Genomic DNA, 59,035 nt, shown 5'->3' with positions numbered 1-59,035 from the left:
TTCAAATAAAAGCTTATATGAGGTTGAGGTGATGGAGTACTGGAGTAGTGGTATTGCTCCCACGGTCCCACCTTATATCTCTAAGGTCTAGTGATCAAATCTGATGGGACTCATTTGAGAAATTTTCCTTATCTCCTCCCACAAATGAGCCTCCTTCTTCTTACTATAAAAAAAAAAAAAAGAAAAAAAAAAAACTTATACGGAGTTCATTAGACTTCAATCACTTAAACAATTTTTACCATGTCCACATGCATAAGAAATTTGAGAATTTTTTTATTGTTTGTTTGTTTCATACTTTCATGGGGACATGAAGCAATAAACGTTATAATTAAATTATATATCAAGATTGTCATCGTAAATTTGGTATGTACGTAGTTATTAGTTAACATATTTTACCATGCTCTGTACCATCTTTTCAGAATTTAAGTTAATGAATAGGGTATGTTATATAGGTTAGTTGCATAATAAATTTGGTATGTAGTTAACATATCTATATCTATACATATATATTAAAAAACGTTCCTAAAACAGAATATGTTCTACGTGTCACCTTTTTTAAGTTCGACATGTCAGCAATATGTGCCACATGTTACTATAAATATGACATGCCACATTCACAACATGGATTAGGTTTGCATCTAAAAAATGCTTATAACAAGACTTGAACTCTAAACCAACAAGTCTTAAGTTACAAGTCTTACCATCTTAGCCATTTATTAATTGTGTTTATTTATCCAACAAAATTTTAGTTAACTTAGATACGTTAATTGATGTTTTATTATACTATTTGTTTCCAAGATGTAATGATTGAGTTTGACAACTATAAATTGTTTATGGGCTTTATGGCAAGACTTAAACTCGAAACATACAAGTACAAACTAGCAACTCGGGGCATCGCCCGGGCCACACACTAGTTATAACGAGAAACCAATCAAGCTAAGTCAATTTTAAAATATGCATTAATGAGAAACCAATCAAACTGTTAAGTGAAAGTCAAAATACATTCCCAATCCAAATCAAACATATTCTTAATCTTAACATACTTAACTGACTTCTCTTAACCCAAAGTTCCATAGTTTCCTCCTAAAAGAATTAACATCTGAACGAAAGACTAAAATTCTCTTGTGGAAATGTGCTATAGCATGTAACCTATATTAAGTACGTGGGTTATCTTGTTGGTTGAAGTTATGGTTCTTCTTACTGATCTAAGAATGGAGGGAACAAAATTGTTTATCATACAATACTTAAAATAAGCTTTCTATTATTTATAGTGGTTAGGAATGTACTCAATAAGTAAGAATATAATCTTTAAATGCATGCATGATAAAGTTCTCATTTTGAAACCAAATGTTAAACGTGTGACATTAAAGATGTAATTTTTTTAAGCAAATTGATTACCTTGTATGAAGATTACAATCTCTTCCTTACTTCTTACTTCATAGAGTCACGAAGTTGTAGCCAGAAAAAAGATGGTAAAACTCGATGACATTGTTATCCCCTATTAAGAAACTTAACTATTAAAACTATGAATTCAAGTAAATTCAAAATTTATTTCAAAATGAGCCATACTCAAATAAATTTATAATCATTGAATATTTTCTTTTGACGATATGAATGCATTCATCTTGTTAGAGGAACATTTGACAAAATTAATACTTATACGAATAATAGTTATTAATTGATAGTTGAAATCAAATCAGGTTAAAAAGTTCAAGTGCTCGATTCATTTGAAATCAATTTCCATTTTTTTTACCAATCTAAGACTAAGAATTCAATGCAAATTTAAGAAGATTGCTATTGTTCAAACATTATTCTCCAAAACTATTTACATCAAATTGCTTATGAATATTGAGTCGAATTAGATTATACAGTTTTTAACTCCTAAAAAAGTTCGAATTTTCGAGTATAAGGGCTTGTTCAAAACTGAACTGATTGGAGCTGAACAGAACTGCACTAATGAGAAAAGGAAATTAAGAGCTGAGTTGAACTGAACTGATTGAAGCTGAAATGAAGTGAATTGAAATTAAACTGAAGAGAACAAACCCTAAGTCAACTCGAGTCAAATTGCACTTGTGTTATCAACCAGAATACCAGCTGCACGTGGCCATACAATACACCCATTTTCAACCTCCTTATTCAGGTCACCAAATTCAGCAAAAAAAAAAAATCCCAAAATTTGCACTACTTTCTCTCACAAAAATATCCTGTTTCCTGTCCATCTTCTTCTCCTTCCTTTCTTTCCTATCTTTCCCTGTAAATTCAACCCCAACTTTCTAGGGTTTATAAAAAAACCCTCTTCAATTTCACTAGAAATGTCAACTTTTCTCTCTCCTCTCGGACTCAAACCCATTTTCCACCCATACCCATCTCGAATTCGGACCCTCCAAACCTCCTTCTTTCACCGAACCCATTTCCCGCACCAAAATCATCGAACCCCACTTGTTGTTGTTGCTAAATTCGGGTTCTTGAACTCGGGTCAATTACCCGACCCGGAACTTCTCGAGGGCACTGTTAAGGAACTGTTTGGTAGAGCTGAAGGAATTCTTTACACCATTGCTGATGCTGCTGTTGCTAATTCTGATGTTGTTGATGCTTCCAATACTACTACCAAACAAAATGGTGATTGGCTTTCTGGGATTACTTCTACCATGGAAACTGTTCTTAAGGTACTAAAAAGGTTTAGTTTTGATTGCGAGTTTTCGATTTATTAGAAATGGTGGCGAACCCTTACAACGGGTGTATTGTATACAACATGCTTAATCACCTGAAGTTTTGGAAAAGTGAACATATACATATACACTCGTCGTATACAAGACCTACTGTTTGCAACTTGAGTTTATTTAAATGGGAATTAAAATTGATTTGAATGAATAGGTGTTGAAGGATGGATTGACAACATTACATGTACCGTATGCTTATGGGTTTGCAATTATATTGCTAACTGTGCTGGTTAAGGCGGCCACATTTCCTTTGTCCAAGAAACAGGTATATTATATTTAATTTGTGTTGATATTTTTGATTATTTTTGGCAGATGAAATGTCTTGTAACTTGTTGAATGAATATTGAAAGTAGGAGAGAAATTTTATTGAGTTTTTCATGTAAAATGTTGTTCATTTTGTGAATGCTAGTATGTAAAGGCATTTATATTACAAAAAATTAAACAATAGAGTTAGCAACAGACTGAACAGGAAAAGAATCAAGTTCACTAAAGCTAGTTGGTTAGGTGGAGTGGGCTTATCAGATTTAATTGGAGTGAAAGGTTTGTAATTTGATTTTTAAGAGAAGTGTGGTAAGAATTGAAGAGAAGAGGAAGGGGAAGTCTTCAATGCGATGTGTCCGTGGAATGTAGCCTAAGATGTAACCTTCTAAACCAACTTAGTTGCCTAGTTTTGCTAACGGACTTAATTTTATTAGCCGGCACCACTGAAATGGTTTAATTGTCCCCAGGTACAAAAACTACTTGAATTGAAGTTACGGATCTTTCTTTTAAAGAATTAATTCTTTTGTGTAACAAGCATACACACCTACTTTGAATAGAGAGTTACCTTGATTTGATGCCGCTTTAGTGGCTCTCTTCAAAAAGCCAAAGGAACAATGTCAACCAATCATTCTGACTACAAGCTTTTTCTGTCTGTGAGGATTTCACTAGAGCGCGTGAGCATTAGGCCAAGAGTCAGTCTAGCTCGCATTCGTGTCTCCATGTAGATTAGGATTCACTGTCTTTGATAAGCAAGAAAAATGTTTTCATTCATATTTATTTTGAAAAGGATAATTGGTATAACCGTATAACTGCCTTCATGCCCTGGATGTTGAATCAAATTCTGAAAAGCGTGCCTGCTCACTCTTCTTGGACCCTTCTTCTCCATAGTGATACCAGGTAAGATCGGTTCAGGGTCATGGGATCCTATTCTATCAAAGAGGAAGGGCTGGTGCACAAAATGTACTTTGTTTGTTGACATCTTGAAGGATTATGACCATAACTTTTCAATTGGCTGTTTTAACCCTTGTAATATTTACCTCAATCGAGGCTAAAACATGCTCAATAAGTTGAAGTGAGACATTTGGTGTGGAACTAAAAATTTTGCTCTTTGTAGAAGTATCAGGTGTTCAGGTCTTTGAATCTTTGATGCTGTAATCATCTGTAGCTACTATGACGAAGATTGTGATCGATTGGGAAGAAAATTATTGGGATTGTGTTGTTATGCTGTATAACAATGCCTTTTGGCTATCATGACCTCTGCTGGTTTGTGATTGTTGGGAACTGAGCTTAAAGACTCCATATTGCCATTATTCCTTGAATAATCAATCTCCCGTATGGGTTTTCATTTGCGCTACTAATGTCCATCTGTTTGTACAATTTATAATTACCTGAAGAATTAATTATATCATTTATCAAATGCTAGAAGTTTTTATGTATATGTCATTATATTTCCATAGCACCATTTTGCTGAGTAGTTGATGTTAAACAGCATTGCGTACAGTTGTCTCATCACTTTGTTTATCTGGATCTAGATGGTAGATTAGGGATTTGACTGAAATAGCATGCTTTTTTTTTCAGGTGGAATCTGCTATGGCTATGCGATCCTTGCAGCCTCAAATTAAGGCTATCCAGCAGCGATATGCTGGAGATCAGGTAATCTTGTGTCCTCTCTTCAGTAACTCATATCTTCCCTAAAATGTTAGTTTTGTCATGGTTGTAAAGATTTTGTATGTTTCTTATGCTCTCTCTTCTTGTGGTCATATGGTTTGGGGTCTTGGGGATGATGGTAGTCTTCAAGGACATATTAAGTGGTTATTGTTCATTCGTCACTCGTCAGTGACTCAGTGGCTGTCTAGTGACTCTATTCTTTGCGGTTCAACATCACTTAATGTCCAGGTTTTTTTTTTTTTTTTTTTTTTTCATTGTCACCCCCTTTATATTATCAATATGTTTATTGCCAAAATCAAATATGACTTAGATGTAGACACTAGACAGTATTGAATAGCTGGAGTAATATCTCTACTTGCCTCCCCATTTTTGGGAGATATTAGTTTGTTGAACTTGCTGTCTCATTCCAAAATGTCCCTTTGGAATTGGAAGCTGATGATAGGGAAGATAGCCATTCAAGATTTGAAGCTTATTCTGTTATATGCATGTAGGAAAGAATTCAACTTGAGACGGCTCGGCTGTATAAGCTTGCTGGCATTAATCCACTTGCAGGTATTTGGTGTCTTCATATTTTTGGGCGAGTTTATCTTTTTACACACTATACTGCTTCCATTGGCATAATAAATTCATTTGATGATTCTCTTGTGACTTGTTCAATGCTTTTTTTTTCTATTATAGGATGTCTGCCAACGCTGGCAACAATACCAGTTTGGATAGGTCTTTATAGAGCCCTTTCAAATGTTGCTAACGAGGTATTGCAGCACAAATTGTTCTTAATAACTCTCATGTTTACTTTTCTTTCTATGTTGTTACATTACTGCCTGAATGTTGCATTGGATCATTCATACCTTCTTGTTCTCATGTATTTTTTAGGGACTTCTGACTGAGGGTTTCTTCTGGATACCCTCACTTGCTGGTCCTACTACTATTGCTGATCGGCAAAGTGGAACTGGCATATCTTGGCTTTTCCCTTTCGTTGTAAGTTCTTAATGACTTCTTGTGCTCAATCTGTGCTCTTATGTTGATTTCAAAATGTTGGTTATACTGGAAACAATGGTTAAACTGCATTAGTTAGTTCAGATCATTGAATCATCTATTTACTTATTCGATGAAAATTGGTGAAAATTCTTGGATTACTTTCACAATCTAAATTTCCTCTTGACACTAGTATCTGACTCTTACAGGATGGTCATCCGCCGCTTGGATGGTCAGATACGGCTGCATATCTTGTTCTACCAGTGTTGTTGGTCATTTCACAGTACATATCAGTCCAGATTATGCAGGCATCTCAGGTTGGTCAACTCCTTTTGATTTCTATTCAGTTCTTGCCATTTAGCATTCTCGCCTATCAAGTAGTACTTGGTGTAGTGGGTGAGGGGATGTGGATTACCTTCTCCTCCCCCCCCCCCCCTAAAATTCATAAGAGCCTTACAAGTGTAAGTTCGCTGTTTTGCCCCCTGGTTCAATAGATTCTTACTTACTGATTAAAAAAGAATCTTGAGTGGATTATATGCGATTCCTGTAAGGCTGTAATTCTGAGGAGGGGAACTTTTCATGTATTAGCAATTTAGCATTCTTAAGGCTTCGTATCGAAACTGTTACAATTAATCAAAACCTTAATCCCATAAGTGTGGTCTACCAAAAGTGATTATTCCGAATAGTCATCCACACAATCTTCCTCCTCCATCCCTTACGATCAAATACCTCATTCTCATGCAAATCCATATGCTTCATATCCTTCTTAAACTCCTTCCAACCAAGTCATTTTTGGTCGCCCTCTACCACGTTTAACCTCTCCATGATCCCACTTTTCCACTTTTCGTACCGGAGCGCCCTAGAGTCTTTGTCTCACGTGCGCGAACCAACGTTGATGATTTTCCCTTAGTTTGTTTGCAATGCTTATGACACCCAGTTTGTAATTTAAGCTATATAAAAAACTTTTCGCTTTAAAGAATGGTTTAGTTACTACTAACAAAATAGTATAATTAATGTTCTTTTTAAAGACAAGTCATATACCCCTTGGCATCTTAAAGGTTTGTCCTTAACAAAGTTCTTGTCAATTAATTTGTAGTTTACCTTTTGTTTGGAGACATAGACATAGACACATGAGCACACATGTGTAGTGGAATGTTGTATATCATTGGCTAAAATTACAAGGTTTCCTCTAAGCGAAGCATAATAACGCACGATGCCGTTTGCACGTGCTTATATGGGAAAATATTGGTAATTATTGTTGTGACTATGGACATACTACAAACGTCTGTAGTGATCTCATACATATTATTCAACAACTGATTGATAATGAGAAGATTCAGATTTTAAAATTGGGGACTATACCTATTCTAAGATTCACAAATGCATATTTGCCCCACAATTACAGTAGTGATCGGTCCTTGCCTATTACTTTGGTGTCGAATTCTTACTGTGTCTCAGAGTTTTTGGTAGTAAACGAATCCACCTTTGATATTTGTAGCAAAAGTATTCTTAAAAAGTTAGGGTGCAAAAATGTTCCGTTAGGACCCTCTAAGAAAGTTGTTAGCATATGCAATGGCACTCCCATGTAGGCAACTAGGGAAATCACTCTTCAATTGGGACATCATAACTGGATTTGTAACATTGAATTCCAAGTAATTGATGATTTGGAAAACCTTACCTTAAATTTAAGAAGATCATGGGTAGAACTTGTAAGGGGGTAATAACCTTTGCCATCAGAAAGTCATGTTCTCAAACCTCGATATGATCGCTATTCATGGAGACCCAACAATATTAGATACAACGACAATGGTTTGCAGTATGGTGGACTTTAGGAAGGTTCAACGTTAGAGATCAAAGGTCAATATGGGACTTGCTATCAAACTCCTTGATGTATCGCGAGGCTTTTAGTGATCATCTCAAAAGAACAATCATAAATGCCTTAACACCCTTTAAAGCTATAAGAGAAATCTTCTAACTCGATCCGCATAAAGTTAGAGGTGATTTGATTAGAAATGGTTTTTTAAAAGATACTCTAGAGTTTAGACCATACAATGATGTGTCACAACATCAAATATCATCACGTCCTCATTGACAAAGAACCTTTCATTAATATGTGCGCATACCATACATTTGTTGAATGAGGATTCAAGAAGGAAGAAGTCGGACCTATAATGGCAATAGATCTTTGTAACAGTGATGTACATGAAAAGATACGTGGTAAAATTGATGGTATTACCACGATTTTTATAATTTGTGATATGTCAATGCCATATGATGTAAAGCTTGCCTATCCTGGATTTACCAAATTCATCCTTTTATTATAGTTCAATCACAAAAAATGCCAACACAACCTCATGAACCTATAACCATCCAAAGCTGCTCTAAGATTTTAACCTTACGTCGGGTCCACAAGAACATAGCTTAATGTCAAATCCAGTGTCAATCAATATATGATTGATGTAATTTTAATCATAAAGTGATATGTAGTGACAAATTATGATAGTGATTTGGGGATAAATCATTACTACTTGCAACATTTTGACTAGACACGCTTGCCAATGCACATGTTTGACCGTTAATATTTTTTATTATATACTTATATAAGCTATAAAAAGTTTATATTAAGAAACTATACGTTAAAATAGACCCAATAATATATTACATGATTACATTAGCTTTTATATAATAGCTAAAAAAGTTGTCAAAGTAAGATGTGTAAATGGTGTAAAAAGTCAAAACGTTGCGAGGGAGGGAGTATCCGTTAAGGTGAGGTCTGGATCATCATCGTGATGTTTGACGTTTTTACCTTTTTGTGTGGAAGGATCCAAAGTATTTAGGGTGTGGAAAATGTCTTGAAATTACATTGATCGGTGGATGAGTACATCATATAATTAAGGCTAGTTAAATGAGAATTTGGTAAGAGGGTTTAGATTGCTCAATGGTTGGGTACAAGCTTTCATCATTCAGTGAGCTATAAGATTAAAGTCTTAGAGCCATTTTAGAAGGTTAAAGGTTCATGATGTTTTATTGGCATTTTTTGTGATTGAACTATCATAAGAGGATGAACTTATTAAATACAGGGCTAGCCAAGGTTTACATCATATGGCACTGACCATATCACAAATTATGAAACTCGTGGTAAAACTTACACCTTTGTATTGGACAATAACATTAATTTTACCACGCATCTTTTCATGTACATCTCCGTTACATTTATATGCCGCTGTTATAGCCTTATAGGTCTTAGTTCCTTCTTGAATCACCTTTGACTTGGTGTGGATCGAGTTTGAAGATTTCTCTCGGATCCCTTTAAGGGTGTTCAGGCATTTATGTTTGTTCTTTTGAGATAATCACTAAAAGCCTCGCGATACATCAAGAAGTTAGACAGTAAGTCAGGGGCGGAGCTGAACCCTTATTCAACTCCTCTATATTAAATAAGTTTGCTCTTGGTTTAGTGGTAAGTCTTTGGAATTTTACACAAAAGATGCAAGGTTCGAGCCTTCAAAAAGCTAAAACTTTTTTTTTTTTCTTTCAAACAATATAACTTTCGTGATTTAGAGACTTTTCATTTTCTAGACTCTTCATTGTTTGCATACTTGATAGTTCATCATCTTCTTATTTATTTTTTTTTATTTTTCCCTCCACTAATTACTTAAACTTTCTTCAATTTTTCTTTTAATTTGTTCCCCCACTAATTTAGTTAACCTTTCTTCAATTTCTCTTCAATATCAAAATTCAATTTTCTATATTTAAAGCAATTCTTAAGAAGATTTTAATTTTAACCCTAGAAATTCACCTTAATTGAATTGGTATTTTTTTTTTATTTTATTTATTCTTCCTTAATTTTAACTAGTTTCATTCATAATGTATGTGACTTTTTTTGTAAATTTTGTGAGGAATTTGTTTGATTAATGACTTTGCCCCCCCCCCCCGTCAACAAAAAACGTAGTATCTAGAATACTAGAATGTAGTATGTAGTTGAGCAAATTCATTGATAATGACAATTGGTAAAATGTATTGTATTAATTATTGATTGATTTTTTTTTTTTTTGGTTGATATGCCTATGTTAAGAGGTTAAATTATGAAGACAAGAACATTGGATTTTTGAAGTATTGGTTTTTGAATATATATTTTTGGTTTTAAATTTTTTTGGTCGGTTGGCCCCTGTGGATTTAAAATCTTGGCTACGCCCCTGGTTGTCGTATTTGACATGGTTGTGTCTCCATGAATAGTGATCATATCGAGGTTTGGAAACCTGGATGGGGACCAAAGGTAATTGCCCCTATATGCTATAACCATGATTTTGCTAAAGTAAAAGTAGGGTTTTCCGAATTATCAATTACATGAAATTCAGTGTTACAAATCTAGTCATGATGAGTGATTTCCCTAGTTGTCTTCATAGCATTGCGACTGCATATGTTAACAATTTTGTTAGAGGGTCTTAAGGAAATAATTTTGCACCTTAACTTTTTAAGAATACTTTTGCTGCAGATATCAAAGGTGGATTCGTTGTCTACCAAAATCTTTGAGACATGATAACAATCTGACACCAAAGTAATGGGTAAAGGCTACTGTAATTGTGGGGGTAAATCTACATTTGTGAATTTTAGGGTACGTTGAATCCACAATTTCAAAATTGGAATCTTCCCATTTTCAATCTGTTGTTGAATAACATGCCTAAGATCATTACGAAGTTTGTATTATAACCATGGTCATGACAATAATACAATATTTCCCCATATCAGCCTCAGCACATGGCATCATGTTGTTATTATGCTTCGATTTGAGAAAACTCTGTAATTTTAGCCGATGATATATAGCGCTTAGTGAGTCACACTTCCCTAGAGCAAATTTGGGAGATTGAACCTCAACGGGCTCCCCCACTACACATTTGTGCTCGTGTATCCATGTCTCTGTCTCTAAACAAAAGGTGGAATGCAAATAGATCGACAAGAACATTGTTAAGAACAAACCTTATAAATGTTGAGGGGTATAAGACTTGTCTTTGAAAAGAACACTAGTTCATGTATTATCTTGTTAGTAGTGATTAAACCATTTTTAAGTTGGGAAGATTTTGGCTTAGTTTCCAATTGTTCAAGCACCTAGTGGATGTTCACCTCGTGTGCATACAACTTAAAGAAAGATTTTGGCGATTAGTTATGAGCCTCGTGTCAGAACTGTTTAGCTTTCTAAATTTGAATTAGGGCATTTTTTTTTTTTTCATTTTCTTGATTTTATCAATTTCTTATTTGGCGGCATAACGTTTCTTTTGACGTCCAGCCAAATGATCCAAATATGAAGACTTCACAAGCACTGACTAAAGTTCTTCCTTTGATGATTGGTTACTTTGCGCTTTCAGTGCCTTCTGGCCTAAGCCTTTATTGGTTAGTTTTTCTTTTCTATTGTGCTTAAAGTTGAAGCCTTCATTATGTTGCTTTAGTCCTGTAACTATGGTTTGATACTTTGATTTCTTTTTCAGGTTTACAAATAATATCTTAAGTACACTTCAGCAAGTTTTTCTTCAGAAGATGGGGGGTGCAAAGAATCCAATAGGGAAGCTTAGTGATGAAATTTTTAAAGAAGAGCAAACACTGTCCTCTAAATCCATTAGTGATGATATATTAAAAGAGCAAACACCGCTTCCAAAACCTGTCCTGGAAACTAAAACCCAGACAGAGGAAAAATCACCTTCCACAGGGTTACGACCAGGAGAAAGGTGATCATTGGTTTCACTACTTGTCCTTGACATCAGAGTTATTTTTTGTTTCTGTAATATTAACTCTAATATTATAGGTTCAAGCAATTAAAGGAAGAAGAAGCTAGAAGAAAACGCCAAAGAGAAGAGGAGAAGAAAAATGAAGCACCTGCAGTAGATGCTGCATCCAAGATGAATGGACTTGAGAAGCAAAATGACTCAGTTGGAGCTTCAAATGAAAATGGAGCTCAGTTGGCTGGAAGCAAAACAAATCAGCATGCAACAACTAGTGTTGATGCCTCTGTTGGTACTACCTCTATTAATGGGAGTGTTCATGCTTCTTCGAAGGAACATCAGGATGCACCTGAACTAACAAGTGATCGGACAATTATTGATTCTACTGGACAAGATTCAGAAGATGTAAACCAGGTATTTTTTTTTCCTGCACATTTATTTGGGAGTTTACTGACACATCTTAGATTGCTGTCAAACGGAATATGGAAACAGAAACACTTTTTTACACACGATCAGGAATAAGCTAAATTGCTAAATCATCAAATTAATTATTTTTCTTATGATTCCGAAATTGGCTGTTAGCCAAAAATAATGTTAACTAGGAGTGTATTAGAGTCTGTCTTCTCTGTTTAGAAAGAAATTGTCATTTGCTCCTCAAGGAAGGAAAATAAGTTAGTCATTCAAAGAAAAGGTGAAGTTTCGAAAATGGGAAACAACCTTTGTGAGATTCCATGATCAATGTTTGGAATAACTTAGGTCTCATTTCATATAGTTATTTAAGGTTACAATTTTTGCTAATTATCATTAACCTTTTGACACTACTTGGAGAAAGACTGGAAAGTATGAAAGATGGTTTTTAAAAAGGTTGTTCTAGAGTTCAAGCGAACTCTTAACTGAAACTCATACTATCATCAAATGACCAAACACCAACTTCGGTTAAGTAGAGATTTAATAAGGAGTACTACATTTAATTTGCTACCTTCAAAATAGAACTAGAATGTTTTAGTAAGAGATGGTTTATTTCTTTCCAGGAAGCTGTCGAAGCGCACAGTAGATTAGGCTCTGTGGACCAAAGATCTGGAGAGGAGACATCTTAATTTATTCAGATTTCGAAAAAGAAGCTGGGGCATGAATTCAATGAAGGTACTATTTTGCTTAAGGAGATTTGTGATACCAACTGAAATATATCAGTGATGATAATGGGGTAACTAGAAGGCATTCTGTTTTGCATACATTGTCAAATTCGCCTTGAGAAATACTACGCACAATTCAGTTTGCTCTACGAGCATTGCCAATTGAGACGTACATTGTAGTCCAGGCAAGGAGAGAGTACTCTTGAAAGTGATAAAGAGGTAGGATTTTGTAGTCCTTATTCCAATATATATATATCCAACGCTTTCGGCTTTTGCCTTTTGTTACTGTATTTCACTTATGGAGGATTGTAGTGTACATCATAATCATATACGAAAATTGTAAATGAGTTCAGAAATTTTCATTTCATAAAGAATGCAAAAATTCAAAGCTGTCACATGCTTGACGTGTACGTATTACTTGTACTTTGTTTCCAGGAATTATCTTTTACTTTGTTTTAATTTTTGACCATGTTAAGAACAGAGTTTCCAGGGAGATATTGACTTATTATTCCTTTTAAGGCTTTAACATAATTAAATCATCAGTTAGACAATTACTATCATGACAACTTAACAAGCAACCCTCGGACATATTAATTACTAAATTTACTTCCTTCGTCTCAAATTAAGCATTACAATAGGTTTTAGATCAAATTTTATAATCTTTGATCATATATAACTATATTAGGAGTAATACTCATATGGGCTCTTGTTTAATTATCAAAATGTTTTTTTTTTTTTTATTTTTTTTTATTTAATTTTTTTTGAAGTTTTGTTTAAAAAAAAGTTACTGTCCAAAAATTTGAATTAGGAGTACGTAGTACTATCTTTAATAAAAGCAATGAACCAAGGCCTTAACAACGAGTACAAATCAAACAAATGTTTATGACAACTAATTAGGATTGGGGAAATATTATGTTGTGTATGATTTTGGGAAACTTATTTTGACTCACAATATATTAATTTTGGCACACCTCCCTATAAGAAGGGTATAGAAAACTGTGCTCTTACAATAAGTGCCAAAATTAATATTTGGTGCGTTAAAATTATTTTCCTTGTTTAGGTGGATCTAAATGTTCCTCCCAAAGTTATGGTGTTTTGCGTAAGAGAGGAGTTTGTATTACTACCTGCATTCTACTTGTATCTAAATCATCTAATTGTATTATTACCTCTATTCTATTTGTTATTTCTTTTTAAAACCAAAGTTTAAGTATAAACAAAAAGGAACAAAAGGAGTGCTAGTTTGATGCAGACGTACTTTGTTGGATTGGAGAACGAATTATATGTGTAGATTTGACATTTTGTTTTTGAGAAAAGAAATAGGAGTAGTAATTATAGGAATCTCTATGTTCGATCATGACGTAAATTGTTATTGGAGACGTATCTTAATGCTAATTGGCTGGGAGATTGCATATCAAAGCCAGATATATTCATTATTATTCAATATTCACATCAACTAGTTCTAATCCAGATGCCTCCTTTATTGAGGGACAAGTTAGGTTCCCATTTTGACCCTTTTTTTAAAAATAAAAAATAAAATTAATTTTATGTTTACAAATATTATAAATCCAAGGATACGTTATCTTTAATTTAAGTCTTATCTCATCTTAATTAGCTGAGAAGTACACGTAAGCTACTCATACTTTTTTAATTATACTTTTTTAATTATAAGAAAGATAAAGAATCATCTCTAGTCATTCTTCAAAGAAAAAAGAATAATCTTCTATAGTGATTATTATTAAGTTATTAGGGTCATTAAATATATCAATTTTACTAAGAATTAATCAAGTTACCCTAATTTATTTTAGGGTAATATTATATATAGCCCTAAGCGCTATATTTAAGACATTATTAAATTTCCTAAAATGGAAATAATTTGTGAATTCATGACAAAATCACGCGCAAATCAATGTAGTAAATGCTTGATTCTACCAAATATTACTCCCTCCGTGTTTTTGTTTTTTTAATTGTTACAATTTGACCGGCACATAGTTTTAGGCAATTAATTGACTTAAATAAAATAAGAAGTAAAGGGGTAGTTGGAGTATTAAAAATTGTAAAAGAAATATACTGGGGTTATTAGTTTATTTAAAATTAATGAATGTGAAAATAAAGATATAATAAAAAAGTAGTAGTGGGTTTGGGTGTGGACCATAAGAGAGATATATATTATTTTTATGTAGCTTTTTGTCAAAAAAAGGAAGTGTAACACTTATTTTCCCCGTTTTTTAATAGATGTAACACACACTTTTTCACGGTTTTTAAGAAATGTGTGGTTCACATGATATAATATCCACCTTAAATGGGATGAATGGTTATTATGAGTGTAATTTAGTGAGCCATGTTCTTTAAATAAAGGAAATAATATATTTTTTCCCCAAAATAACTTTTCATTTATAGTGTGTTGCAAGTGTTGTGACATTTCCATTTTAGGGAAGTGCGTGTTGCAAGTATATATATAAGAGACTTGCATCAAATTATTAAATGTTAATATGATAAACTAAAATATGGTCGAGAAATGAACGCAAAACATATAGTCACCTCTTAGGTTTTTCACTAAATAATAATCCAAAACCTATACTTCCTCCGTTTTCTTTTAGTTGACACGTTTCTTTAGTCACGTTTGCTTATGCACTTATTCAATCTTTAATTAATTATCGATAAGCAAAAATTATGAAAAGTTGATACTTTGAAGGTAAATAATGTGACGAATCTAACAATATCCCACATGACTATATTTTTTATTATGTAAAGAGCACAAAATACGGTCACAGGGAGGTGGATGAATAGTGCTAAAGTCAAAACGTGTCAACTAAAAAGAAATGGAGGTAGTATTACTTACTTAAACTTCAATTTAGAGAAAAGTATCATATGCTTTATATTATCAGTTATATGCAACGAAAACATAAATTGTGTTTGAAGTAGGTTATGGTTCACTTTTCCTAGTTGTACTAGACATGGTCGATGGTCCCTAGATGTGAAACCGTGATATATCCATGTGAAAGTCAGTAACTGTCCTTTTTTTTGACAAGTAACTGTCCTTGAAGCCAGAGTATATGCTTCAAAGTTGAAACGCATTTGGTTATTGTGAATTCATGCTTTGATAATTGATATGCTTAGTGGTACTTCCTTTCAAGCTAGGACCGCCTGGATTAACCCTTAGCGCATACCTCCTATGGATTTAGCAAATATAAAGGATGAAAAATGTACCATTACATATTTACATGTATAATAGATTAATAGGTGATACTCCGTAGGTGGTAAATATTTTAGGGGATAATATTCAACGTATATGATGGTAAAAAATACCACTACATGCATAATAGTACACAAAAGTACTATTAACACAATTTATATTTTAATAGTATATTATACATACATAATGGTATATAATAATGTACCACGACCGTAGAGTCAACTTTTTCCAAAAGCTTATCAAATTTACAATTTTGCCCTTCAAAACATATAGGAACTATGCGCCTAGTTACACTAGCGTCTGGATGTTAGCTAGCTTTTGAGGCAATTGCTACCCAATTTCTACGACGAGGGACAATTAATACGAAGTAGTAGAAAGATAAAAGACAATAATTTAACCATTTCAAATTATTACAACCGCATATCAAAATAGAAACTATATTAGATAAGAGTTTAATATCGTGGTGAATTAACCATCTACTTTCATATGATCGTCATTTTCATCATATTTATTGTCGCTTTAATCTTCATTGTTATAACCTTCATTGTCACTTTGCAATCGATTAGCCCTCCAAATAATAAGTATTAATATTCACTAAAAAAAAGTGTTATTGTTATGCTCCTTAAATATAAGAAATTGTTATTAATTTTCTAAAAAAAAAAGAAATTGTTATTATTATTATTATTGTTATCATTAATTATTAATTAATATTATTATCAAATATTAATTCTTAATATTATGAATTATTAATTATTATTATTGATGATTATTATTAATTATTGTATTTATAAATAATAAAGATTAATTATTATTAATTTTAATAATTACAAAGTATTAATTATTATTATTATTTTTTTTTAAAACATAAAATTTTATCATCAATACAATATTAATTATTATATATATTATTGTTATTATTAATTATTATTTGAAATAGAGTGAACAGATTAGATTTGATCACAGCAAAGTTGAGTAGGACTCAACAGAGCAGCTCTAAAGATTAGGGCCTAATGCTGGTAGGTTGCCGAAATTCCAAAAACAAATCAGAAAATTACCGGATGACCAACAAGATTCCATATCCCTTCCTTAAGGCACGGAAATTTTTTAATTGTGGAGTTTGTGATCTTTATTTTCTTTGGCAACTCATATCTAAGACTCATTCGAGTGACTAAAATTAAAAGCGAATCGTTCATAGTTGGGATTATTAGAGATAAATCGTCCATAGTAATAATTATTAAAATGTATTTTTTTTCCAAAATTTAATGACTATTATATCTACATACGAGTAGTATTTATTTACTTGGTGCTACTTTTATATTGATAAATGAATGATTGGATATACTACCTCCGTCACATATTATGTGCAACTTTTGAATATTTTATATCTCACAAATAATATGTAACGTAGGTAGTATAATTTAATGATTGAGCTTTGCTCAGGCACTATATATATGTACTGTAATTGTAATAGGTGGTTAAACAATTTCTATAAAATGAATATGTGAGAAAAGAAGTGAGTAAAAAAGTTGTAAGAGCATATGTGAGAAAATCTCACGGTCCTCAAATTATGAGGAAACAAATTTGTGAGTGGGTTTAAAGCTAAGATATTGTAGTTTTTCTTACGGGCAAGAGTGCTCTTAAGTAATAAAGAGGTACTTTGTTTCGTATTGACTATTTGGTTACAACATAAAATGTCGGCAAAATAGTGATTTTGTACTAATTAATTAAATTGTTCAAAATTTACTTGATTAGAGATATACTTCAATTGAAATTTGATGGATTCTAAATTTCTAATTAATGAACAAATGACATTTATTTTATCTATCACCTTATGTATGAGGGGGGCAGCTTTAAGTTGAAGGCTTCATTCTGATCGAACATTTTCTGATCAGTGTTTAGGAGTTTAGGGTCCATTTCATGCTAATTTAAAATAATTATTAGAGTATACGTGAAACTATGCTGTTAGTATAGCTCTTTCAGCAATTGCAAGTTATGTAAAGCATTGAAAAATATGTAACTTTTATTGAGCAACGTCAACCTATGTTATAGGACATATATTGTTAATATAAGTATTAACTTCTAAGTTTATAAATTGTTTATTATGTTTATCTTAATCTCATAATATCAACCAATGTAAAACAAGTTACATGTACTCTCTTCGTTCTTTAATGTTCCACTCAGTGACGGTAGATACGAAATTTAAGAAAATATTGAAAAATGTGAGTGAATGTAAGATCAACTAATAAGATATACTTATTGTAAGGTTAAAGGGGTATATAAGACGGAAAAAGGAATATGTCAAAAATAAATAAAACAAAGAAAGTAAATTAATAAAGAATGGCGTGTTATAAAAAGTGAGTAAAATATTAAAAGATAAATGGAGTAGTTTGTTTAGTTCATATATATAAGATCTTAACAGATTTCAGATATCGGAGTAGTTTGAATGATGATAAGAAGTACAAGTGCATGCTTTTCCAATATTTAAATCCACTTCGACATAATATAGCCTCTTACTTGTTCTAAAAATCTTTGACGACAATTTTTCCTAATACAAATCATCATTCAACAACAATTTTTCCCTTTTAGTATGATGTCTCTTTGGAAAGGTTTAAAAAAAAAAAAAAAAAAAAGATGAAGAATGCAATTCTCTAAATAAAAAGAAGGCAAATTAAAGCTACAAATATGATACAACTTTTGACTTTTGCTCCTTGACATATGGACACATCAATGAAAGAAGTGTCACACGCGTCTCATATTTGGTCTAATTAAGATGTTAACAATAACTGCTATAACTATATATTTCTAATTTGATCATTCTATGAATTTGGAATTTTCTCATTGTTTGTGGAATGAGGATGTAGTAAAGGCATGTTAAATTATTATGATTATATCACGTTTTCCAATTGGATTATGATTTGTCTATGTGTATACTTTGCCTAATCTTAGTGAACGTGGAATCATGTAGTAATTTTCTTAATAATAAACGGTCGAAGTGGCAAATTGTCCCCATGATCCTTAATAATTGTGCAAAACTAGTTCTTTAGTCCATTGAGTTGGAAGTGTTGGGTCTAGGTGGCTAGTGGGGCTAGAGGATAAATTGAGATAAGGGAGGGAGAGGATTGCTAATGAGGTGGCGTTGGAGGAGATCGGGGTGGCGATGTTATTCTAAGTGGTGGTGGAAATGATGGTCGCCAATTTGTGGTTACGGAGTGAAAGGGCGATAGTTAAAATTAGAGAAGAGTGGAAAAGAAAATGTTAGGTTATGAATTTTCGTAGTACTTATTCTTAAAAGATGTTTTTCTACTTAAAAATTTACACATAGAAGGGTTGAAATTATGAAATGTGGATGGTTATATAGAAAATTTTGATAACATAACTTTTCGTTTATGAAACTTCAATTCAAACACCAAATCTTATTGTAGTATATGTGACATGTTTGGAAAAACTAACATTTGTAGTAGCAAGTAATTGAAAAAAGTAGATCCCTTTCCAATTTGTGACTAGTGAATAGAACGTTTATTCTATACTAAATTAAATTACAATTAAATCGCTACCTTATCTAATTATAACAAGTTGACCTTAATGTATAACTGATCTTGGGTTAGCTTGCTAAAGCTTGCTCAAAATTTTGTACATGTATTGACAAATTTTCTTTGACCCGTATTGCATGTTCAGATTGCTTGATCTTACATTCAACATAGCTGGACATAACTTATTACCCCCTCCATCCCAAATTACTCGCAACGGTTTGACTTTTTGCACTATTCAAACATATCCCTTTGACCCTTTTTTTAAAACTATTATATGAAAGTCAATGTAATCATGTAAGATGTTTTTGGGTCTATTTTAATATATAGTTTCTTAATATAAACTTTTTTATAACATATATAAATATATAATAAAAGATATCAACGGTCAAACATGTATATCGGTAAACCTGTCCAATCAAAATGTTGCAAGTAAAGTGGGACAGAGGGAGTATTTCAATTAACACCTAAGCTTCAATCGTGACCCATCTTTAATGCACATTATCAACTTTCTACTTTAACCTATGTTAGATATGGAAGTTATTGTTGAACTTATCCTTAGCCAACTCTAGAATTTGACATCGAATCGTGACATTTGGTATCAGAACCAAGATAGTCCAGTATACCTAGCCATAATACTATTTGTACTCCACAAGATTCTTGTTTAACCAAGTAATGGTAAAAACAAGTAAACCATAGTTCACCCAAAATAGTTTACGTGTAAAAATGTAGTATCCCAATATACATAATGTGTGTATGTTATAGATTGTGGCATTTCCTTTTGGTTCACCACCAAATAGACACCTCATCATCAAAGCTTATTGCTATTGCTTGCTCCCCTTTCTTTAAGAAACGTACACCAAAGCCCAAAACAAGAGAGATTTGAGGAAAGAGAGAGAATTCCTCTCACACTTACAACTATTCCCAAATTTCTATCTTTTTATTTATTTTTTCATTTTATTTAAACAAACCCCAACAAATTTCCTATTTCTTCTCCCAAAAAATCAAAATCCCTTATATTTCATATGATATATTTTCCTATGGATCATTATCATCATCTAATTGTTAAATAAAAAAGTTGACGATTTGAAGATTTTATTTTTCTGGATTCCATCCTAATTATAAGGTCCAATTTTCATTAAATTTCGTGTAAATTCAGTCAATTAGTTGAAGGATGTATATGAGTCTGATTTTTTCTGGGTTATTCTGATCATATGTAATCTTCATTTCCCATAAATTTTTTTTGCTTGATCTGTTGTGATCATGTTGTACATACATAATTGAATTGAAATTAAATTAGTTGTTATTAATTTTGGTAATTTTTATGCCGTTTATTGTGGGTTGATGACAGTTTATTTACTAATCTAACTACATGATCAAAATTAAAACTTTGATTACTGTTTGTATAAGTAAGAGCCCTACTATGTTCCCCTGTTTTTTTGGGTAACTTTTAGATCACTCTGTATGCCTTTAATTTTTGTTGATTGATCAAAGTTTCAATTTTTATTTCTAATTTGATTGATCATAGATTGATTTTTGTTCTACAATTTACTTTAATTCTTAGTATTATGATCATCTTGTAAAAGTTAGCTTTTTTTTTTTTTTTTTTTTTTTTGTTTTTGATTGTTTTGGATACAATTTGGTCAATTAACTAAAATTTTAAATTTGGATACCAGTTTGTTCAATTGGGTATTGTTTAATTTCCATGCAATTGGAAGTTTTTGATGAGATGATGGGAATCCATGACATGTCCTGAAAATTTCAATTGTTGTTTTGGAATATTTGGTTGTCTTTTTTTTGTTATCAAAGAGGATTTGTTCTTTGATTATTGTTTTTCATATACTCGGATAATTGTACCCTACAGCTTTGTGATTGCGTGATTATACGTACTCCTTTTATCCCGAATTAATTTTTACATAGATAGCTAATATTGAACTAGAATAAGTAATGTGACAACTAAATCCGAGTAGGGAAGATAGTATAGTCATTAGATTGTTACTTGTTGTATATGGTGCTTTGATCAATTTTTGTTCATGTCGTCATTCTATGGCCATTATGAACATTGTTTTTTATGTGAGTGGAAAGTTTGATTATGACTTATTTCGCGTGTAGGTTCAAGTGCTGCTAACTATTGAATAGTATAAAACTCGAGGTAGTAATTTTCGCCATCATTTGATCAATGTTAGAGAAATTGCATTCTTGAACTTTATTGCAATGCATAAATATTCCATTTTGTGATAATTTTGGTATTGATTCTGTAAATTTCCAGAAATTTATTTGGTTGCTGTCAATTGATAAGCTTGGGCACTGCAAAGAATTCAGCAGTGCCCAACATGGATGCCACAACAAGTGGGACTGAAACAATTCAATACTGTAATATCCCTGAACAACCCATTGTTGGATCACTCGTTACCTTGCCTAGACCGGCATTTCTTCGGCAAGTAAGACATTGCTTTGGGGACTTAGTCCCTGGGGAATTTCCCTTGGCAGCTAACCCTTCCATTGTTCTTCATGTCCTTACAGCAAGTAATTTAGACCCCCAAGACCTCGCGAAATTAGAGGCAAGTCTACCTATTGCCTTAACTTTTCTGATATATACCCTACTAGTGAAATGTGAATTGATGATGCTGCTGATTTGAATTGGGTTTTGTATTTGTTTTCCAGGTAACTTGTTCATTCTTTAGGCACCCGGCAAACTTTACCCCTGACTATGATTTATCGATTGCTGAGCTTGCTGCTCACGATATGTGCCAAAAGAGAGCCATATTTAAACCAATGACCCCTGAACAAAAGGAAGATTTAAAGCAAAGGTGTGGGGGATCATGGAAGCTAGTACTTAGGTATTTGTTAGCTGGTGAAGCTTGCTGTAGGAGAGAGAAGTCGCAAGCAATAGCTGGGCCAGGACACAGCATTGCTGTGACTTCAACTGGAACTGTTTACTCCTTTGGCTCTAATAGTTCAGGGCAACTTGGTCATGGACTTGCACCTGAAGGGAACACTGCTGATGAGTATCGGCCTCGCTTGATAAGGTTGAAAATTTCTATTATAGATGATTATGATTGAATGGGAAATTCTGTGTGGGGAAGGAAAATTAACAGAACTCGTGGTTGTGCAGGTCCCTGCAGGGCATCCGGATTATCCAAGCTACTGCTGGGGCTGGGAGGACAATGTTGATCAGTGATACTGGAAAAGTTTATGCATTTGGAAAAGACTCGTTTGGGGAAGCTGAATATGGTGCTCAAGGTTCTAGAATTGTAAATACCCCACAACTTGTTGAATCCTTGAAGGACATCTTTGTAGTTCAAGCTGCAATTGGAAATTTCTTCACTGCTGTATTGTCAAGAGAAGGAAGGGTTTATACTTTTTCGTGGGGCAGTGATGGGAAACTCGGTCACCAAACAGATCCTAATGATGTGCAACCGCGCCCTTTATTAGGTGCACTTGAGAATATACCGGTTGTGCAGATTGCAGCTGGATATTGCTATCTTCTTGCTCTTGCTTGTCAGCCTAGTGGCATGTAAGCACTTTCTTCACCTCTTTTAGCTGATGTTTTATATTAATTGGTTTTCTTTAACCTTGGCTCATTAGTTACCTTTCTTATGTAATCGTGATTGCAATAAGTGTACTTGGAATTTGTGTGTTCTGAATTGTTAAAATCCTAGTAGACCTAAGAAAAGGGAAATTCTATGTTTCTCATATTGAGAATGAAATTTGTTTCTCATGGCGGCATTTTCGTGAATAAATCAACAACTTTTTCATTATTGTGGGCTCCACAGTTTAATAAAGTTGTTGGTTTATTTACGAAAATGTCATGTGAGAAACAAATTTCTCACTATGAGAAACTGGGGCATCCCCAAAAGAAAATGTTAATAAGGTATGGAGTAGCTGTGTTGATAGTCAAATAATGACATGAACTGTTATCTGGTGTTTTTGTTTGTCAGGTCTGTGTATTCTGTGGGGTGTGGTTTGGGAGGAAAGCTCGGCCATGGTTCAAGAACAGATGAAAAATATCCTCGATTGATTGAGCAATTCCAGACATTGAATATTCAACCCATGGTTGTGGCTGCCGGTGCTTGGCATGCAGCTGTTGTCGGTAAGGATGGAAGGGTTTGCACATGGGGTTGGGGACGTTATGGATGTCTAGGTCATGGAAATGAAGATTGTGAATCCGCTCCTAAAGTGGTGGAAGGCTTGGCTGATGTCAAGGCAATTCATGTTGCCACAGGGGATTACACCACTTTTGTAGTATCTGATAATGGCGATGTATATTCGTTCGGTTGTGGAGAATCTTCAAGCCTTGGACACTATAATGGGACTGATGGAGAGGTTTGAATTCTTTGAACTTCATTCTTTTTTTGTCAAGTTTCTTTTGTTACTTTTTGGTAGTGTTTGATAAATTAAACTTTATAGTATCTGTTAAGTGTTAACTTTACAATATCATGATTTATTTTATGCGTGTGTAGAAGTTAGAACCAAACTATACCAGCAGGCATTAATGTTTAGTTAAGTCACCTTTAAAATAAGGTGGTCATTTGCTTCTAATTTGAAATTTTTATGTACGTAAACATTACTCGATGGATTTACTTGACCTTTGCTAGGATGGTTCAAGATTTGGGTTAGCTAGGATGGTTCAAGATTTGGTAGAATATATTCTCTTTATTGGGCACATATTTTTTTTTAGCCATGAGCTCATGCTATTTTTTTATCATTGTGAGTCCATGAGCTCTAATATTGTTGGAATTAGTCAATCTTACAACTGTCTTTACATTTCAATTAAGTGTTCTATTGCTTGAAATTCTTATGAGCTCGCATATGGTTGGATAATTGTTTGCCAATCTTACCAATGTTTATGCATTTATCTCAGTGTTTGATACCTTTTATTCCATACAGGGGAATCGGCACACTAATGTACTAAAGCCAGAGCTAGTCACATCTTTGAAGCAAGTAAAAGAACGAGTAGTGCAAATGAGTTTGACCAATTCTATATTTTGGAATGCCCACACATTTGCGCTCACTGAATCTGGAAAACTCTATTCATTTGGTGCTGGTGATAAAGGACAATTGGGTGCAAAGCTCGGAGAGAATCAAATTGAAAGGGGGAGTCCAGGGCTAGTTGAAATTGACCTTAGTAGTTAGCCACACACTAATCAGTGCATTTCTCCTCTCATTTGCAAAGTTTACATTGACATCATTTAAACTGCATTTGGGTCTTAATGTGTAGATTCATGTACATAGAAAAGGTAAGATGGTTTAATTTAAAGTTGAAGGTAGGGTTAGAAGGCGCTATCAAGCAAAATGATTTGCATTATAGACTCCTAAAATACTACTGAAACTCAGTTAACGCTCATGGTGTCCAAGTTTATTTATTTGAATAGTTTCTAGTAACTTATTATTTTTAATATCTTATCATTAAGCAAAACATTTAGTTTTTTTTTTTTTTTTTTTTTTTTTTTTTTTTTTTTTTTTTTTATTTTGTGGACAAGGAAGCAAACATTTAGTTAAGTCTGAATAGATTTTATCAAAAAGGTTTGTATCATCTATAATTAGTTCATAATAAATAAATATGTGTATTTGGTTAGGAAATTAGGGAAGGGAAGGGGTAAGAAAATCATTCAAGGAGAAGGGAAAGTATCAATACAATTAAAAAAAAAATTAATAATACAATACTTAAGGTAGGTATATATATATATTTTAATTAATTAAGAAAGTTTCAACCTAAAATAATTGAGTATTTATAATTGTCACTTGTTTCCTAAATAAACTTCTACTCATCATGAGCACATGATTCTATGAGAGGTTTAAGGGATATTGGTGATTAAATATGAATTGAAAAGTATTGGTATATTGGTGCAGTGATTAAACATGAATTGAAATGGACATGGAAATGAGAGCTTTTCTACAAAGTTAAAAAAAAAAAAAAAGTAAATTTATTTCTTTCAAATAAAAGACAAAAAAAAATGGTATATATAAAACTTTGGTTGAAAGTCTTGAAACAATGTTTGGCTTCAAGCGTTGCCACTTAGAGCAAAGTCTTATACTACATTTGTTTCATTATCTGCAACTTTGGGGGTATGATTGTTAGATATAAAATATTCTAAATTTGCAATTAATTATATAAAATGGAGGTAATTTATAAAATTTTAATCTTAATCAATTAATGTATTTTTAAAGTAGAGCTGAATCGAGTCACGCCTTCACCACGTCTCTAATGTGGCTTTACCTTGTATCCATCACATTTACTTTAATTAAAATAAATTATGATAAAAGTTATATGTATGTAATGAAAAGTGTCAATATATACTATTGTGAGATACAGGGTTATATACTCTTAATAGAATTAAAAATAGTCATTTCTACAAATCTTAGCTTGAAGTCAACAAGGTGAAAGAACTAAGCTTCCTCTTTAAGGGACTAAGCTGGGAGTTCGTTCTGTCTCAATAAGTCGAGGAAGGATTATGTTATGAGCCTCTTTTCATTGAATTTCACGAGCCTAGTCGCTTGTTTCTACCCCCGCTCCTTTCCCGAACTCCAAAAAAGGCAGGGAAAGCGAGCAAGGGGCAGCTTTATTGCAGTTCCTCCCCCCCCCCCCCCCCCCCCCCGGGGTTCAATTTATCGCGAAAAACCAAAAATACTGATGATACGAATTATGGAAAGAAAGTATCATCCTTCACTCCCTGGGGAAATATTGATGAAGTATACCGTCGTTTCGTTTTTGGGTCATGCGAAGGTGTTCAAGCTTGTAGGAGGGTCAGTACGCCTCCGTTTTGTATACGTTCACGAGCGCACTCGGAGTTCCTGAACAGGTGGGTCGAACCCACCCCGAGCTCGTAAGCTCTCCTGATACTCGGCTGTTATCCTCTGAGTACGTTCAACCATTGCCTTCTTGTCCTCGTTGAAATCTTTCTTCTATGAAAGAGAAGGGCACTGAGCTAATGGAACACGATTCCATTGTAGTTTTTTGAAGGTGGCTCTAAGTAAGGAGCGGCTCAGCAGGGTTCAATGGTCACTCATTCGTTTTGCTAACCGTCTTCTCTTTTTTGTTTTGTTTTGTTTTTTTTTTTTTTTTTTGTTTTTTTTTTGTTTCTTTCCATTATGGAATGGCTTTGCTTTTTTCTCTTTTTCTTTCGATGATGGGAAGGATTCAATCATTCGATTTCACGATACCTCCCTAGCAAGGGCCGTCTCTACTCACTCTGGTGCCTTCATCCCCTTACCAAAAAATGCAGTGTGAGATCGTCTTTTCGTTAGTAGTACCATTAGTTTAGAGACCAAGTAAGATGTCAGAACCTTCGGTCGAAGATATAAAGTTGTTTACTAAATCAGTTCTAGCCTTAACCGAGGAAAGTTCGAAAAGCTAATGAAGCAAGGCAAGCATCAACTTATATCCTCAAAAACTGTATACTTAAAGAAAGGAATAGTTGTTGTAGCTACTGCTTTTTAAGAAGTGAGTGAGAACGGGGCGGGCTCACTAACGTTTAAGTATAAGCTTGAAAGGCAATACACACAAGATATGTTTGGTTGACCTCGAAGGTTGTAAATAGATTGAGAGAACTATCATATATAGATGTTATATGGAATAGTATTGAAAGAGTGATCATCTTTATTTTTTTTTATCAAAATATTACATTTGAACATCATTCTAAGTGTTTCATCTAAATTAGCCTTCCAATTTCCATGTTATTGTTCTCTTCATTTGTTAGCATCTTACTAACCTAACCTAGTTAATTGATGTGTTAACTTTCTACATTTGTGTCATTTGAAAGATTTTAGATGCATCATAAACTAATGGTAAACCTAGTTAATATGATTGTTTAGACTCTTACAAAATATCAATAAAACTCAATCAACAGTCAAACGACACAATTAGATTTATGGTCCTCAAGAATGGCACAAGTCATGTACCTAAACTAGCCTAATTAAAATGCAGTCAACTCAAATTTTAAAGATCTAGGTTTTAATTAAGGGTATGTTCTCTTTAGCTTATTTTCAGTTCAGTTTAGTTCAGGTAAATTCCTAATTACCTTCTCTCATAAAATATTCAGTTCAGTTCAGTTTTATTCAGTAAATGAGAACAGACTCTAAAATCATCTATTGTTTATTTTCAAATACCTTTTCATAGACACCTCTATTATCAATATAACATCAAAAATATTAGTTTTATTATCAAAACATACAAATAATAAATAGGTTATAATCCAAAATTTGCCTCTCTAACCCCAAAAGTATAGGAACCCAAATGGTTAATGACCCCCACAAACTAGTAGTACTAGTAGGAAAAAGGCCCTACAATTTAATTTATTAGCCAGAGGTGAATAAACAGTTTTTTTGGGCCTGTATATTTGCCCCAATGTACCAAAATTGAAGTACTATTTTAATTAATTGCCAGGCTAATGGCCCCATTTTATGTTCATTAATTGCCCCACAACTCATAATTTATGCTATGAACAAGCCGTTAAATATTTTTTGTATCATCATCATATTGCATTTTCTGCATAAAATGTTGGCCAGAGTCTCCTGCATTGACTTGGAGTGAGACACCACTTTTAGAATAGTGGTTCCGTGATAGCGATTGTCGGTACATTATTGAGTTCGTCCCTTAAAAATTGCTCTATTATTTTTTCTAATACTCTAAAATTACTCTATTTTTAATTTAAATAGTATATTATCCGTGTTATCATTTTTATTCTCTAACCCACTACTCTGTATATGGACCATATTATTTTGTACATGGACAGTATTATTCGGGTCTTTTCTTAGTATTTTTTTTCAGTAACAAAAGGTAAATGGGGCAAACAAAAAAGGGACGGATGGAGCAATTGAGAGTTGATACGCATGCATATACGGAGTTCATTTATTTTTCTACATCTTCAATGATATTAGAGATAGTGTACTTACGTATATCCCTACACCAATCGAACACAATCTTGAAAAATCGAAGACCTTTTTTCTTTAAATTTCTCTTGTTTGCTGTGAAAATCTAAAGTCCAAAAGGAGAACATAGGGCACATGGGCAGAACATGCCATCCCTTATTCTAGATTATGTATTTGCATTATTTCATAAAACATTCACCAAGATAATAATTGTCTTCAAAAAATTTTACGAGTAACATAATAACACTCTTATTCATTGGTTAAAAATAGCTTCCACATATAATAGATTAAGTAGAGTTAAGTATGGTACGGACGTATGGTATGGTAATTTGAACAAAATTTAAACTAAACTATCATTTGAATTGAATCTCGGCTCTATTAAAATATTTTGCTATATATATATCAATCTATCTATACTATATACTAAAGTAATCACCAAAGGGGACACTTGGCATAATTTTGTGAAAAATTTTCCCTCAAAAATGCTATTTATTTATTTAAAAAAAAAAAAACAAAATATCTATTAATAAATTAAAATTCTTTTATTAAATTTTATTTATGCAACACATAATTAAGAATTTAAAAGATAGACATTAATAAATTCAAATTTGAAAAAAAAGGTAAAATTGTTACATAAGTCATTTAATTTCAATTAACTCTATATAGTTTCAATCGAGTATAATTATTAATAAATCTTACTTTATAAATCCGTGCATTGCACGGGGCCAAAAACTAGTACTCCCTCCGTCCCAAAAAGAACGACCCATTTGGCCAAAACTTTGTCTCAAAAAGAATGACCCATTTGCATTAAAACACCCACCAATTTGCTAAAATATTTGTGCAAAATTAGCTTCCCCATATAAATTTGATTTTCCATGTTATTTTATTACTTTCTCTCTCTATTTTTTTACAAACCCCATGTAAATTTATCTTTCCAATATACTTTTACTTCTTTTTACTTAACTTCCTTAATACCCGCGTAATCAACCCAAATGGGTCATTCTTTTTGGGACGGAGGGAGTACTATATACTAAAGTAATTACTAGCATTATCTCCAAATTACACATGTCACACTCACATTAAAAAATTTCCCGCCAAAAATTTTTTTTCCTTTTTTTTTTTAAAAAAAATAATAAGATAACCAATAAATAAATAAAAAGAGAATATACAACCTAACAAACAACCTAAAAAATAGAACAACAATAACAACTTAAATAAATAAATTTAATCGTTAATCTATAAAATGCATTATATATTCCCTTTAATCTATGTATTGTATGTTTTTTTACTTAAAAAAAGGATTTTCACTCAATTTCCAATTCATAACATGTCAGCAAACTAAAATTAGAGATAAGTACTTTACATTAATGTATTTAATCTATATAATTTGATAATATAAAAAACTATGTATAATTTATTAAAAAAAAAAAAATTTGAATATCCGAGCAAAACTAGTTTTAAAATATTTAAGATTTGAACTTTCATTATTTGTGACTTTCATAATGTGGACATGGAGATCGACTAGAAGTAAGTACTCGTAGCTAACAAGTAGCTCTTTTTCCTGGTCCATAAATACATGGAAGGAAAAAAAATGGTTTTTTTTTTTTGAAGTGCATAACTAACAAGAATTTATTATAGGATGAGACATTTTTTCATATAAATATTTTGGACAGACACAAGCTCAAAGGATACATAGTGTCGGTGTAACCATAATATAAATATTTCTGGTTTTGTTGATACATTATCATCTCATCATACTCTTTAAACTCACTCCTACAATTTTCTCATTTATTGATGCACAATTTCTGTGCCACTAACTCGTTAACAAATTATAGTGATTGAATTACTACGATAGATTCTTTAATTTCCATCTCATTTTTTTCTTAGGGGGTGTTTGGTTCAAGCATATTAGGTATAAGGTATGGGTTTGGAATGACCAAAACCCATACCTTGTGTTTGTTTCTAGAAATTTCATTTTTCAAACCCATACCTCAAACCCCCAAGGTATGGGTTTTTGAAACCCAAGGGGGGAGGTGGGTATGGCTCATACCCATACCTTTAGCTTTAAAATTAAAAAGAAAACTGTCATTCCTAGATAAAAACCAAACACATGAAATCAAGTATCAAGTTCTAACCCCATACCACCCACGTTTCATTCCTCATTCCAAACCCATACCATTGTTTGAACCAAACGCCCCCTTATTGTCATCTTGTTACTTTAATGCAATATATTAGCTTAGGTATTGTTTTAAAGCACCGTTGAAATACAATTTATCGGTTCCAATATCAAATTACACTGGTAAGTAATTTCAGGTAACACATACTAAACACTATATACGAAGTATAAATTTACTACGTAATTTATAATCAAGTGAAGAATTGTTTCGAAAAGCATTGAGTAATACAAATTTTTAACAAATAGTATATATTAGATTTTTGTTTTAATTTTTACGAAAATCAGATCAGTACGTACTCATAGTTCATATTGAAGTATCATTGCAACTAATTATTACAAATAAGCTTAATTTCTATTTTGCATCAATGAGAACATATAACTATCCAAACTCCAAAGTAAGAACTTTGGCATCATTGTCAATGCAACTAACTTCCTAACTTCATAAAACCCTACATTATTTCCACATTGTATTAAGGTTAATTAGCTATTTAAGCATATGATTGCTAATTTAGGGTGTCTTCAACCTCCTAGGTGGCCCAAAAAACCCAAAACTACTAAATTTATTGTAGTATCCTAGCTACCAAAAAAGTAACATGGGCCCCAATCATATACCCAATCAAGTATCCTCAAATTCACCAATTTTTATACCCTCTTTATAAACACCCCTTACTCTTCTTTGCTTGCATAGCTCAAAACTCACATAAAACTAAACAAATGGCATTTCATCTCATCTTTCTTTTCCTCTTAATCTCTCTTCTTTCCCCCATTTTCATCAACTCCTCACATGTTAAAGATCCTGAACTAGTAGCACGTGAAGTACAAGAGTATGTCCTTAAACTTCTCGAATTCATAATTAAACGTTTACATCACACATAATGTTATATTTCGTGGTTGTTTGGTTCATATGAAAATATGTGAAAAGTTGTTATTTTAGGAAGTTGAAAGCTATTGATTTTTCGAATATAGAATATTTATACTTTTGTATACACTTATAAAGTTATAAGTAGAAATTTCGTCACAAGTAAAACTCTCTAAAAATTGCAATTTATATATATAAAAAAAAGTGTACCTTCATACAATTAAGTAATTACCAATAGTTCAATTGCATATAAAATTTACATCTACAATGTACATTTTTTTTTAAGAGAAAAATCTACAATGTGCATGAGTTTAACACTAATGTAACACATTTTTCGCTTGTAATATTGTAGGAAAATCATAAATGCAACTACAAGGAGGAATTTGGGATACCTATCATGTGGGACCGGAAACCCGATCGACGACTGTTGGCGGTGTGACCACAAGTGGTTTAAGAACCGCCAACGCCTAGCTGATTGTGCCATAGGTTTCGGTAAGGGTGCGCTAGGGGGCAAAAATGGAAAGATGTACGTGGTCACGGACAAGGGCGACCATCCAGTGAACCCTAAACCCGGAACCCTAAGGTGGGGTGTCATCCAAGATGAGCCATTATGGATCATATTTGCTCATGACATGGTGATCAAGCTAAAGGAAGAATTAATGATGAACTCATTTAAGACAATTGACGGTAGAGGGGCCAATGTACATATTGCTGGTGGTCCATGCATAACAATACAATATGTTACAAACATTATAATACATGGTTTAAATATACATGATTGTAAGCGTGGAGGGAATGCTATGGTGCGGGACTCTCCATCACACTACGGATGGAGGACGATATCGGACGGTGATGGTGTGTCCATCTTTGGTGGGAGTCATATTTGGGTTGATCATTGTTCACTCTCTAGTTGTACTGATGGTTTAATTGATGCTATTCATGGTTCAACTGCCATAACAATCTCTAACAATTATATGACCCACCATAACAAGGTTATGTTGTTGGGGCATAGTGATTCTTTAACTAGAGATAAGAATATGCAAGTTACTATTGCTTTCAACCATTTTGGTGAAGGATTGGTCCAACGGATGCCGAGGTCAGTTTCTAAAATTCTTTTGTCGTTTCATTTCCTCGAGTCTATTGTTTGGATTCAGTTGTCACGTTACTAATTCAAATAACATTGAAAATGTGACAGTTGCTAACTTTTTGATGTAAAATGGGAAATTTGGGCAGGTGTAGACATGGGTATTTTCATGTGGTGAATAATGACTATACACATTGGGAAATGTATGCAATTGGAGGAAGTGCAGCACCTACAATAAACAGCCAAGGCAATAGATTCCTTGCTCCTAATGACCCAAATAACAAGGAGGTAATCTTTATCCTCAAATTCAATTTAGAAGTTTATGTTTTTTTAGTATGCCCAAATTTCATAAACTAGTGTTTACTTGGGAATAGAGATCAAACTTGACACCTAATTACCAAAATTTGATAGAAATTGTTTATATACACATAACTCTTGATATTTTTAAACAAGATACTTCAAAGATTGTTACAACTAATTCGGAAAAAGTATTATTTCATCATACAAAAAAGCCCGGTTTAAGGGCTAAAGAATCAATAATAAATTACCTATCTAAATCGTACAATGTGATATAATATTTATACTTGTATATAACTAATTAATGGATTAGTTTTGGTTTAATATTATTGTAGGTAACAAAACGAGAGGAGTGGCCACAAAGTGTATGGAAGAAATGGAATTGGAGATCACAAGGAGACCTAATGTTGAATGGAGCCTTCTTCACTTCTTCAGGGGCAGGCTCTTCCTCAAGCTATGCTAGGGCTTCCAGCTTAAGCGCACGACCTTCTTCGTTCGTAGGATCGATCACCATGTCAGCTGGTGTACTGAACTGCAAGAAAGGCGCTCGCTGCTAGAGCAATATTACTATTGTACTAAGCTCCCCAAATTGTATTTATCTAAAAGGGGAGGGGTGAAAATTATTGATTTTACCCTCTTTCGGAGTAGAATTATACTAACACAACTTCAGCCTGCTTCTGAAGAAATCTTAAGAAGCAAGAGCAGATGTGTTGTTAAAGCTCATTTATAATTATAAGAGTGATTTTTCTTTCCAAAAGACTCCTTTCATAATTGCTAACCCTGCAATTTGTCTCCAAATTTGATCCGTAGTCCAGGATTCAAATAGCACAGATGATAGATGTGTACAACTTCATCCCTAGATCAAGCAAATCAACAAAGAATAATAAACGCTCACAAAACGACGCCTCGATCAACCATCTATTTACTATCATAGTGATACCATTCTTAAGTAAAAGAATAGGCAACTATAGACATTAGTTCTCTCCTAATCCACATATAAGTGTTTGATTCTGCATATAAGGTTAATAGTTATAAAATATTGCATTGGCATTCGAAGCTAACACGATATCACATTTAAAGTAACCAGTTAAACAAGCGGTCTGATGGTATGAAACAGAGGAACTATAACTATAGTTTCAGCGAGCTGATAGATAAATGGGAGCCTCAATCATCCACAATCTTCGTATAAATAAAAAAAATACAATCGATATACCAAAAATTCAAAGGCACAACTAATAAAAAAGGACTAGTCAAAGAATTACTACCTATATAGATCTATCTATCTATCTATAAAACATGAATTCATGACATTCAAAATTGTGGGATGCAATAATGGGGTCAGATCTCACATGGAATGCAGCATACACAGTAATGCCATAATAAATAATCACAAGACAAAATTCCAACCACAACTTTATCCCTTAAAAATTCACATGAACATTTGATGCCTTAGATTTTGTCTGCTCCTAAAAATTTAGCAAACTTGCTCATTCTGCCTTTATTATGAAATCAGACTGACAGCTTTATCCTATCCACATAACCACATTAAGTTGTGCAGAAATGTCAGCAAGCCAAGATCTAGCTTCACAAAGCTAGCACTAACTCCATTATATATGGAGTACATAATATTTTGTGGAAATTTTAGGTTTAGAAGAAAATTAACAAACCACAAAATCAAACATCTATATTGATCAGAAAAGACAGTCTAACTGAGAATACTCAGTGAAAAAGATTCGACATACAAAATTTAGGGGCAAACAGAGTTTCAATTCATTGTCATGAGAAACGTTCCATTTTATGCCACAAAAGCACCAAAGACCCAATAGAATGACATCTACTCTTAAGAAGGGGGAGGACTCACACAACATAACCTAAATTACATACTATCAAAATTCAGATGGGGTAATGACATCGTCTATCTTCAAAATCATCTTCACAACCTGGGTAGCTAACAAAATCTGCTGCTGCTTCCCGATCAAGGTCTCGAAAACATACTGCTCACGCATGTCGTTTGTACCAACATCGTTGCAATCTATACCCAAGTGAGTAATGTTCTCCTGCTCAAATCAAAAGGCAATACCAGGGACCCGGTTAAGCTTTCAGTTCATCAAATTAATCCCCCCAAAAAATGCAGTAACCATTACTCACACTTCCCACAACAGATTAAATGAAACACAAAGTTCAAATATAAATCAAAAATAATGTGGCGCACAGGCATATTTTTTCCATAAGGAATGCCAAGAATTCAAACCGCAACATTTCCTTACAAATCCAAACCATGTTAAAAAAAATCTAACTGCCCCTACAACAGGTTATTACCAGCATAAAGTAGCTAGAAAAATGTTTTGAGGAAGCATATATATATATATATATATATATATACACACACACACACACTCTCATAACTGTACCGGCTATATGGCTAATAAGAGAAACCACAGACCTCTGCTTTTCTGATTTAATGACCCATGAGAAGCATTCTCACATAAGAACATATGTATCATAACAATTTCTTACTAACAAGCAAGCATTTAGTAACCCATCAAGGGAGAGTAGAAGTATCTCATGGAAAACATACTTACGGTTTGTTTGGATAGTAAAATGGAAGGAAGGTGAAGAAGGTAAGGTAACAATTTCACTCCAAATCTTTCCAACATTGCTAGGATAGTAAAATTTTTCCAACATTGGAAGGATATTTAAATGGAAGGTCAGGTCACATTCTCTCCTATTCCTTACATTTCTCTTCCCTTCTACCAAATGCTATATAAAACAGGGAGGATGTATCCAATTTCTCTTTTCTTCCTTTCCCTCAAATTTTCTCAATCCAAACAAAGTATTACAGTGAGGGAAAGCGAATATATAAACACCGATATGAGATATAACACGATGCACAACACACTAACAGCAGGAAAAATAATCCACTTGCCAGATGAATTGATGAAGTGAATTTTTTATTTTTATTTTTTTAATAATAAAATAAAATAAAAATAAAGCACCTTTTTTACATAAGCTCATTGAATTAAGAAAAAGAAAGTTTAATAGTAGGAACCTTAAATAAAAAAACAGAATTTTACTCATCAGCAATTGCAGGGTATAAACTACATAACTCTTTGTGGCAGTGATTTTGTAACTAATTGGAGATTCTTATTTTAAATGACAGCTGTGCAAGACTCCCTGGTTAAGCAATTCTAAAAGAAAGGCTTTGAACCACAGTCAAGATTTAAGCCATGATAAAAGTAATTCATAACTAAAACAGTAGAGGATACAAAATGCCACACAGCCAGTTACCTTGATTTGCTGATGTTTCACAGCAGACAGTGTTTCAATAGGCTGAAGACCACTGTTTTCAGCAAGTGCCATGGGAACTGCATCAAGAGATTCAGCAAAAGCCCTGATAGCATACTGCAGATGCAAGAAAACACAGTTAAAAAAAAGAAAGTTGTGAAACATTCAAAATTCATAGAGAAAAACTGTGTAATATTTTAATACCTGCTCAACTCCTGGAAATCGGTCAGCACCTGCCTCTACAGCAAGAGAACAAGCAATTTCAGCAGAGCCGCCACCATACACAATAGAATTGTTGCGGATTAGGTTCCTTGCAACACAAAGTGCGTCGTGGATGCTTCTCTTTGTCTCTTCAATCATCATTTTGTTACCTGCATTATAAACATTGAACAACAATTAGCATACACACCACAAATGCTAATGTTCATTTGAATTACATAAGCCTAATTAGGTAGATAAGAGATTGAATTTGTGTCAGATATGAACTGAATAAGATTTAAAACAGAGATATGAACCTACCGCCACGGATAAATATGGTCACAGCCTTTGAATTGGCACAATGTTCAATGTACAGCATTCGATCTTTTGTTGTACCAAAAGCTTTCTCACGAACCAACCCAGCCTGAAATATCAGGACTACATCAGGGGGTAAAAAGAAAGGACACACAGAACTTTACAGAAAAGTATTGACCTTCAATTAAACAAATACTGATTGGTAACACATAAATTTATTTATATATTTAAGCAACACAATTTCACATGTTAATAAAAGTAAAAAACAGTACTTTAAAAAGGCAGGTCACATTATAAATTACCAAAGAATACAATATGAACTTGGATAATAAAAGTTTATTCAGCTGAAAGATTTATAACATCAATTTTGTTGAGCAAGGCATGGCTAAAGAAACATTCAGGTAGCTTTCAGCAAACTGTCAAACACTGGGGCTAATGTATCGAAATGGGCCAGTTGTTGGGTACTCCTAGCTATAAACTCATTGAAAGTAATTTGTTCTTCATAATAAGAGCACTCATAATTTGGGCGTGAATGAGGAGTGAAAGAAACCAAATAGATTAGGGAACTTAATAAAAACAGCTTTAAAAGGCACAACGGTCAATACATGAGAAAATTATAGCAAATAAAATTCAACCCTCTTCATGTATAATCACAATGAGTCAAAAGAATACATCAATAAGGGACATCCAGATCACTGCTTCAAAACACCCTTTCATGACAAGCTAAGGACTTAACAATCAATTCAGGCATTGACTGAAACTTATGTTGTTATGGCCACTATTTCACAAAATTGAAACCTTTTTGACAAAAGCAGGAACATATTATAATGCCAAGCTACATACTAATAAGAAATCCATAAACAAACAAAAAAGAGGATCATGCTTGAAGGAGTTTTGTTTGAGTCCAACAAAGGAAATCACAGCATGATGCAAGACACATCTCGTTGCGACAATCACTATGACATCAATACTTAAGCAGAACAAACACATGCTAACTTTGAAAAGAAATTAAACATCTCAGTTAAACTATTATTCAAGAAACTCTAGCAAAAGGGGCATTCGTACCCGTCCCAGCTTTTCAGGAGTCAATTCTTGAAATCTTGGGACAATTCTTCCACCTGAAACAACAGAATTTCTAAGTAAGTACACTCCAACTAAACAAAAAATTAAAGCCATACTCTAGAGCAAGAAAAGGCATAATCACACACCTGTGGCAATTGCAATAAGCTCCAACTCAACACCGCCTACCCATCTGACAGCAGGCAAATTCCTGTGCATCAACAAATGGTTTGCTTCATCATCAAAACCCCATTGACAGATAACCAAAGTTGCACCAACATCCTGCAATTCACAAATCCACCAAGTGAGAGATATGTATTACAAAAGTGCACTACCTTGAAAACATAACATGCTCCCTTCAGACTCTAAGCATCTTAGTCATCAGACAGAAAAAGGCATCGACATGCTGGTCAAGTGCTCAAGTCACAATTCACTTAACAGAGGACTTTTTATCAGAACACAGAACCAAAAGACTGAACCAGAAAAAGATATACTTAAAAAATATATATATATATATATATATATATATATATATATATATATATATATATATATATATATATATATATATATATATAAACCTAAAACCAGCAATAGTAACCCTTAAGAATTACAACTGTGCATACAAGCTCTCAGCTTCCTTGCACATCCCAACCCGAAAGTGGGTTGGGAATACTTGGGATACACATATCATTCAAAGAAAAAGCAAAATTATCAAACATATAAACGAAGTTGCAAAACCCACCTTGCACTTTTGAACCATTTCGTCAAAGTAATGTTGCTCTTGTTTGCGTAATGTCTCAAACTTCTCAACAGTGTCAATCTCAACCTTATGCTTGGTTTTTGGCTTTGGTGGCTCAAAGGGGCAAGTTAAAATTGCTATATTAGCATCTTCAATTTTTTTTGGCATTTGAGGGTGGCTCATGTCCTTGTCCACAACAATACCATAGATGAGTTCAGTATCTTCAAGTTTACCTCCTACTTTCCCCTCCACTTTAATTAGATCAAGATTAACATCCTTCCGCTCCAAGTCTGCTACAGCCAAAACCGCTTTAACTGCAATCTCAGCCAAACTGCGCTTACAGCGATTTACACTGAAAAAAAGAAAGTTTTTAGTTCCCAACAGTCAAAATTCATTAAGAAAACCACAACCATATATATAATTCAAGAAGTTTCCAACATATGAGAGAAAAAAAAATTCTCTTGCCAGATAAATGAGTGGAACTCCCACTAACAAAAGCCAAGGATATAATTCTTTCATATACTAGAGTATCCATTAGACCAAATTACCAAAGAAAGATTTGGCATTTGAATTAAGTGAAATATAGAACTTATCCCAGAGGAGATCTGCAAGCATTTTACAGTCATATATGTCTCTAGGTAATATATTGGCAATTAACACTCCGAGAGAAGTGCTGGTGATTAACTGTCAGAGAGAAGTGCTTCCATGGGGAAAGGAGAGGGGCAGATATTTTCACAAATCCAACTTGTTAAGACATTGCAAATCAGCAAGAGTCCTTTGAATAATTGAATAATCACGTAGACATCCATGAGTTAAAATCCGACACCATACACCAAGATAACAACAGCAACAAATCTAAATGTGACCAACAACTTGATTTTATTTGATCACATTGATTTGAACATCAGCTAATAGAAACAATTATATTGAGGATTATAATTCACATGTTTGGACTGAGTAAGAAATAGTAAATTTGACATGAGCAAAAGATGGTGGATTTGACATGAACAAGATTTAGTGTAATTGACATGAGCAAGGCATAGAGGATTGAACATAACCCATAAGCACTATTGCCTATATAAATCAGCAATATAACACTCCTTATATTTCTACATATAGGCTACATTTGATTTGAGGTCATTCAACAGTTAAGTTCTGGGTTGTTCAACATTCTGACTTAATTCAAAAAAAGTTCATTCAAATAAGTTTGTTACAATTAAGTTAACAGAAAATACATTAAGTTTAGATAATTCAAGTTCATCTTATTTAAATTCAGTTGAATAGACGCAACCTTAGCCAAAATTGTATAACTATCCTTTCACTAATTAATTTTTTATCTCAACCAAGAGTGAAACGAGAAGTTTCATAATATAAAATACTATATTAAGAATGTGACCTAATGTTTTTATTTTGAGAGAGCAGCATTAGTATAAATCTCAGGGTACTAAGGTGATAAATTTCAGGGCGCTCCAACCACTTTCTCTCTTCTTCATTTATCTCAGCAGCTAGCTCCTAACTCATGCAATCAAGCAACATCAAGCTAAGTAAATAGGTTTGCTTAATTTGGACTCCAATATGCTCAGCAAATGAAAATCAATCAGATTGGTATTAAAAAGTCATAGCCACTTTAAAATACTAGAAATCATAACTCATGAGAAGGATAAGTAAGCATACATTTTTGAAGACAAAGTAGTCATGCAAGTCTGGATCAAAGGCTCTACATCGGTTTCTCCAAATTCAAATTTATGTGCGATCTTCTCCAGATGTTCAACAGCAATCCGAGAAGCCACTTCATATCCTTCTGCTATTCTAATAGGATGGATACCACGATCTAAGAGATTTTCAGCCTGCTCCAAAAGGGCACCAGCCATGACAACTACTCCAGTAGTGCCATCACCAATTTCATAATCCTGACTGCGGGACAATTCAACCATCAACTTTGCAATTGGGTTATCAACATCCATCTGGTCCAAGATAGTAGCACCATCATTTGCTGAAAACAAAGATAGAATAAGTGTAAGAATCACGAATGGAAAATCATACTTGCACAAAAAGACATACATTCCTTTACAATTCAAAAATCTACTACTGTAATGAACAAAACTATAATTGAATGTACTTTTAAGATTGATTACTCTAGAATTGATAATTGCTGAGCTGTAATTTAATAAAAATAGGACACGGACAAGACTGCATCTAGAGAAAAGATAACTGTCATAAGTAGCATATTAGAATCCCACAAATATTAGATGCTAGTCCTCTATAAAAAAAAATATCAATAATTTATCGTCTTACAAATAGAAAAAGCATAAACAGCCAGGCATCCTGAGATTTATGCTTGAATAGGTTAGAATCAGAAGCTTAACAAGCTCTTGTATCCCAAACAAAAGGACCTAAAAACATATTAGATATAAACCCAGTAGAGCAAAAGAAATAGTTGCTAGGGATATGAATCTATATGGATGAACAAATGTTCGAGGAAAACAGGTTAAATTGATCAATAATCACCCCAGCTATGATCCAGACCTAGAGGTGCATTCTAAAACCCTAGCTCACCTCTGTTGCAAACCTCGAAAAGCAATGCCCGCAAATCATAGAGTTAGAAAACTAACTTCTCCCATAAATACGCATATGAAATCATTTATATAGCTGGAAAAGAAAAAAATAATCTACTGAAAAGTGCATTCATCTTCTCATTTGCTAAAGTTAAGATCTTTCCAAACCCTACAACATTTCTAAACCCAACCCAAATGGATCCACTTTTAATATCACACAGAAAAGGCAAAGCACATCAATTCTAAGCTAGTAGCAAACATCTCAATCGATTAAATATAAACAAGAATTAAACTAAGTACAAAACCCAGAACCCAAACCCTAGTATTAACCTCTGAATTCAAAATTAAACCTACAGGTTAAAAATCAGACCACCTTTAAAAACCCTAATTTGAAAACAATAATTGCACAAAAACATCTAAAACGAGCGAAAATCAGATTAGACAGAAAAGATAACTGATAACAATGTCACCGTCGGGAGATTGGAGCATCTTGTCCATGCCCTTAGGACCAAGTGAAGTACGAAGTATATGAGAAACCGCTTTTCCAGCAGTAACATTAGCTTTCACAGCCTCTAATCCACTCAATCGAGCCTTCTTTTCTTGCTCCCTCAATATTATGAATCGCCGCCCCGATTCATCGAATGCCGCAAACGACATTTTCGACTTACGCAACGAATCGGAACAAGATGAAAAGAAATACACAAGCAACAAAAGTAATGAATTTGGAGAGAGAACAGAAATAGTGTGAATTGTACAAACTCCGAAAATATGAAAATGAGAGTGAGAGAAGTAGAGATATTAGTAGAGCGTTCTAACTTAAAAATAGTACGGTGTTTTATGGATCATCCGACCCATTTTAAAGCTTTTTTCTGACCTAAAACTAAAACCCAATTCAAAACCTTTTTTTTTTTTGAAAATAAAAAAACTATGAAGTACAAACTCAAACTTCAAACTGTTTTTTTTTTATTTTATTTTCCCAAGAGCTAAAAAAGCAAACTAGATGAAGTTCGATCTCATTTGATTAGAGTGAGACACACGAAAACCAACTAAACTAGTCGACATCCATCCAAGTATTTAACAACTACGAGAACGGCCCAAAACCAAAACCAAATGAGAACCCTAGAAACATCTGAATCCAAACAAGTTAGCAAGCAAGCAAACATATAGAGAAGAAATGTAAGGGTAGTAACTGATAGTGATATCGCCGTCGGGAGATTGGAGCATCTTGTCCATGCCTTTAGGGCCGAGGGAAGAGCGAAGGATGCGAGCGACGGCTTTACCGGCGGAAATGTTGGATTTCTGAGCTTCTAAACCTCTTAAACGGGTCTTAGATTCTTGCTCCCTTAGAATTATGAAGGGACGTCCGAATTCATCGAACGCCAACGCCATTGTTGAGATGGAATTGAGGAGAGAGAAAGAGGTGGAAGGTTGTGGAAGCTCCGAGAATGGGGAGCGGGAGAGTGAAAAAAAGAGGAGAGAGAGTTGGGCGGAGTTACTTAATAGCAGCGCCGCACCGCTGTAGGGATGGGTGATCGATTTCTTGGTTTGTTCTGGATCATCCTAGACCCGTTTTCTGTTTTTCGGATCTTATACCCAATTTCAAACCTTTTTATGTTTTTTCTTTTTTTTTTTTTTTGAAAGAGTGTTTTTATTTATTTACAAGTCTTTTTTATTTTATGAGTATTTTTTTAACACATACTTCCTCCGTTCTTTATTACTTGACCCGCTTTGACTTTTATACTATTCACTGTCATTCCTTTGACCGCCTTTTATGAATAATATGCAAGGAAAAATATATTCATGTAGGATCTTTTTGGATTCGTCTTAAGAAGTATTATCATAATATATAACTTTTATAATTTTTAGTTATAGAGAATTGAAGTTATTGATCGTTAAAATTTTGTATTGGCAAGCGTGATAAAAGAAACAGGTCAAGAAAAAAGAACAGAGAAAGTACGTAATAGACTATATTATTAATTATTTAAAGATTTTACAACAAACACAAGCAGCCTCATTCCATAAGCAAAATTAGAGGCATACTTAATTCTATCAATTTTTTAAATTTGATTATTTTGTAGTTTGTACTAGTAATGACTAGTGAGGGAAAATAGGAAGTATGTTTAAAATGAAAAGGCTATGCTGAATTAATGTCGGTTTATTCAATTACGGAGTACTTTGTAAGCTAAATAAATCGGTTTCAATCCTTGAAATGAATTCACAATGTCTAGACAATTGTAAGAAACTATGTAGGTCGAACCCTCGACACTCAAACAAATATGGGTATGACATTTGAATACTTCACTTTTGGTTCAAAATCATGGATTCTCTTTCACAAAATAGCCGAGTCGGACGCCTAAACACATATCCATGTGGGACATGGGTACCCGAGTCCTTGTAACATAGATTAAAACACTTTAAAATGAGGGTATAACATGCACTTTCGTGAATTTTCTAACATAGTACCCGAGTCCATTTAACATACTTCCTCCGTTCTTTTATACTTAACCCAATTTGACTTTTGCACTACTCACCACCCCTCCTTTAACCATATTTTGTGAAAATTATGTAAGGAAAAACATATTCATGCGAGATCTTTTGAATTCATCTCAATAAGTACTATCATAATATATAACTTTGATAATTTTTACTTATGGAGAGTTAAAGGCCCTGTTTGGGAGAAAGCTGAAAGCTGAAGCTGATTGAGTTAGCTAATTTTAACCAGCTGATTTTATTAACTGATTTGACTAACTTATTGTATTAACTGATTATATAAAAGTGTTTGGTAAATAGCCGATAGCTTAAAGGTGATTGAGTATGTGAAATGACCAATAAGCTAATTGTGGGGTAGGTAGTTTAGATAAGATTTTAAATTAAATGAGGTTATAAGTGTCATTTCATAATAATTAATGAATAAGCTAATTGAAAAAGCTCCTAAAATGAGCTTTTTCAAAAAGAGCTTATTTAATAAGCTTACTACCAAACACTTGTATTAGCTTGTTTGACTAGTCAATCAGCTAAAGTTAGTCAAATAAGCTAATATACCCCAATAAGCTTACTACCAAACAGGGCCAAAGTTATTTAATCGTTAAAATTTCGCATCGGCAAGCATGATAAAAGAAACTGGCCAAATAAAAAGAACAGAGAAAGTATATTAATAGTGAGCAATTCGTGAAAGTTTAGGGTAAAAGGAAGTGGTAAATTATTAAAATTAAAAAAAAAAAAAAAAATCCAATTTTCTAGAAAGTCGAAGACTCGCAAACTCAGACAATCTGACTCCAGCGTTTCCAAGTGATTCTCATCAATGTCATGATTATATTGATCTTCACAGAAGTACTATGATTGAATTTTGCGGAAATTTTGTGAGAAAACTTTTATAACATCAGGTCAGCTCGGCTCGGCTCAGAACAGTCCTAAATGACACAAGAACCTGAGTACGAACTTCAGGCCAAATTGTAAACATTCCAGCGTACACAATTAGGAATAGCCAGGTATAACCTTAACCAGACAATAACAAATATATCAGAGCTTCACAAAGCCACATAGTGCTTAAATTCACGATTTTAGTCACTAGACAGTATAAAAATCAATCATGAACTATGCACAAATTCATGGGACTCTCAAATTCCTACAAGGCTACAATACGCATTCTAGACAGAAAAATATGGCCTTTCTGCATTCTACAAATTTAATATAACAGCAGGGGAGCAGGACACAAAAAAGAGCACCTTAAACAGATGAGGATGTTTGGTCCTTTCACGATATGTTCTCTCTAAACAAGCTGCTCAAGTATGTTTCACATTTGCAGAACACTTCATCCACAGACAAAAGACCAAATTAATCATATGGAATTTGGATGTATGCAGCATCACACACAAAGGGAACATCAGCATACATCCCCGCGAGAGCACACCTAATACACTCCAGCACGGTAAACAAGTAACCAAATGCCACAGCTGTCCAAAAATGCATGCCAAACTTGCCCCAGTAAACTGCTTGAGGCATCCAACGGCTGACAGTACCAATAACCTGCAAAGCTATCTCGAGCAACATTCCCATCACAACATGAAACCTGAAGAAGTGGGGCCACTCTTTTCTCCTCACGATTCCGAGGTAAGCAACAAAGAAATATGCCATGAAAAACCAGGGTGGCAGCCTCCCAATGGATCGGAGGAAAGGGTATGTTAGAAACTCAAGGTCCTCAAGAAAGGGATGAAGATGATAAGCTGTTTCTGCATACATCCAGGTCTCATGCAAAGGCATCAGATAAGGAAGGCAGGCTAGGGTTCTCCACCACCATCGAGGCTTCGTCATCATCGGAGGAAAGCGGAAACTATAAGGAACATCCTTTGCTGCTCGGGGTGCCATGGAGAATCCTTTCCTTTTAGGTAAGAGAGGAATAGTGTGTGACAACCCACCATGCTCTCCGCCCAAGAGAGGAGTTGATGAAGCTGAAAGATGAGAAGACAATGAAAAACCTGCCATTTATCGATGAATAAAGATGTCAAAATCGGAAATAACAAATGACCAAGCAATGAGTATGATCGGTTAGCACCACAAATAACAAACTGTATCATAAATGACAAATGACAACACATAAATGGATCATGAATAGAACCTGTTAGATTCTTTTACTGGGCACTAGCAATCCTCAACACATGAGACAAGATTCTCTCAGCATAACTTTGTTATAGTTTTATTGCTTGCCTAAGCCACCAAATACCTTTATGTGTTTAGATGAAGAACTTACAATCTAGAATTGTCCCAATGCCAAGCACAGTGTTAAAGGCCCATTAAATGATGGATATGAAATTAAAATCATTATTCCTGTCATTTGAATTTACAATACCCCTCAACTGCTCTATCTTTTCTCTGCAAGCCCACTTCTCTAACCTACTGCACAACCAAACGCACTCTCCCTCTCCTCTCCTCTCCTCTCCTAAACACCATTATCTCTCCATCCTATCTCCTCCACCCTCACTGCAATCACCATCCCTCCATCTTTTATCAAAGCTAGAACCTGATGTTCATCTATTCGCTAGTTACAGTTGACGATGCAGAAGCAAGCAAAACAACCTGGGCGGAAGCAGTGCAGACTGCAGATGTGGTTCACATGACCAAGGGAAATCACATTGTGGAAAGAGAAAAGAATTGAAAATTTTCTTTGCCCAATTAATCGTAGAATCAAAATTCTGGAAAACAAATTTCTATTATTTGAAATGAAATGTGAGTTCCCAAATGCAATCTGATGACTATCAAAAATTCAGAAGTGTTGTTGAAAGGGAAACACAACTAGGGAAACAAGAAAAAAATTATGTACCTGTAGGATGATTCAATTTCAGCCCCTCAGTTGGTCGACATAGAGCTCTGATATTAGTTAATGCAGCCTTTGCAGGTAAAGGAGCAGGTCTTGGCCACGAAGTATTACAGGAAATAGGCTTATATGTTCTGAAATTCATACTGCATCCATTTATGATCATTCTCTGACCTAGTTCATAAGTTTAAGCACCCAAAACAGAACATTTCAAACATCAATTAAGGAACTGGACACCTAGGCAAGACTAAGATGAAAATTATCAGTCTGAGGATTAAATTTACACATAACAAAGCTGAAGTAACATAATGAATGACAAAGCTGAAGTAACATAATGAATGACAAATTAGACTGACAAGAGCGCCTACGGAAATGCAACAATCGTCAACTAAAAGGGTTTATCTACACTTCATCGATTCTCAATTTCCAGGATTCCCATTCTTTGATAACCTTTTCAATTTACACATAACAATAACAACACATCATTCCATTCATGGAAAATTGATATTTCATAAAACAAGCTGACAATTCATCGAGTCCCAACGCACAAACAAAGGTTCAACTACAAAGGCAGCATGACATTCTTGTCTTGGAATAAAAATAGTTCCCAAGCGAGGAAGCACTTTAATCATAAAACTAATCATACGTTGAACTTGCACACAATAAAAATTATCCATAGCTGATAGAAACTTTCTATCTACCCATCAATACTCTAAAACATCTACAGAATTGGAAAATTTACAGCATTTTGCAGAATTTCAGCTCCAATGTCAAGCAAATTACGTTTCCTAAACCACCCAAGACCGAATTTGAGCCCAAATCAAACCACCCACCTACTTGAACTTGCACACAATCAAAATTTTCCAGCTTTAATGATTGAATTACATAAAATCAATAATAAAATTCACAAGTTAACAGAATTATTGAATACGAAGTATAATACTAACTATTTCAATATCCAAGATGACAAAAAGATAATCGAATTGGAGATGAAAGCTCGAATACAATTGCAGCAAAAGATGAAAAGTGTGGCAAATTCGAGCAAATAAAAGGTGTAAACATCAAAAATTGCTGAGAAATAGAATTAGGTTATAATTACACGCTAAGAATGAAAACCCTAATTGACATTGAAAGTAAAAATTGAGCTGAAATAAGAGTAGAGAAAGTGAGGTCACTTACCAGTGTGAGAAGAGTGTAGAAATGGAGGTTAATGAAGACGATGAATAGAGAAGTAGAAGAAAGAGGAAGAAGAATGTAAGAAGTAGTTAGGGTTTTGGGAAGGAAGCAGCATACATGGTGATAATGGTGAGATTGGGGATAGGACTCCGAGAATGAGAGAGAACTCCAACACCTACCTGTAGAGGGTTAGCCAAATTTCGTTTTTTTTTTTTTTTTTTTTTTTTTTTTCCTCCTCCCTCTAAACGACACCCTTTTGTTTAGCAAGAGGTATTTGGGCCCTCGGGTCATTACATTTTTTCTTGATAATAAATTTATGGAAAATTTTTATATTACCATTCAAAAATATATCCATTTTTAAAATAATTACCCGATTAATTTTTTTACAAATAATATTATCACCGTTAAATTAAATAATTACTCATATTACCATATTTTTCAAAATTCCAGTGGATTTTTCGTTTGTGGGCCCCACCTAACGGTTATCGAGAGTTGTTGAGAATTATGAAGAAAGAGGGAGAAGAAAGTGGATTGTTCAGAAAATTAATGAAGAAATTGAACGAGGAAGGGATTTGGTTGAGTTCAATAGCATATAAAGAGAGAGAGTGAAGTCGAGATAAATGAACAAAAAAAAAGGAGGGAAACAAGGTAGGTGGGGCCCACATTAGAGAATTCCTGAATTTTGAAATGAGTGGTAATTTGAGTGATTATTTAATTTAAGGGTTGGTAATTTAAGAAAAAATAAAAAATAACCGGGTGGCTATTTTGAAAATGGATACATTTTTATGTGGTAATTTAAAAATTTTCCAAAATTTATTTGTTATACATGTTAATATTTTGTATCAAAATGTAACATAAAACATCACATAGCTTGGTGGTAAGATGCTCAAACCTCTAGAAATGAGGGGATGATGTGGTGTAATAAAGGGGTCTACGTGACAAATAAACTTTCTTAAGAATGCCTTTTAATACTACCTCCGTTTCTTATTATGTGCAACAAAGGAATATTTTATGTCTCACAAATAATACCCCTTTGTCGCACATAATAAGAAACGGAGGTAGTATATTAGTATAGATAAGTTTGTATTTTGCGGAATATTATAAATTTTATTGAAGGACAGTCAAATTTTTTTTTTTTTTTTTGGTGCACTAGGACGGTCAATTTGAAGGCGATGTAAATTTTTTTTAATGGTAACTTTAACCGGATAACTTTAATTTGTAAGAAGTATGATTGTATTTTAATGTGTAAGTACATGTTATAAATTAAAAGCTAATACTTTGTATGATTAATCTAATACTCGTACATTATTAATAACAAATGACACGGGGCATTAGATAAAATAATCAGAAGTAAAATTAATTACACCAATTGACGCGTGATTTTAAAAAGCATTCCCTAATTAAAACCATTTTAGGAAATATTTTAGATGTTTATTTAACGCTTTAGGGGCGTGCATTAGCAAAATCCTAAAATAACTATAACTTTAATACGAATAATATATTTTAAATTACTTTAGGAACAGGAGGGGTGGTGTTGGGGTGGGGAAAACGGAGAGCGGCCGGTGAGGGAGGGGGAGGTTCTGGGTTGGGGGTTGTTGGGGAAGGAGGGCTATTGACGGGGAGACTGGGAGAGGGAGTTGTTGATGAGGTGGGGGTGTTGTTGGGTGGGGTTCATTATTTTTTTTAACTAAAATAAAACATGTTAAAAGAAAATTTGAGCAAAAAAATCCAATCACATTACGACTCATGTCACAATTAAATTATTAAACATGTTAGCAATCGGTTACATATATTTTATTTTGATCATATGTATGTCAAAGTTTAAAATGATCAAATTTTTGGAAGACTTGTCGAAGATCATGTTCTTTTTGACAATTTTTCCTGAATGTTATCCATACATAAACATTTGTAATTCTAAGCTATAAAGATTATATATTTTTTTTTTGTTTGACATGAAGCTATATAGATTATAGAATTATGAAGATGAATTTACTTGTAAATTTGTACTCCATATAATGCAAATAAGAAACAAACATAACGAATTTTATTACGCATAGCCCTAAAGATCAAAAGTAGTACATCTGTCTTACCATGCAATTCGGCCATTACCTTCACAATAATTTTACAAAATTATTTACATCAAGCCAACTTAAAAAAAGAACAACGAAAAACCAACTATTGTGACCCCGGCAATGGTAGACACCTCAAGATTGGATGCACCATTCTTCTTAGTAGGCGATGATCCGTCCATGGAAGGGTCGGTTGGAGTGTCCGGAAACATCCCAGCCGGGACAGGCCCGCCAACGGGGCCTGCCTCGGCAAATCCACCTGAAGGAGAACCAACATCGCCGCCTTCATTGCCAATATCTTCACTTGGGCTAGGGGCAGTAGTTGTTTTGGGGATAATAGCTGCCTCAGCGAAGGCTAGTCCTAATAGAGCGAAAAATACTAAAGTAGCAACTTTCTTAGCCATGTTTCCTAAGACAAAAGTTACAAATGAATGCTCCAAGGTCTAAGATGAATCAAAGATATGGTGTGCAAGATGTAAGAAGATTATGTGGGATTAATATAGTTAAAAGAAAAAAGTGGTTAGAATTGTTTTATAAGGTATATGGAGTTGCGATATTATAGGATAACCTCCTATAGTATTGGTCATTTGTTAATCAAATTTAGTGACTCTTGAATCTTTATTAAATTCATAGGAATTACTTTATCCAAAAGCCTATAAATATCATCACTATATATAGATTATGCTAAAATTAACATAATTTATTTTATTTTCACAAATTTATGTTTAACTAGAATTGTTTTTCTTTGATGTGTCAGAGCACCTACAATGGTGGAGTGGCTCACAATTTTCTCTTCCCTACTTTTTCCCTCCACATCATATTCCACTATCTTGAGTCACTCCTTTTATTTTTCCTACAATGGTGAGTAACTCCACCATTCTCTCTCCTACTTTTATCAATACCCCACCATGTTTTGTCTCTCCTACCAATGGAGTTTATGATTAATTATTCTTCTAATAAACATGTTAGTCAAAGTAATGATATCTATAAGTTCTTGAATTTGTCATTAATTTAGTTTGCGTAATAAATGTATCGAAAACAAATGGAACAGTCAATACTTATTAAACATTGCGTGTGCTCCTGTAGGATTATCCAAACAGGTTAGATCATAATTAACCAAATATGAACTGGTTAATTAATCAAGAAAAATGGTCATTAATGGAACAGTTTAAAAATTTTGTATTAATTCGTGTATGATCATAATTAATAACTGTTTTAATAGACTAAAAATTTTTAAACAGTTTAAAAATTTTAATAAGATAATTAAGTTCATATGAACTGGTTAATTAATACAAAGGAAAAAGCCTAAAATACACGAACTTAATATCAAGAGTTTTAATTTTAATTAAACAAGTCAACATGAAGCTACACGTTTTATATAACAAGTCGGGTTAATGTTGAGATTCCCAACAAAAAATTAATATGACCCAACACACTCATTATTTTTTTGGATTTTTATATAATTATATTGAATGAGACATATATTTCTCCATACAACACGATACAAACCGAACACGCAAAAAAACGGGTTAGTATTAACGATTTCCAACATCTTTAATTGAACGGGTCAACCCAGCAAGACATGTTTATTAAATGGGTTAAACCTATTTATTTTCAAACACAAACACAATACGATTGTCAGCTCTAGTTGTAAGGTTTTCTTTTTATTTTATTTGGACAATGTTTTTTCTATCTCTCTTCTCGTCATAGGTCACTATTTTTTTTAATCTTTTTTATCTAATAAAATATTGTAAAAGTTCCTCATGATGCAATTAAAAAAGATATACCGAGAAAGTATTTAATTTCTTCCACTAAAAATTACATTTATTTTACTTTTCCACATGTTATTTTATAAAGAATGAATTTATTACAAAGTTCAAAGCACAATATAAGGGTACACTCAACACATAGTTTTATTTTTAGAGAATGGTCATGTTTGGTGAACAGTTGAAATTTGAATTTGATTGGGTTATCATATATATTTTGACTAGTTGATTATAACTAATTTGACAAATTGATTATCAATAAGTATTTGATAGATAAGTGTAAGCTAATATTTTAAGTAGGTGATAACTGATAAGTGTCATTTATGACACATATTAGGGTGGTTTTCTCCCTTTGTTTTTGGTTTATAACAGTCTTTCTTTGTTATTTGTAGTCCTTTTAGTCTTGTTTTAGTTAATATTGTCTTAGTTTATGTTATTAGGCCTTAGTTGTGAATAATATACTTTTTGCTCGATTTCTAGCTTGATTTGCGTGTTTTTCTATGTGTTCTTTTACTCTTTTTCTCTCTTGGTCTATTTGTGTAGGTGCTTGGCACTTTCTTCGATGTTTATGACCCGAGTGAAGGCTGGAAAATTCACTAGAAGAAGCTTTGAAGCAAAGAGAAGTTAAGAGAAGAGCACAAGAAGCATAATGTTATTTTCTCAAGCATCAAAAGAAGGCTGCAAGCAGCCCAGCCACCCGCGGGCGCGGCCCTGCGTGTTCTCAACTTTGGCCAGCAGCCTGGCCTCGCGGGCGCGGCTCCTGCCACCGTGGGCGCGGGATTCTAGGTGTTTTTCGATCTTAATTTTTGGATTTCCTTCTCACTCTTCTTGTATTATAAATAGGACGATTTCTTAGACTTTATTTTAGCAAATTTTTACATTTTCTTTCTCCTCTAGCTAGGATTAGGGTTAGATTAGGCCTCTCTTTATTTTCTCTCTCTAATTTAGGAGTAGTTTTAGAGAGAGAAAAAACTTGGATTTCAATGGAGATTTTGAGGGTTTGAAGAAGCAACTGTGTGGATTCTCTTCTCAATTATTCAATGAGCTTTTCTAACTTTCTCTCACCTTTAATGTTTTCTTTAATTCATGTTTTTGCTTAACTCTTTGTTGCTTAGAGTAGACAATTAGTTTACTTGTTTGATTCTTGCTTTAATTCTTGTTTTACCTTGTTTTTCATGTTTTTGTTCGTTATGATTGCTTAGATTTTGTTCTAGGGAAATGGATGAAGGTTATGTTGATGAATTGAATGATTGATTATGATTAGTATGCAATTGATTCTTGATTACTGTGTGTGGATGGTGTTTTACATTGCTTAAAGTCTTTCTAGCTAATTGATTCTAGGTTTCTAATTGTACTTTCAATCAATTGTATGTGCAGAAGTGAGTTGGTTGAGAGTCTAGATTCTTCCATATATACCTTTGCTAGGCTAGTTGCGCGGGAGAGAATTAGCTTAGTAGGATAATTAGCATGCTTATTTGCACGGGAGTGAGTTGAGTGTGTTGATCGTTCCAAATTGAGATCATGTGATCATCTAATTGCAATTTGTTGTTGAATAATGCTTTAATGTAATTGGATTCCTCTTTCCCTAGTACTTTGTTAATTGCTTTAAGTAGTGTTTTAGTTGTTCCTCTCTCTATCTCACAACCCTTCCTATTAGTTTAATTAGCTCAAATTGATACACTTAGTCCTCATGGTTCGACTCCGAACTTGCCTCTATGCTTGCTTAGTAGTTAGTTAGGAATTTATAAACATTGTTTGATATTGGAGGTTAGTTAATGACCTAACCCTCACCTACTTATCAGTAGGTAAAATTACCAATAATGAAATTGACATATATATAGTGTTGCAAAAAGATTCCATAAAAATTTGTCCATACACCTACCTTTTTAGGAATTATTTAATGGACCGATATGAAAATAATTAATATAGATTTTTTAAATTTGTAATCCCACTAACATTATACTCCATAATATTAAAGAAATGTTTTTTAATTAATTTGTATTAATATTTATTTTAAAGGTATTTGCATTTAAAAATATGTGAGTATAATTTTATGTTATTTTTGATAGGAAAGTTGGGAGTATTATTAAAAAAAAGGTAGATATATGGTCATTTTTTTTACAAGTAAATATCCCCTAGTTGTGTGTGGATAAAGAGAGTAGTTAAATTTAGAGAAAAGAAAAAGGGATAAAAACGTTTTCCATGTAAAAAAAACAAAGCATTTTAAAGAACGTATTTCTTTCATATTGTTATATTTTCTATAAAATTTCAAGTAATATATAATTTTTGTTAAAAAAAATATTTTTTTTTCTCAATCAAAATTATTTGTTGATTGTGGAATTTAATTTAAATTTTTTTCTCTAAAAACAGTTTGGCTCTTTTCTTCGTAATTAGTTCCAATTCATTTTATTAAAATAAAAAGTTTCAATTCTTCTTTAAAAATAAAGTCATTTATTGGATGATTGTTGGTTTTTTTTTTTTTTTTTTTTTTTTTTTTTTTTTTTTTTTTGTGGAAGAAGGTGGGTTTTTATGGGTTGGCCTAGTGAGGGTGGTTTTTTAGAGGGTGGGGCATGGTTTAGAGGAGTGTTGTGGCCGATTGTAGGTGGTTAAGTGGTGGGGTGGACGGGCGGTAGTGTTGGTGGGTATGGTTTTATAATGTTGTATAGGGTAGCTCAAGAAAGAAAATGGAAAGGTGGTAGAAATGACTGAATGAGGGAAGTGAGGAAACGAGAAGGGAAATGGAATGGGAAAAATGACCTAACAAATATTAACTAAGGGAATCAAAAAGACCCAAGTACCAATAACTTGTTCAAAAAGTAGTTGTCATAAAATAAAGAGTTTAAGATGAAACACTCTGGGTTACAAGCTTTCATTATTGAAATTGTTTTGCAAATGACCCTAGATTGACTGAGTCATTTATCGATGATGATGAAACCATGCCGCCGCGGTCAAATCTCACCCTCTGATTTTTCTCCTACTCCACTTTTGGGCCACACTCAGCCAAGGACAAATCTATATATGCTCAATGTAATGGAATTGACCCCACTTATTATGTAAAAAAAATTCTTGTTACAAATATTTAAAAGATAACATATAATTATTTTACATAGAAGTATATAATATCAGAAAAATGATATAAAATTATGATTAGTCTATTAATACCAATAATTATATGTGTCAATAATGTGTTATTTAATTTTTAACGTAGTTTCATGTAATTTGTTAATTTATTATTATTATTTTATTTAGGATTGCAGCAATATCGACTATACTCCTTTTGACTATAGCTTTGATAAGCTTTGTTTTACAGCTTACAACTTTTAAACTTTTTAGGTGCTGAATCTTATTAATTTGTTGAAAAAAATTTCGTTTCTACGAACATCAAAGAGTCAGATTGTTGTCATATCTTGATTAAGAAAGTAAATTCTGATGAGGATGTCTAAAGTGCAAGTATTGGTAGAGGAAATGGATGAACACTTTAGAACATAGAGTATATATCATGTCATCATTACTTTTAGCTTTATTTTTTCTTCTTCTATCAATCTTAGGCAAATACATACGAGTATATATCTAATACAAATTCTTAAATGGACCTGGTTCACACTAATTTATTGTGGACCACTAACATTAGAGTAACTATGGTTGATTTATTAATAAAAAAAAAGTCACTATAATAAAATGAAGGTCACTATGTTGAAAATAAAAGACATTTTGGTAATATATAGGCTATAAGAGGTTAATTTTTTTAATGAAATATTTTATAAGGTCAATATAAATAATAAAGGTCACTATGTTAAAATTTAGGTCATAACGTCGTACTTCAAGTTCACAATAGTATTAAACGTTATACAACTTTTAATAAAGGTTACTATGTTAAAAATAAGGGTTACTATGTTCAATATAATATCAGTTGCGTGTGTATAAACCTCGGGTCCACAATAAAATTATTGTGGACCAGGTCCACACAAGTATTTCTGTATATCTAAACTCTAAAGTATAAAAACAGGTTTTGACTTTTATTATTTTGTTAATTGATGTGTGTGTTAGGGTTGGACTTACAAGTAGTCGTGTTTAGCTTCCGTTTTATACTCGCAACAGTCTGTTTCTTCCTCGTGAAGAAACATGGTTTCTTTGGAACACCTTGTTCACCGGTTGAGACCTCTGACAGGTAGATTTTGTATTTATAAATTACCAAATTAATTAACTACTCGTAATAATCTCCTATTTTTATTATAATTAATCAACTTTATTTTTTTTTTGGATTAGTGTTTTTTCACTAGTTGGTTTATGCATTATTGGCGTGGGACAATTACTTATTTAGATTCTGACCTTTGAAACCTCAGTAAATTTATTTATTTTTTCTTTTTTAGAATTATTATTTTTTTATTATTATTATTAATATTGTTATTTGGTACTGTACGACAACTGTATATATATATATATATATATATATATATATATATATATATATATATATATATATATATATATATATATATATATATATATATATATATATATATATATATATATATATAGAGGAAGGCTCATGTAAGAACCCTCCTCTATATAAGAACCCAATCTTATATAAGAACCAATCTCAGCCCTTTATTAATTTTGATCTAACCATCTAAAATGATCCTTTAGTAATGGCATTTCTGTAATTTTGAGAATTTCGTATTTAGAACATATAAAAAAATTTAGAACATGAAAAAAAATTTAACGGTAAAATTTTAGAACATAAGCTGAAAAAATTTAGAACATAAGCAGAAAATTTTAGAACATAAGAAAATTAATTTCGAAGATAACAAAATTTTGAACATAAGCAACCAAAAATGTTAGAACATAAGAAAAATAATTTCGAAGACAGCAAAATTTAGAACATAAGCAACCAAAAATGTTAGAACATAAGATAAATTTAGAACACAGGTAAAATTTTAGAGCATAAGCTGAAAAAAATTAGAACATAAGCAGAAAATTTTAGAACATAAGAAAAATAATTTCGAAGATAGCAAAATTTAGAACATAAGCAACCAAAAATGTTAGAACATAAGAAAAATAATTTAGAACATAAGTTGAAAAAATAATTTATAGCATAGGTAAAAATTAATAACATAAGCTGAAAAAATAATTTAGAACATAGGATAAAATTTTGAACATAAGCTGAAAAGTTAATTTAGAACATAGGAACAAATTTAGAACATTGAAAATAATTTGGAACATAAGTAAAAAAATTTTTGAACATAAGCTGAAAAAAATAATTTAGAACATAATCTAAAAAACAATTTTGAACATTGGAAAAAAATTTGGAACATAAGTAGAAAACTTTTAGAAAATATGAAAAAATTTAGAACATAAGCAGAAAAAAATTTAGAACATAAGAAAAAGTTTAGAACATAAGGTATTCTTACATAAGAAAGGGTTCTTATATAAGGAGGGGTTCTTACCGGATCCCTCCCTATATATATATATATATATATATATATATATATTAGATGAAGTTCGTCCGATGCACGGTTTGTTTGATTTTTTATTTTTATTTTTTTTGTATTTATGAGCTAAAATTTATCGCACGGTTTGTTTGATTTTTTTTTTATTTTTTTTTATTTATGAGCGAAAATTTGTTATATATTTAGATAAATTCCTAATATTAAAAGATAATATTTAAGATTTAATTAATTTAAACTTAAAAATCTCATTCGCCAATTTTGCTTACGTGACATTTGAATTATTTAATTCTAAAAGAAATTAATAATCTCTTATTTAATTGGCTACTACTAAGATTTATAATCCTACATGGCGCGCTGAGAAAATTAGATCTTACGCGACTCTCTAAAAACTCGGGAAAACTCCCCTTTAAATATATAATATTAGACTTTTCTTTTTTTTTTTTTATTTTGTGTTAGGATTGGTATTATCGAGCTGGGGTAATGATTGTTTGCATGGCGCTTATGATAAACGGCGTCATGAAAACACACCAGCTTTTTTGAGGTTGATGATGATTATTTTGGGATACTCTTTTTTGTCACAATTACGCCCTACTTTTGTGATCTGTGACATATGATCACGCAACACCAAAATTCTTTGAGTTTTATTTTCTCTTCTCTTGTTCATTTTTGTTGACTATTTGTCTAGACACCCTTATATTACAACAGTTATTTTCAAACTTTTCATAGTACTTAATAATCTCTCAAGAAGATAGTTGAAACTTGAAACACCATATTTGTGCATTTATTTCCATAAGACCATAACTATGAGTTGGTTGAATTATGGGGGTGTTTTAACACGTGAGAGATATTTCTTTTAAAGGTTTTGCAACTTGTAAGAGAAATTATTGCGGAACTATGAGGTCCAAATATGTTGAATCAGATACTATTTTTTGAATGATCTTCGTATGTGAATTTATAGAGTTACCTATGAGTATAATTCACATTACATTAGTATGATTATTCTTTCTTGTTCTTTTTAAGTTGTTGTATATCCTTTGTAGTCATGACGTGTCTTAGCAAATCAACTACAAATTAGCAAAGGATAAATATATAGATTGGTTCAATATGATAGATATTATAGTTGGATCTTTAACCTTTTAATTGAGAAGGTCCTTTAACATGGTATCACGGTTCATATTCCTATAACAGAGACGAATGAAATATTAGTACATGGAAAGAATTACCGCGTACTCTTCATGAATCCATGTAGGGCATGTACCCCTTTTCCATGCTCAGTCACGTACGTATCATGGCTTTTCTATTCTGAAATGCCCGAGGGACAAAATGCAAATGATGACAAAAGCTATAGTTCGAGTAGGCAAATGTGGTCTGTTGATTGAGTTGATACAGAGGCGTCTTCATTCTGATATGTTGTTTCAAAGAGTTAGGAGTGGTCCTGGTTCAACCTTAAGACCGATCACAATAGCTGCTGATCTATAGCCAATACAGACATAAACAAGATGAAAAAGAAGAGCAGGAGAGTATGTAAAGAAAGCAGTACACATGAATTTTTATTAAAGGCATTTATGTTCAAAGGAGGAAGCATCGATTACAAAAGCAAGCACATTCTATCAGTAGAGGATGTGGTAAGGACGTGCTGCTTGCCTACATCTTTCCATTTTACCCATAATTTCAGGAATTATTGATCCTTGAAATAAGTTGCCTTTCAAGTGGTATCTCGCCTGCAAATTAAACTTGTTACCGGAAACATCCAATATTCCCAAGTCTTTCAACAGATCAACCTCTACTGGGAGGGGGCTAGTTACCTTAAGCTTCCAAACTCCAGACCATGACAAAGAAGTGGAGCACTAAGTGAAGTCGGTATCAATCAGCTAAATGTAATTACTTGAACCTTACTGCTCGGAATATTCATCTTAAATACCTATAACTAATTCTTGATATTCCAACAATGATATTGACACTTACATTTCACAAAACCATATATACAAAAGGTTTTTTTTTTATTTTTTTTTTATTTTTTATTTTTTTTAATTGTGTCAATTATTCAGCACAGACAAAATAAAAAGTGTTTCAATTATTTGAGAGCAGAGGGAGTAATAGAATGGCCAAATTCACACTCGGGCACGGACTCACATCCAACACAAGCACTTGAGTTAGCAACTTAGCATACAACAAATTCATAGAATGGCCAAATTCACACTCCCGGCCACGGACTCATGTAAAACACAAGCACTTGACTTAGAGTAACATATTACTAAAATTATTGATTGCTCAATGTCCACAAATTTAATTAAATCAACAGTCTCAATACCATTGAGGGGATACCAAGGCAGGTGTATTAAACTGCCAAAGAGCAGCTTTGAACAACTAAAGGTCAGAACAGCTAAACTGCATCAACAATAGCAAACACAATTTACATGCCAAATTGGCCAAATTGCATGATGAACTTCCAATCTAATGCTACTTGGAATAGATTATAGAGACAAATTAGATGAAATATTTCATGTCTCCAGTCCTACCAATGTTTAAAATGTCGGTACAAAGAATATACCTGTACACAATTTTACAGAATTATTCAAAAATAAAGTAAATCCTATGTACAAAAGATGAAGAAAAACCTAGTTTCTGTTGTGT

The 59,035-nt window shown here is 33.0% G+C and overlaps 5 protein-coding genes across 8 annotated transcripts; 3 read left to right on the top strand and 2 right to left on the bottom strand.

The window, feature by feature from the left end:
• The first annotated feature begins 2,129 nt into the window (after positions 1 to 2,129).
• LOC145601046 (inner membrane protein PPF-1, chloroplastic-like) lies at positions 2,130 to 12,863 on the top strand. The gene is made up of 11 exons (XM_081656963.1): positions 2,130 to 2,666; positions 2,875 to 2,985; positions 4,560 to 4,634; positions 5,141 to 5,201; positions 5,328 to 5,401; positions 5,523 to 5,627; positions 5,834 to 5,941; positions 10,906 to 11,009; positions 11,105 to 11,341; positions 11,419 to 11,749; positions 12,367 to 12,863. The coding sequence occupies exons 1-11, from the start codon at positions 2,313 to 2,315 to the stop codon at positions 12,430 to 12,432; spliced, it is 1,626 nt and encodes a 541-aa protein (XP_081513089.1). The 5' UTR covers positions 2,130 to 2,312; the 3' UTR covers positions 12,433 to 12,863.
• A 7,126-nt stretch (positions 12,864 to 19,989) lies between these two features.
• LOC145602292 (ultraviolet-B receptor UVR8-like) lies at positions 19,990 to 24,589 on the top strand. The gene is made up of 7 exons (XM_081658476.1): positions 19,990 to 20,314; positions 21,301 to 21,340; positions 21,458 to 21,749; positions 21,853 to 22,217; positions 22,304 to 22,705; positions 23,130 to 23,514; positions 24,079 to 24,589. The coding sequence occupies exons 3-7, from the start codon at positions 21,522 to 21,524 to the stop codon at positions 24,322 to 24,324; spliced, it is 1,626 nt and encodes a 541-aa protein (XP_081514602.1). The 5' UTR covers positions 19,990 to 20,314; positions 21,301 to 21,340; positions 21,458 to 21,521; the 3' UTR covers positions 24,325 to 24,589.
• Positions 24,590 to 30,941: 6,352 nt separating this feature from the next.
• LOC145602019 (putative pectate lyase 5) lies at positions 30,942 to 33,227 on the top strand. Its single transcript, XM_081658129.1, has 4 exons — positions 30,942 to 31,059; positions 31,447 to 32,190; positions 32,328 to 32,466; positions 32,811 to 33,227. Exons 1-4 carry the CDS (start codon positions 30,950 to 30,952, stop codon positions 33,030 to 33,032), a joined length of 1,215 nt encoding a protein of 404 aa, XP_081514255.1. The 5' UTR covers positions 30,942 to 30,949; the 3' UTR covers positions 33,033 to 33,227.
• A 911-nt stretch (positions 33,228 to 34,138) lies between these two features.
• On the bottom strand, positions 34,139 to 42,093 carry LOC145601065 (T-complex protein 1 subunit epsilon). Of its 2 annotated transcripts, none has more exons than XM_081656987.1 (9): positions 41,820 to 42,093; positions 39,749 to 40,067; positions 38,078 to 38,426; positions 37,482 to 37,614; positions 37,339 to 37,391; positions 36,280 to 36,382; positions 35,965 to 36,131; positions 35,764 to 35,877; positions 34,139 to 34,532 (listed from the first exon to the last, which is right to left on the bottom strand). In XM_081656987.1, the coding sequence occupies exons 1-9, from the start codon at positions 42,016 to 42,018 to the stop codon at positions 34,362 to 34,364; spliced, it is 1,608 nt and encodes a 535-aa protein (XP_081513113.1). In that variant the 5' UTR covers positions 42,019 to 42,093; the 3' UTR covers positions 34,139 to 34,361. The 2 variants fall into 2 exon arrangements, with proteins under 2 accessions (XP_081513113.1, XP_081513112.1); XM_081656986.1 differs by lacking the exon at positions 41,820 to 42,093 and adding an exon at positions 41,085 to 41,359.
• Positions 42,094 to 44,110: 2,017 nt separating this feature from the next.
• On the bottom strand, positions 44,111 to 47,329 carry LOC145602197 (protein TIC 20-I, chloroplastic-like). 3 transcript variants are annotated; one of them, XM_081658374.1, is made up of 3 exons: positions 47,120 to 47,329; positions 45,947 to 46,187; positions 44,111 to 45,104 (listed from the first exon to the last, which is right to left on the bottom strand). In XM_081658374.1, exons 2-3 carry the CDS (start codon positions 46,104 to 46,106, stop codon positions 44,464 to 44,466), a joined length of 801 nt encoding a protein of 266 aa, XP_081514500.1. In that variant the 5' UTR covers positions 46,107 to 46,187; positions 47,120 to 47,329; the 3' UTR covers positions 44,111 to 44,463. The 3 variants fall into 3 exon arrangements, with proteins under 3 accessions (XP_081514500.1, XP_081514498.1, XP_081514499.1); XM_081658372.1 differs by having other exon boundaries at positions 45,947 to 46,114; XM_081658373.1 differs by having other exon boundaries at positions 45,947 to 46,109.
• Positions 47,330 to 59,035: the final 11,706 nt, after the last annotated feature.

This window comes from Chenopodium album, chromosome 21, assembly GCF_948465745.1.
Source record: "Chenopodium album chromosome 21, dcCheAlbu1.1, whole genome shotgun sequence".
NCBI lineage: Eukaryota > Viridiplantae > Streptophyta > Magnoliopsida > Caryophyllales > Amaranthaceae > Chenopodium > Chenopodium album.
The sequence above is the reverse complement of the archived record's forward strand: the minus strand, read 5'-3'. Positions and strand labels throughout refer to the sequence as shown.

Bases quoted from the DNA above. Each gene is read 5' to 3' on its own strand.
- LOC145601046 (XM_081656963.1), top strand. From the start codon at position 2,313: ATGTCAACTTTTCTCTCTCCTCTCGGACTCAAACCCATTTTCCACCCA. The intron at 2,986-4,559 runs GTATATTATATT...TTTTTTTTTCAG, and splicing joins TTCCTTTGTCCAAGAAACAG to GTGGAATCTGCTATGGCTAT. The intron at 5,202-5,327 runs GTATTTGGTGTC...TTTCTATTATAG, and splicing joins TGGCATTAATCCACTTGCAG to GATGTCTGCCAACGCTGGCA.
- LOC145602292 (XM_081658476.1), top strand. From the start codon at position 21,522: ATGGATGCCACAACAAGTGGGACTGAAACAATTCAATACTGTAATATC. The intron at 22,218-22,303 runs GTTGAAAATTTC...GTGGTTGTGCAG, and splicing joins TATCGGCCTCGCTTGATAAG to GTCCCTGCAGGGCATCCGGA. The intron at 22,706-23,129 runs GTAAGCACTTTC...TTTGTTTGTCAG, and splicing joins GCTTGTCAGCCTAGTGGCAT to GTCTGTGTATTCTGTGGGGT.
- LOC145602019 (XM_081658129.1), top strand. From the start codon at position 30,950: ATGGCATTTCATCTCATCTTTCTTTTCCTCTTAATCTCTCTTCTTTCC. The intron at 31,060-31,446 runs GTATGTCCTTAA...GTAATATTGTAG, and splicing joins GTAGCACGTGAAGTACAAGA to GAAAATCATAAATGCAACTA. The intron at 32,191-32,327 runs GTCAGTTTCTAA...AAATTTGGGCAG, and splicing joins TTGGTCCAACGGATGCCGAG to GTGTAGACATGGGTATTTTC.
- LOC145601065 (XM_081656986.1), bottom strand. From the start codon at position 41,286: ATGTCGTTTGCGGCATTCGATGAATCGGGGCGGCGATTCATAATATTG. The intron at 36,383-37,338 runs GTACGAATGCCC...CTGATATTTCAG, and splicing joins CTCCTGAAAAGCTGGGACGG to GCTGGGTTGGTTCGTGAGAA. The intron at 36,132-36,279 runs GTAGGTTCATAT...TTTATAATGCAG, and splicing joins GACCATATTTATCCGTGGCG to GTAACAAAATGATGATTGAA.
- LOC145602197 (XM_081658374.1), bottom strand. From the start codon at position 46,106: ATGATCATAAATGGATGCAGTATGAATTTCAGAACATATAAGCCTATT. The intron at 45,105-45,946 runs GTACATAATTTT...GATAAATGGCAG, and splicing joins GAAATTGAATCATCCTACAG to GTTTTTCATTGTCTTCTCAT.